This window comes from Chiloscyllium punctatum, chromosome 8 (genome assembly GCF_047496795.1).
Source record: "Chiloscyllium punctatum isolate Juve2018m chromosome 8, sChiPun1.3, whole genome shotgun sequence".
In the NCBI taxonomy this organism is placed as follows: Eukaryota; Metazoa; Chordata; class Chondrichthyes; order Orectolobiformes; family Hemiscylliidae; genus Chiloscyllium; species Chiloscyllium punctatum.
Window position 1 is genome coordinate 29540567 of NC_092746.1, and position 72089 is coordinate 29612655.

General features: G+C 41.3%; 3 protein-coding genes across 3 annotated transcripts; all 3 read right to left on the reverse strand.

Moving 5' to 3' along the window:
* Positions 1-14193: 14193 nt before the first annotated feature.
* Positions 14194-18924, reverse strand: LOC140480208 (interleukin-6-like). Its single transcript, XM_072574930.1, has 5 exons — positions 18915-18924; positions 16534-16700; positions 16200-16313; positions 14485-14631; positions 14194-14379 (listed from the first exon to the last, which is right to left on the reverse strand). Exons 1-5 carry the CDS (start codon positions 18922-18924, stop codon positions 14194-14196), a joined length of 624 nt encoding a protein of 207 aa, XP_072431031.1.
* Positions 18925-20710: 1786 nt separating this feature from the next.
* Positions 20711-43542, reverse strand: LOC140480209 (interleukin-6-like). The gene is made up of 6 exons (XM_072574931.1): positions 43502-43542; positions 34799-35034; positions 23051-23217; positions 22717-22830; positions 20996-21148; positions 20711-20890 (listed from the first exon to the last, which is right to left on the reverse strand). Exons 1-6 carry the CDS (start codon positions 43540-43542, stop codon positions 20711-20713), a joined length of 891 nt encoding a protein of 296 aa, XP_072431032.1.
* Positions 43543-53399: 9857 nt separating this feature from the next.
* Positions 53400-58802, reverse strand: LOC140480210 (interleukin-6-like). The gene is made up of 5 exons (XM_072574932.1): positions 58658-58802; positions 57687-57889; positions 56796-56909; positions 55540-55686; positions 53400-53591 (listed from the first exon to the last, which is right to left on the reverse strand). Exons 1-5 carry the CDS (start codon positions 58800-58802, stop codon positions 53400-53402), a joined length of 801 nt encoding a protein of 266 aa, XP_072431033.1.
* Between the last annotated feature and the right edge of the window lie 13287 nt (positions 58803-72089).

Consider the following 72089-nt stretch of genomic DNA (forward strand, 5'->3'; position numbering starts at 1 on the left):
AATGGTATAACAAAATCTAAAAACTAAGTAGATAAGAAACGCCAATATTAAATAACGGTAATAGTGCAGTGCACTTTTACGACCTATTTAGTTCTTTCACAGAACAACAGTCATCCACTTGGTGGATGTGTTTCTGTATGCTATATTGAACTATAACGTTCATACGGTGGGGGCTTTGCTGCTTCAGATCACACTCTTGATTGCGTTCTCATAAAGCGAATGGCTCGGGCTGTTCCCTCAATAAATTTAGTGAAGTCCCGCAGGATGACATGCACTGTCACCTGTGTGCTCCAGTCTGAGTTTGACGCCTGGTCTGAGATTGGAATCTCCAGTTCAGCCTGATGCAGATTAGTGATGCCGAACTCAGCCTTTAACTGAAATAAAAGGAAACAGAATATTTAGTGAGGTGCAATTTCAGTTTTGAGAATATCTACTGTCAGAGGTTGCTTTAGTAACTGTCTCTGTTGACACTGACCTGGTTCATGATCAAATCAGCCAGGTGCTGGGTACTGGATCTCATCCATGTCACTCGGTCATTCGAACTGGAGATGGATGTTTCCACCAATAACAAGAAGGACTTGTATTTCTGAAGGCCAGAGGCAATCGCTTCGAGAGAGGTTTGCTGAAGAGAAGGTTTCAGTATATTGAGTGTTTTGTACGTTTAATTATCATATCCTGTCACTAGTTCTGTATATGATTAATTAGCACAAAATATGTCTTAAATATTATATCCAAGTATATGCATTAAATTAATTTGCCTTCTTTAAATAAGCAACTTGGGAACGTTAAAATTTGTTGAATGTTTTGTACGTTTAATCAACATATTCTCGAACTAGTTATGGTTATTAATCATTTGTACACAAATATACCTTAAATAGCATATCCAAGTATATTATTTTTCCTTCTTAAATAAACAACTTGGGAAGGTTAAACTTTGTTGGGTTACGTTATTAAATATCCTTCATCAGCACAGAGTTTCTGGTGCATAATCTTGCCCGTTGTTTACATCAGTATGTACACAGCGAGAGTAAATTAATAACAGAGTAATAAAACTATCACGGCATATCATTCACTTTCACATTTAGTATTCAGGGACCGTTACAATGAATGGGAAGTCACCAGGAGTGAACCTATGAATGCCACAGGGGCCTGGCTGGTCGATGAGGCGCCATCCTATTTGCCTGCTCCTCGGATGCTGCCTGATCTGCTGTGATTTTCCAGCACCACTCTGATCTAAACCCCTCCAATCCTATTTGTACCAATTGGTAAGACTGGCTCCTCCCTCCCAGCTGGAGTGTTTACAAACAAGAAGCTGTGGAGAACTGGCCCGAGATTTGAAGGGTCAATGTCATTTTGAATCTAAAAGCAGCTCCTGTCAGTGGTTAAAAGGGGGATAAACCCGAATCTGATGCTATTGCAGGGGGTCCAGTAGCAAACAGCAACTGCTCACCAACAATTGCCAAATGTCAGTTCGCTGACAGGTAGTTTCAATAGCAGTGTTTACGTTAACAAGGTCAGCTCGGAGACAATTCCAATCCGAATCTGCTGTCTGAAAGAGCCCAGTTTCGATAGTCGGTCGTTAAGTCTAAAACGTTGCAATCTAAAACTGCTCTGCTTTCAGAAGTAAGTTTGGGATGAACTCTTACTGTATGTGTACTTGGAAGCGCGGACTATGAAGACCAGAAAGGGGGAACATTTCCTGTGGCTTAGCCTGGCCAGACCCGCTCCGCAGGAATGGCAGAGAGACTTGTTATTTTCAAATACAGAGTCGTGGGATCTTACAGTACAGCGGGGGCGGTGTTTCTCAGATGCCACTGGGGCGAGTTAGAAACCCTTCTGTACATAAAAGACGATTCGAAAATATGTCCCATGTGATTTGGAAACTCGGGGCGCACTGAAGGAAGCTTTCCCTTGTGTTTAGTGAGTTTGAAGTTTATCCCACTCTTGGTTAACACCGTGTGAACAATTTCCCCGATTCACTGTTTACTGACCGCTCTGTTGTGCTGTCTCCTACTGCAGTGTTACCGCCTGGACACCTCTAGGAGGCAGCATTTCATTAGCCCTGAGCAGGAGCTGAGCCCGAGCAAACCTTCAAACCTTTGACAGTTCTCAGGTGATTCACTGGTTTAGTGGGAGCAGAGTTACAAAGGGAGGATGGGGAGGGTGCAGCCAATTTCTAACATCAGCCGTACATTCAGGGGGCTGTAACCCTGACCTTGTGTTTGGGAAGAGGAGATCTGAGATTATAACTCGCTCTGGCGCCAGGAAACCTTGGCAGGAATCTGCAGGAAAAGAGACAGAACCTCATGAGAAACGAGCACTCCCCCAAACTCTCTCTAAAAGGAGACGTCAGGAGATAACAGGCTGCAAGGATCAATAACATTGGGCAGGTCTCATGTTGAATTGCTCTCCTCCTCACTTTACACAAAGCTCTGAAATGTGTAGCTCTCTTTCCAGCCCTTCTCCACTATTTATTACCATTCCCTACTTTTTGTGGAAATCCTATATTTCCAGAAGATCCTGGTGACGTCAGCCTTGTGGAGTTTCCTTCATGGTGGTCACGTGGCAGAGTCTGGTCAATTTCTTCCTCAATGTTAAATCTCAGGCAGATTTACTGATGGAGGAGGGGACCTGGTAAAGTTTTATTCAAAAATTAGGATTCCTGTCCTTCACACTTTGCTGAGGATTGTCCAATTCGGTTCCCTAAAGTTTAACCGCACTGCGAGAATTGTGGAACATGCTCTTAAAGAGTGATGGTCGCCTGAGCGGAGCGTTTCAGGAAAAGTTATTGAAAAAGCTGAATGTTCCCCATTTCCTGATGTCGTGAAGGGCTTTGATTGTTGATAAAGGAAAGGGATCAGTGAGCCTGCTGAATAAACAGCCAGTTAAAGGTTTACTGCGGTCTTGATACCTACAAGGCTGTCACAAAGGATAGACTTTGATAAAAGTGTGGGCTGCTCCATCAGAGTAACTGTTTCATTGAAGAATTTAGTGCCATCAGTTCAATCCCCTTTTAGGATTAACAGCTTGTATATATTTCATTCGTTTTACTATGCTCCACAACCAATTCAATCCACGCTTGGCAATGTTCGATATGTGGCCACCTTTGCAGAGCAATATTCCATAACAGCACGACGATTATGACCAGATTATCTGTTTAGCCATGCTAGTTACATTTGCACTGATTGTAGCTTATTCTGCCTGGAGTTCTAACGTCATAGTTTTACATCCGTCAGTCTTCCGCCACACATTCTTCACGTCAGCTTTTGCTGATCTCCCCCCACTCTGTGACGTCCATCATCCAACTGCCAACACCGAGATAGATCTCTCTTTCCACTCCTCGTCACTTCGCTCTGAAGAGAACTCGATAGCTTTCGCCTTCGGTCAAATGGTCAGCATGTTGCCAACCTATTTCTGCATGTCCTGTCTCCAATTTCTACCCTGAAGACACATCAAATTCCCTGAATATCTACAGAATGAATAATTTTGCTGAAATTCTTGCCTTGATATACTGTTGTCTTCATGTCACATCTTTGTTGTTAATGTCACAGCTCAGCAATACGTCAAATTTTGATGATAACCCTATCAAACATTTTCTCATAGTTTGAAACATATGCAACTGTAATTTTTGCAGATTTTTACTGGGTTAAATATAAAATATTCATGCTAGTTAAGTGATAAGTATAACTCTGGGTTTCAGATAGAACACTCTGCGATTTGTTGAACAGTGACATAGGGTATTTTGCAGGTGCTCATTGGAAGAGTCAAACAGATCTGTGATTTATTATCCCATTGAAAAGTTGGCACTTCAGACAAAGCAACATACCCTTGGCACTGCAGGATATATGTCAGCCTGGTTTGAGTCATGCAGAATGGAAGCAGGCACTTTTGAACCAATCCCATTTGGCTGTGTTTGATCCTTTTTCCTCTATTGCTTTCCTATTCACGTACCAAATTTCTTTTAAATATTGTAATTGTACCCTCCTCTACCACTTCTTCTGGCAGCTTGATCTCTACCTGCACCACACCATCTCAAAAAGTTACACCTCTGGTCCCTTTTAAATCTTTCCCCTTTCACCTTAACCTCATGCTCCCTAATTATGGATTCCACCATGTTGGGGAAAAGACCTTGACAATTCATGCTATCTATGCCCCTCATGATTCTATAAACGGATGTAAGGTCACCCCTCAAAACAGGTGGGAACTCACCAGCAAATTTGTTGTTCAACTAGACATTCATTTTTATTCATGTTAACAGTTTGTTTAGTGTTCTGACTGGCATGGTTGGAAAATGAAAAATGTCCCCAATATTCACCTGCTAGGAATGGTTTGAAATGACTTTCTGGTTGGGGATTGAACTTCATAATTTTATATCTTCAGAAATTGAATAGCAATCTGATCCTAAAGCAAGCTCTCTCTCGAGACAATGCTTGGCAAATATATAGAACTATCACTTCGGCCAACTTACACACACTTGCATGGAATAACATCACACTGACCATTGGGACAAATCTGGTATTATTTTAGAATCTTGCTGTGTGTCTGTGAAACCTTGATGGCAAGAAAATGGGCTCAAAATATTTCATCTTAATTGTATTCTTGCATTTTCATATATTTTAGCAGGGCATCATTCAAAATGTGGATATCCTATAGCACATGCAGCAAGACGTAGGCAACATTCAGGCTTGGGCTGATAAGTGGCATGCAACTGAAATAACTCCACAGGCACCAAAATCCTGTCACCAAGTCACTTGACAATGGTTTGGTTTCTTCAGAGCCAGTGTCAGAGTGAACAGTACCTCTGACACTTCTGCTTACATCCGTCAGACTGGGGTCCCTGATTGGACCAGAATAACAGTCACAATCAGGGAACTGGTCGGATCAGGTCCACTTGGCAGACCTCATTACAATCCCTACAGAACCATTCATGCCAATTAAATACCAAGCAATGAACATCCCCAAAATGAAAGAATATAACCATTACCCCTTCATTTTAAATGGTTTTCCCACCGTTAAATCCCAGACCAACATCCTGGGGATTAGTGTATGAACTGTCCTTGCAGCAGGGTGATTCAGGGTGACATTCAGTCATGTACTGAGAGACAGATGATTGTGTGGCTAAAGAATTGGTGCAGTGGGCAGGGATTCAGAGTCTGAGATCATTGGGACACTTTCCAGGGCAGAGATGACCTGTTCAAGAGGGAGGGATGCACCTGAACTGGGAAGGGACTACTATCCTGGCAGGCAGATTTGTTAGTGCTACAAGGGAGAGTTTAAACCAGATTGATGGGGGATGGGATCCTTAACAGCAGGGAGGCAACAGGGAGCCTGGAAGACAATACAGTCATCAGAAATAGCACCTTGAAGGGACAGGTCAGGCTGGAATATGACAGGGAGCGATGAATGCCCTGTTGGATTAAATTAAGCCAATTGCAATGCGAGAGCGCTGACAGGTAAGGCTGATGAACTCAGGGATCGGATAGGTACGTGGGACTGGGATATTATAATCAATACAGTAACCTGGTTAAAGGAGACACAGGGCTGGCAGCTTAATTATCCCAGGGTACAAGTGCTTTCGGTGGGACATAGGTGAAGGGACAGTGCAGGAGGAGTTACATTTTTGATTAAGGTAGTATCACAGAAGTAGTCAGAGATGAAATAACTGAGAGATCATCCAGTGAGGCTTTGTTGGTGGAGGTAAGTAATAAGAAGGAAATGGTGACATTGCTGGGTTTGTACGATAGTCCCCAAAATAGTCAATGGGAATTAGAGGAACGACTATACAGGGAGATTGGGGGAGACTTACAGCAGCAATAGGATTGGTACTGTGGGCGTTTTTAACTTTCCTAACATAGACTGGGACTACTATAGCATTCAGGGCTTAGATGTGGTGGAATTTGTTAATTGTGTTCAGGAAAGCTTCCTCAAGTATACCAAAGGTCCTCATCGAGATGGGGCAAAACTGGACCTGCTCTTGAGAAATAGGGCAGGATGGTTGACTGAGGTGACAGTGGGGGAGCACTTTGGGGCCAGTGACCATAGTTCAATTAATTTGAAAATAATTATGAAGAAGGTCAAAACTGGTTCACAGGTTCAAGTTCTAAATTGGGGCAAGGTGAATTTGGATGGAATTGGGCAGCAGTTTGCAGGGTTTAATTGGAGTTGTTTGTTTGCAGACAAAGGGAGCTCTGGAAAGTGGCAGACTTTTAAATGTATGATAGCTAGAATTCAAGGTCTATGTGTTCCTGTGAAGGTGAAGGGCAAGGTTGTCAGGGATCCCTGGATGACAAGAGATATTGATGCTTTGACCAGAAAAAGAAAGTCACTTGGCTCAGGAAGAGGCAGTTGGGATTAAGGGAGTGTTTTGAATTAGTAAATCAGGAGGGCAAAAAAGGGGCACGAGATAGCTTTGGCTGAGAAGATTAGAGTGAATCCAATGAGATTCTTTCAATATATTAAAGGAAAAAGAATAACTAGAGAGAGAATAGGGCTCATTAAGGATCAAAGTGGACATGCATGTGTGCAACCGCAGGAGATGGGCGAAGTCCTCAATGAATATTTTTCCTGTGTTTAACATGAGAAAGTCATGATGACTTGGGAACTTGGGGAAGTTAGTGATGGTATCTTGGGGACAGTCCATATCACACTAGAGGAATTGTTGGATGTATTAGAACACATAAAGGTGGATAAATCTGCTGGTCCTGACCAGATATATCCAAGACACCTGCATGAAGCTAGAGTAGCAATTGTGGGGGCCCTCGTTGATATATTTGCATCATTGTTAGCCACGTGTGAGATCCCCGAAAACTGGAGGGTAAGGAATATTGTACCCTTATTCACAAAGGGCTGCAAAGCAAAATGTGGCAACTATAGACCAGTAACCCTAGCTGTGATACGTAAGTTACTTGAGAAGATTGTGAGGGATAAGATATACACACATTTGGAAAGACAGGGTTTGTTTAGGAGTAGTCAGCATGGCTTTGTGTGTAGGAGATCGTGCCTCACAAATTTGTTAGAGTTCTTTGATGATTTGACCAGGAAACTTGAGGAGGGCAAGGCAGCAGGTGTGGTCTATATGAATTTCAGTAAGGCCTTTGATAAGGTTCCACTTAGTAGACTGCTTTGGAAGATTAGATTGCATGGAATCCAGGGAGAGTTGGCAAATTGGAAACCCAATTGTCTTGATGGTAGGAATCAGACAGTGATAGTGGAAGGATGCTTGCCGGACTGAAGGCCTGTGACTAGTAATGTGCCTCAGGGGTCAGTATTGGGCCCATTGCTGTTATTTATGTCATTTATTTTGATGAGAATGTACAACACATGATTTGTAAGTTTGCAGATGACACGAAAATAGGCAGTATCATGGACAGTGAGGAAGATTATCAGAAATTGCAGCAGGATCTTGATCAGCTGGGGAAATGAGCTGAAAAACAGCAAATGGATTTTAATATAGATAAGTGTGAGTTCATGCATTTTGGAAACTCAAATCAAGGACAGAGTTTCATGGTTCATGGTAGGGTCTTAAGGAGTGTAGTGGAACTGAGATATCTTGGAGTTCAGGTGCATGGCTCTCTGAAAGTGGAGTCACAGGGCAGTGAAGAAGGCTTTTAACACACTGGCGCTCATCAGTCAGGGCTTTGAATTCAGACATCGGGAAGTTATGTTGCAGTTGTAAAGGATTTTGCTGAGGCCGCACTTGGATTATTGAGTTCAGTTTTGGTCACCTTGATATGAGAAGGATGTTATTAAACAGAAAGAATGCAGAAGAAATTTACAAGGATGTTTCCAGGACTCAAGGGAGGGGGTATAGGGAGATGTTGGATAAGCTAAGATATTTTTCTTTCGAGTGTGGGAGACTAAGAGGGGATCTTCTTAAAGTGTATAGGATCATGAGAGGCATGGATAGGGTGAATGCACTCAGTCTTTTTCCCCATGGTTGGGGAATTGGTGATGAGAGAGCATCAGTTTAAGGTAAGAGGGGAAAAAGTAAATGGAAACCTGAGGGACAACTTCTTTACACAGATGATAGTACAAATATAGAATGAACTGCTAGTCAAAGTGGTTGAGTTGTGTATATTAACAACATTTGTAAGGCATTTAGACAAATATTTGGATAGGAAGAGTTTGGAAGGATATAGGGCAAGTGCAGGGAAATGGGGTTAGCATGGATGGACATTTTGGATGGTATGGGCCAGTTTGGGTTGAAGGGCCTGTTTCCTTGCTATAGGGTTCTATGACTCTATGACTTTATGACTTCTCTGGGATTATAGGCACCAGGGTGAACCAGAAGGGAGCCCAGAGGAGCGAGGGATACACAGTGTGACTTGCCTTGGGGAGGTGGGACCCCACACTGTTATTTACCTTGGTCCAGCATCTTCCTTGGAATAGCGCTACTTACCATTGATCAAAAACTGAACTGGACCAACCATGTAAGTACTGTGACTATAAGACTAGAGCTCAAAGGCTTGGAATTCTGAATCAAGTTACTTCTCTTAGGTCTCACCAAAGCCTATTCACTGACCACAGGGAATGAGTCAGGACTGTGATGGAATACATTCCACCTGCCTGAAAAGCACAGCTCCAACTCAAGACACCATGGAGGACAAAATGGCCTGCTTGTATTTCTACTTTGTCCAACACCTTCAATATTCACTCCCCTCACCCCGCACAACGAACACACACAAAGAGAAAAATTAAAGAACAGTCTTCACAAAGGCAAAACTCTATGTTAGCATGCATCAGGCAATGCAATTTCATTGACTTATATTCATCTATTGGGTGGAACGTAGCTGCGTGCCCAAGGTCTTTTTTGTATAGTGGGGTAACCAGAGCCAGATGACCACTAGGATAACCGAAGCTGCACTTCACAAATGTTTCCAAGTAAGATATGAAGATCAAGTATGTTGACCATTACACATGAGAGTCTATAGCTAATGACAGAGGAATATGGCATCATCTGTTAAAAGGTAGTGAGCAACAACATGATGATTGGTGGATGAAGGAGGTTGTCTACTGATACCAATGTTGAAAATAGCACATAAGGAAACTTGACAGCTTCACATGAGGTACTTATGTCAACGCTTACCTCTTTGGACATCAGCAGAGTTGGTCATATGAATCATCCCTTCAGAAATACATTCATTTGCTACATCAGTATTGTCTTTCGTAGTTGGAAGGCTGTGGAAAATTGTGCTTTCATATTTGCATCAAAGAAATGAGAAAGTGATTTGCTGTGACATGAAATGGATTCATAATCACATTCTTATACATGATATTCACCATGGCAGTAATTGCTTAATATGACTAATCTTGCTGTAGTCTTTCCATTAATTCTTGTGCAAAAACATTTTTGTAATATTCCTGCAATACAATTTGCATGTAATTTTCCACCATTTCACAGAATTAAAGATCAAGCATATTGTTTTGCCAGTTTACAACAAGTAGAAAACGAGAGAAGAATATTCAGATCAATGAAAATTGTTTTTTTGTGAACTGTATAGCACAGGAACAGGCCCTTTGGCCCACCAAGTCTGTGCTGAACATGATTCTATGTGAAACTATTTCCATCTTCCTGTATATAATACGTAGCATTCCAGCATTATTGTATGCAAATGGAGGCAGCAAAGATTTTTAAAAAGATTACACAAATTCAACATAAACAATATGTACTGCTATAATAGGGACTTGGCTACTACCTATAAATGGCAGCCAAAACTTCCAGGATATAATGTTTTCAGTAAAGGATAGGAAAACTGGAAAGGTAAAGCAACAATATATCAAAAATCAAAATCTCAAGGAGTTATGAAGTAATAATGAACAGAAAGTGGACGTATGAGTGGTAAAACTATGCTGGATTCTTTTCTGAGAGGACATAGTTTATCTTCTGAGGAAAGGTTTGACAGTTTGTGTCCATATTCATTGTAGTTTAAAAGAAAGAGCGATTAATTTATTGAAAAATATTGGATCTTGAGGCAGTGTGACAAGGTAGATGCTTGAAGAATTATTTTCCTTGTGGGATAAATGAGAATCAGAAGACAGGATAAATATAAGGGGCCTCCCATCTGAAATGGAGATTAAGAGAATTAATTCTCAGAGGGTTTGGAACTCTCAACCTCAGTGAGTGATAGAGGCAAAGTCATTAAATACTGTATTTTTAATACAGAGATAGTTCATGACGAACAAGGTAGCCAAAGGCTATCAGGGGTAACTAGAGAAATGGATTTGAGGCCACAATCTGATAAACCATGATCTTACAGAATGGGAGAGCAGGCTTGAGCGGGGGTCGACTTTTGCTTCTCACTCATGTTTGTAAATGCTGTTTCTTTGGAGGTAACTCAGTGGGTGACACTTATCCCTCAGACTCAGAAGATTACATTTTCACCCATTACACTAAAGTTGAAGGATAATCCAGACCTGGACTGATAGATTGTTGCCCTGCTGGATGTGTTGACTAGTGAGCAGCATAAACCTTGGTATTCAGTCATAGTTGGAGATCCTTGTGCATAAATCACAAAGGTCCACAAGCAGAAAGCGCAAGCCATTACAAAGGCAAATGATATGTTAGCCTTGAATGGAAGTTTTGGAATGTAAGTGTAAGAAAGTCTCTCTGTGATTATGAAGGGTCTTGGTGAGACACCTCAATAATGTTTTGAGATGGAGTCTTCTGGACTTAGTCCATAACAGAACAAATTTATTAGGATTCTATCAGAATATAATAAACAATGTGCTTGTAAGGCAACCAATAGCTTTAGTACATTTGAATTTCCAGAAGACTGCAAATAAGATGCCATACAAAGCGTTACAAAAGCAAACCAGAATTCATGGTGTGGGGCTAGAATGTTAGCATGAACATGAAATTGGTCAACTAACTGTAAAAATATACTGGAATGCTAAAGGTTTCATGTTGAAGCTGCAATTCTCTACAATTAATGTTATTTACATGGATGAAAGAACCAAGTATATTGTAGGAAAAATTTGCTGATGATACAAAGATAACTTGGAAAGCAGTTTTGATGCGGCTACAAATAAATTTAGAGAAAGTAAGAAAGTAGGGAGAAAATTTGCAAATGGATTATACTGTAGGAACATTTGAGCTGGACAGGAAGAACAGAAAAGCAATTTAAACTTCAAGAGGTTGCAGAATGCTATATTACAGAGAGATCTGGGAGTCACAGAAGGGTAATATGCAGTACACCTAGAATTAAGAAGAAAAATGTAATGTTAGTCTTTATTGCAAGAGGGATGCACCATAAAAATAAGGAATCTTGCTACAAATGCAGATTGTTTGTCAGCCTGTACCAAGACTGCCACGTACAATGTTGGTCTCCTTACTTAAGCAAAGATGTGCTTACATTGGTGGGCATTAACAATTGAACAGTTGTGCTGTACTCACTGAAGTTGAGAAGAATGAGCATTTGTTTCTTATTTGGGAAAAAAAAACTTTCTGTGAGAGCTTGACTGGGTAGATCCTGAGAGAATGTTTCCCTTTTTGGGGAATGTAGAGCAAAGGGATATAGTCTGATCTGAACTGGGTTCCCCATTTAAACTGAAAAACAGGAGGGATTTTATTTTTCAGTATGTAGATAATCTTTGGAATATCAATATACAGAGCAGTGGATGTTGATTAATTGAATATATTCAGGGCTAAATTGGAAGGATTACTGATCTACTGGGAGTTAAGAATGAGTGGACAAAAAAAAACATGTCATTCAGCCAATGATCTTGTTGAAGAGCTGTGTAGACTTTAGAAACTTTCTAATTTTCATATATTTACACATTTACTGTATGATACTGGATGTAATTCTCCAACGAAATCGTTTTAATAAATAAAATTAAATATTTATTGGTCATATAATTGATATTTACAACACATGATCTACTGTTTTAAAATATAAACAAAGGAAATAAACACAATATATGCAAAAATATTAAATTAACTTCTGAAGTCATTACATAATAAAAGCATTCTCAGAAATATTGTTGGATGAATATTTCACACAGTATATTGATAATATGAATAATAATATTGTGAGATACAGAAATATATTAATAATCCATAGATTATTTGAAGAATATGACAAGGGCATGTTTCATGCTTTGGGCAGAGAATTTTCGTCACTTCATTTGAAATAGTTGAGAAAAGGTCTTTGAAATTGGATTCGCAAATGTGATTTGCACACACTTATAACAATTGTATCAAATGAATAATATTTCTTTCTGCAAATTCAGTCTTTATATATTGCATGTTAAGTATCAAAGCCCCAAAGCTTGAACAATAATATTACAAAGCTGATAATTACCGCTTTAACAAAATATTTAATCAAAAATGCTCTAACAAAATCTAAAAACTAATTCGGCAAGAAATATCAATTTTAAATTACGGTAATAGTGCAATGCACTTTTACAACCTATTTAGTTCTTTCACAGAACAACAGTCATCCACTTGGTGGATGTGTTTTTGTATCCTATATTGAACTATAACGTTCACACGGTGGGGGCTTTGCTGCTTTAGATCACACTCTTGATTGCGTTCTCATAAAGCGGATGGCTCGGGTTGTTCCCTCAATAAATTTAGTGAAGTCCCGAAGGATGACATGCACTGTCACCTGTGTGCTCCAGTCTGAGTTTGACGCCTGGTCTGAGAGTGGAACCTCTAGTTCAGCCTGATGCAATAAATTTAGTGACTGTCAGTGATTGCTTTCGTAACTGTCTCTGTTGGCACTGACCTGGCTCATGAAGGACTTGTAGAAAGGCTTGAAGACCAGAGGCAATTGCTTCGAGACAGGTTTGCTGAAGAGAAGGTTTCAGTATATTGAATGTTTTGTACGTTTAATCATCATATTATCTAACTAGTTATGGTTATGATTAGTATACAAAATATACCCTAAATACAACATGTATGCATTGTATTATTTTGCCTTCTTAAATAAACAACTTGGGAAAGTTACATTTTGTTGAGTTGTTATTAAATATTGTTCATCAGCATAGAGTTTATTGGTGCATAACTCCGACGAATATTTTACAAAGGACATTATATTTCTTTAGTGGGTCAAACATACATATTGAAACTATTCAGGACACATTGCACTTGCACTTTCAATATTCAGTGACCTTTCCGATGAATTGAGAGTGACTGGTCGTGCCCCTGTGATTTGCACACCTGCCTGACTGGTCGATGAGGCGACCTGCTATTTGCACCAATTAAGAAAACCAGCTCCTCCCGATCAGCTGGAGTGTTTGCAAACAAGACGCGACAGAGAACTGGCAGCCAATTTGTAACATCAGCCGAACATTCAGGGGGCTGTGACCCTGTTTTTTCGAGCAGTACAATATCTGCTTTTACCTCTTTCTTACTTTTCATATAATGTGAAAAACGTTTGTAATCTTTATTTCTAATATGAGATGGCTGCTGGTTTTTAATCTTCTAATATTCTTTCCAAATTCTAATGTTCATATATTTGCACATGCGCTGTTTCGCACTGGATAGGATTCTCCAACAAAGTAATTTAAATAAATATTTATTGTCCATTTATTGACGTTCACAATACATGGTCTGAAGATTTGAAACAAACAAGCAAAGCAAATAAATACAATATAATTCATAAATATTAAACTATCTTTTGAAGTCAATGTGTAATAAATATCTTCTCAGAAATATTATTAAATAACATTCCATTCCATATATTCTTAATGTAAATAATAATACTACAAGAAACATAAATATATTAGTAATCCATAAATTATATTAATAATATGAAAAGGGGAAATGTTATTGTTTTGGGCAGAGAGGTTTCTTCGTTTTGATTTGTAAAAGTTGAGAAACTTTTTCATGAAGCTGGAGCCATAAGTGTGTTTTCCTCCACATGTAACAATTGTATCAAATAAGTGATATTTCATGATGCAAATTCAGTCATTATATTGCACGTTAAGGATCAAAGCCCAAAAGTTTTCACAATAATATAATTACAAAACTAATAATTTTCACTTTAACAAACCATGTACTCGAAATTGCTATAATAAAATCTAAACACTAAGTTGGCAGGAAACGCCAATATTAAATAACGGTAAAGTGCAGTGCACTTTTACAACATATTTAGTTCTTTCACAGAACAACAGTCATCCACTTGGTGGATGTGCTTTTGTATCCTATATTGAACTATAACGTTCATACGGTGGGGGTTTTGCTGCTTTAGATCACACTCTTGATTGCGTTCTCATAAAGCGAATGGCTCGGGCTGTTCCCTCAATAAATTTAGTGAAGTCCCGAAGGATGACATGCACTGACACCTGTGTGCTCCAGTCTGAGTTTGACGCCTGGTCTGAGATTGGAATCTCCAGTTCAGCCTGATGCAGATTAGTGATTCCGAACTCAGCCTTTAACTGAAATAAAAGGAAACAGAATAGTTAGGGAGGTGCAATTTCAGTTTTGAGAATATCTACTGACTGTCAGAGGTTGCTTTAGTAACTGTCTCTATTGGCACTGACCTGGTTCATGATCAAATCAGCCAGGTGCTGGGTACTGGATCTCATCCATGTCACTCGGTCATTCGAACTGGAGATGGATGTTTCCACCAATAACAAGAAGGGCTTGTATTTCTGAAGGCCAGAGGCAATCGCTTCGAGACAGGTTTGCTGAAGAGAAGGTTTCAGGATATTGAATGTTTTGTACATTTAACCATCATATTCTCTAACTATGGTTATTTATCATTTATACAAAAAATATACCTTAAATAGTTTATCCAAGTATATGCATTGTATTATTTTGCCTTCTTAAATAAATAACTTGTGAAAGTTACATTTTGTTGAGTTACGTTATTAAATATCCTTCATCAGCATAGAGCTTATTGGTGCATCTCCTTACCCGGTGTTTTCTAAGATATATATAGAGAGACAGAGAAAATGAATAAGACATTCGTGCAACTATTCAGGAGAGATCATTCACTTTCCCAATTAGTATTCAGGGACCGTTACAATGAATGGGAAGTCACCAGTAGTGGACCTGGGATTCCCACAGGGGCCTGGCTGGTCGATGAGGCGCGTTGCTATTTGTACCAATTGGTAAGACTGGCTCCTCCCTCCCAGCTGGAGTGTTTACAAACAAGAAGCTGTGGAGAACTGGCCCGAGATTTGAAGGGTCAATGTCATCTTGAATCTAGAAGCAGCTCCTGTCAGTGGTTAAAAGGGGGATAAACCCGAATCTGATGCTATTGCAGGGGGTCCAGGAGCAAACAGCAGCAACAATTGCCAAATGTCAGTTCGCTGACAGGTAGTTTCAATAGCAGTGTTTACGTTAACAAGGTCAGCTCGGAGACAATTCCAATCCGAATCTGCTGTCTGAAAGAGCCCAGTTTCGATAGTCGGTCGTTAAGTCTAAAACGGTGCAATCTAAAACTGCTCTGATTTCAGAAGTAAGTTTGGGATGAACTCTTACTGTATGTGTACTTGGAAGCGCGGACTATGAAGAGCAGAAAGGGGGAACATTTCCTGTGGCTTAGCCTGGCCAGACCCGCTCCGCAGGAATGGCAGAGAGACTTGTTATTTTCAAATACAGAGTCGTGGGATCTTACAGGACAGCGGGGGCGGTGTTTCTCAGATGCCACTGGGGCGAGTAAGACACCCTTCTGCACACAAAAGACGATTCGAAAATATGTCCCATGTGATTTCGAAACTCGGGGCGCACTGAAGGAAGCTTTCCCTTGTGTTTAGTGAGTTGGAAGTTTATCCCACTCTCGGTTAACACCATGTGAACAATTTCCCCGATTCACTGTTTACTGACCGCTCTGTTGTGCTGTCTCCTACTGCAGTGTTACCGCCTGGACACCTCTAGGAGGCAGCATTTCATTAGCCCTGAGCAGGAGCTGAGCCCGAGCAAACCTTCAAACCTTTGACAGTTCTCAGGTGATTCACTGGTTTAGTGGGAGCAGGGTTACAAAGGGAGGATGGGGAGGGTGCAGCCAATTTCTAACATCAGCCGGACATTCAGGGGGCTGTAACCCTAACCTTGTGTTTGGGAAGAGGAGATCTGAGATTATAACTCGCTCTTTCACATACAATCGATGACAAGACGGGAGAGTGCAGCGACCCGAGCTCCTTCAGATCCCTGCAGACAGCCCCTGACCGACTCGGCCTGCAGGGCAGATGTGCTCGTACTGCCACACTCCCGCTCCCGCTCCCGCTCCCACTCTCACTCTCTCACTCACCTTGTGGAAATTTATCTTTAAGCATCGGTCCTGGGCCCGGATCTGTGGCAGGTCGAAATCGTAGCTCAGCAGCGAGCTCCAGTCTTGTTCACAGAGCGAGAAAAACTCACACAGCTACGAGGGTCATACAAGATCACACAATGAGTGTAACCCAGGTCCTGCTCCTTTGTGAAGACGTTGAGCTTCGAGTTCCCAAATCCCCTGAGTCTCAACTCCCCCCCAACAACCCCACCCCCTGCTCCGGACACCGAGTCTCCAAGTTTCAGTCCCTACTCCGCAACCACTAGGTTCCCAAAGCGCAGACCCCGCTCTCTGTCTCCAGCCACTGACTGACCTGAATGTTCCGGAGCTCAGCCGCTGTATTCCGGATTTCCATCGCCAGAGGGACGCAGGTTGAGCAGGTCAGAGCTGCTGAAGGCAAACGCACCTCCCTTCCTGAGAGCTCCGTTACAGGGAAAGCAGCGAGCCCTGCAAACAACACCAGGAAAACTTGGCAGGAATCTGCAGGAAAAGAGACAGAACCTCATGAGAAACGAGCACTCCCCCAAACTCTCTCTAAAAGGAGACGTCAGGAGATAACAGGCTGCAAGGATCACTAACATTGGACAGGTCTCATGTTGAATTGCTCTCCTCCTCACTTTACACGAAGCTCTGAAATGTGTGGCTCTCTTTCCAGCCCTTCTCCACTATTTATTACCATTCCCTACCTTTTGGGGAAATCCCACATTTCTGAAAGATCCTGGTGACGTCACCTTTGCCTGTTACTTCATGGGGTTGCACTGTGCTGAGTGTAGTTGATCTTGCCAGAGGTTCCACTGTCATAGTGTGTCACCCCCGGTTCTCTTACACCACACATCCTCATGTCAGCTCAGCTCCTGTGCAGCCACCCTGTGACGTACATCATCCAGCTCCCCACATCTCGAAATACTCCTCTCCCTGCTCTCCGCTTCGCTCTTATTTCTGAATGTTACTTTTTGAGATCTTTTTGTTCTTCATTTGCCTTATTGTCTGTGTACAGAATCATTCACAGTTCAAATGTTTCTATTTTCTTTCAGAGATATTTATGTAATATCCAGAGTTGAGAGAAACACATTTAGTTGGATATACTGTATCTTGTTAAGACTTCTTTCCTTGTGACAAGCCTGAGTTACATGGTTGGAACACATTCATCTTCTCAGAAATACTCTTTCCTTCTAACTTGCACCGTATCCTCCATCTTTTATTCTAAATACACAAGCTTGTTGTTCCAATGTCACACCATTCACTTCAATCTTCATTAATGGCTATTCTAATGTATTCTTCGTAACTGTCACTGCATTTCTCTTTTTAGTTCATACTCGATCCTTATTCTCCATGTCTAGGTATCAATTCATAGAATGATAGATCCCCTACAGTGTGGAAACAGGCCATTCAGCCCTACAAACTCACACTGACCCTCCAAACAGTATCCCACCAAAACTCAACCCCCTCACTTTGCGCTTTCACTCTTCACGTGGCTAACACATCTAACCTGCACATTGTTGAACACTACGGGCAATTTTGCATGTCCAATTCACCTTATCTGCACAGCATTTGAATGTGGGAGATAACTTAATCATTGCAAATCATATCCAAATCATTTATATGCATGACAAAATTGAAGACCTTTCAGCTAAAGCTCACACTACACTCTCCTTAATTTGTCATCTTCTCGAATAGTAATTGTTTGCAAGCAAATAAATAAGTGTCTCTCCGTGAGAGTGATACCATCATATCTATTGTACCATTTCCTGTGACAAAGTGGAAGAATTCCACGAATTGTGACTGTAAGTTACTCACTCAATGTTGAGGGAAGTCTTGAAAAGAAATGACATTGAGCCTGGGATTTACGGACTTTGGCAGCATAGAAAGAGTGCGTTTGGCTCATCGTGTCCATGCTGATCTTAAAGCACCTATCACTCTATTCCTATTTTCCATCAAGAAGCCATTATCTGCCTTGTATGGTATAGTGCTTCCAGTATTCATGTAGATACTTCTTAAGCATTTTGATATTTTCATCCTTGATCAGCCTGGAGGCAGTGAATTAGAGACACCCAGCACAAGGATCTGTGGGCCTGCACCCTAAGGTCCCTCTAGTCCTCTGTACCTCCTTGGGTCCTACCATGCATTGTGTATTCTCTTTGCCTTGTCAATCCTCCCAAAATGTATTACCTGACACTTTTCAGTTTTCAGTTGCAGTTGCTGTTTTTCTGCACACTTTTCTTCCTACCAAAATGCATTACCTCACACTTTCCCACGTTTGAAGACAGCAGTGTTGGACTGGGGTGTACAAAGTTAAAAATCACACAATGCCAAGTTATAGTCCAACAGGTTTATTTGGAAGCACTAGCTTGCAGAGCACTGCTCCTCCATCAGGTGGTTGTGGAGAATAAGATTGTAAGACACAGAATTTATCGCAAAAGTCTACAATGTGATGTAACTGAAATTATATATTGAAAAAAGACCTGGATTGTTTGTTAAGTCTCTCATTGTTTAGTATGGCCATGTTGGTTTCAGTTCTTTCAGACATATATTGCAAAGCTTTTTTAAAAAGTTACATTCTCAAGTGAACTTTAACAATTGGTGATTTGTCGGCCCAGATCATATATTGAAGGTGTTAGCTTCCCTGTGTGAGGCTGTCTATGCCACAATGGTCAGACTGATTCTAATCTAAAAAATGGATTTACAGACTCTTACCTGGATTCATGCTGTTTTTGAGTGAAATCAAATGTAATTTTGCAAGTAGAAATTTACCCCACAAACATATATGTGAATGTGTGTGTGTGTGTGTGTGTGTGTGTGTGTGTGTGTGTGGTGTGGGGTGGTGGAGTGGAGTGGGGTTATGAGTGTCTGTGAGAGAGTGTGTGCATATATGTATGAGTGTGAGTGCAAAGTGGTATAGGTCTGTGAGAGGGTGTGTGTGTATGTGTGAGTATATCACAGAGGGTCTGCGTGATTGTGTGTGTCCGTAGGAGTGTGTGTGTGACTGTAGTAGTGGGTGTGTTTGTGTGTGTATGTGGATGTCTGTGTGTGTGTATAGTGCAATGGGGTCACCTGCAGTGTGACATGAAGCAAAGGTCCTGGTTGAGGCCATCTCCATGCTTAGTGAAATTGGCTATCAGCCTCTGCTCAGCCTCTGCTTGTGGATGTAATGCCAATCAAGTGGGCTGTTTTGTCTTGGATGGTTTCAAGCTTCTTGACTGTTCTTGGTGCTGCACCCAATCAGGCAAGTGTGGAATATTCTATCCTGCTTCTGATTTGTGCCTAGCAGCTGATGAACAGGCTTTGGGAAGTGTGGCGGTGAGCTACTCATTGCAGTATTCCTAGCCACTGAGCTGCCCCAGTAACTATTGTTTATGGCATGAGTCCAGTTGAGTTTCAGGTCAATGTTGTTGGTAGTGGGGATTTCATTGATGGCAGCATGATTGAATGTCAAGGGGGCAGTGATTAGATTGTCTTGTGTTGGTGATGGTTATAGCTTGGCATTTGTGAAATGGAAATGTTACTTGCTACTTGTCAGCCCAAAGATTCCAGTGTCTTCCAATGTGAAGACTGATGCAAAGTACCGGATTCAATTCCTCCAAAATTTCTGTGTTCCCAAGTCATACTTCTCCAGCCTCGCTTTCCAGCAGTCCAATGTCTGTTCTTACCTCTTTCTTATTTTTTTATATAATGTGCAATCTTCATTTCTATTAATAGATGGCTGCTGGTTTTTAACGTTCGAATATTATTTCCAAAACCTAATTTTCATATATTTGCACCTGCGCTGATTTGTACTGGATAGAATTCTCTCACAAAGTAATTTAAATAAATAAATATTTATTGTCCATTTATTGACGTTCACAATACATGGTCTGAAGGTTTGAAACAAATAAGCAAAATAAATAAATACAATATAATTCATTAATATTAAACTATCTTCTGAAGTCAATGTGTAATAAATATCTTCTCAGAAATATTATTGGATGAACATTTCATACACTATATTCATAATGTAAATAATAATATTATAAGAAACATAAATATATTAGTAATCCATAAATTATATTAATAATATGAAAAGGGGAAATGTTATTGTTTTGGACAGAGAGGTTTCTTCGTTTTGATTTGTAAAAGTTGAGAAACATTTTCATGAAGCTGGAGCCATAAGTGTGTTTTCCTCCACATGTAACAATTGTATCAAATAAGTGATATTTCATGATGCAAATTCAGTCATTATATTGCACGTTAAGTATCAAAGCCCAAACGTTTTCACAATAATATTACAAAAATAATAATTTTCCATTAAACACACCATGGAATCGAAATTGTATAATAAAATCTAAACACTAAGTTGACAGGAAACGTCAATATTAAATAACGGTAATAGTGCAATGCACTTTTACAACCTATTTAGTTCTTTCACAGAACAACAGTCATCCACTTGGTGGATGTGCTTTTGTATCCTATATTGAACTATAACGTTCATACGGTGGGGGTTTTGCTGCTTTAGATCACACTCTTGATTGCGTTCTCATAAAGCGAATGGCTCGGGCTGTTCCCTCAATAAATTTAGTGAAGTCCCGAAGGATGACATGCACTGTCACCTGTGTGCTCCAGTCTGAGTTTGACGCCAGGTCTGAGATTGGAACTTCCAGTTCAGCCTGATGCAGATTAGTGATGCCGAACTCAGACTTTAACTGAAATAAAAGGAAACAGAATAGTTAGTGAGGTGCAATTTCAGTTTTGAGAATATCGACTGACTGTCAGAGGTTGCTTTAGTAACTGTCTCTGTTGACACTGACCTGGTTCATGATCAAATCAGCCAGGTGCTGGGTACTGGATCTCATCCATGTCACTCGGTCATTCGAACTGGAGATGGATGTTTCCACCAATAACAAGAAGGGCTTGTATTTCTGAAGGCCAGAGGCAATCGCTTCGAGACAGGTTTGCTGAAGAGAAGGTTTCAGGATATTGAATGTTTTGTACATTTAACCATCATATTCTCTAACTATGGTTATTAATCATTTATACAAAAAATATACCTTAAATAGTTTATCCAAGTATATGCATTGTATTATTTTGCCTTCTTAAATAAATAACTTGTGAAAGTTACATTTTGTTGAGTTACGTTATTAAATATCCTTCATCAGCATAGAGCTTATTGGTGCATCTCCTTACCCGGTGTTTTCTAAGATATATATAGAGACAGAGAAAATGAATAAGACATTCGTACAACTATTCAAGACAGATCATTCACTTTCCCAATTAATATTCAGTGACCGTTGCAATGAATGGGAAGTCACCAGTAGTGGACCTGGGATTCCCACAGGGGCCTGGCTGGTCGATGAGGCCCGTTGCTATTTGTACCAATTGGTAAGACTGGCTCCTCCCTCCCAGCTGGAGTGTTTACAAACAAGAAGCTGTGGAGAACTGGCCCGAGATTTGAAGGGTCAATGTCATCTTGAATCGAGAAGCAGCTCCTGTCAGTGGTTCAAAGGGGGATAAAACCGAATCTGATGCTATTGCAGGGGGTCCAGGAGCAAACAGCAGCTGCTCACCAACAATTGCTAAATGTCAGTTCGCTGACAGGTAGTTTCAATAGCAGTGTTTACGTTAACAAGGTCAGCTCGGAGACAATTCCAATCCGAATCTGCTGTCTGAAAGAGCCCAGTTTCGATAGTCGGTCGTTAAGTCTAAAACGGTGCAATCTAAAACTGCTCTGCTTTCAGAAGTAAGTTTGGGATGAACTCTTACTGTATGTGTACTTGGAAGCGCGGACTATGAAGACCAGAAAGGGGGAACATTTCCTGTGGCTTAGCCTGGCCAGACCCGCTCCGCAGGAATGGCAGAGAGACTTGTTATTTTCAAATACAGAATCGTGGGATCTTACAGTACAGCGGGGGCGGTGTTTCTCACATGCCACTGGGGCGAGTAAGACACCCTTCTGCACACAAAAGACGATTCGAAAATATGTCCCATGTGATTTGGAAACTCGGGGCGCACTGAAGGAAGCTTTCCCTTGTGTTTAGTGAGTTGGAAGTTTATCCCACTCTTGGTTAACACCGTGTGAACAATTTCCCCGATTCACTGTTTACTGACCGCTCTGTTGTGCTGTCTCCTACTGCAGTGTTACCGCCTGGACACCTCTAGGAGGCAGCATTTCATTAGCCCTGAGCAGGAGCTGAGCCCGAGCAAACCTTCAAACCTTTGACAGTTCTCAGGTGATTCACTGGTTTATTGGCAGCAGGGCTACAAAGGGAGGATGGGGAGGGTGCAGCCAATTTCTAACATCAGCCGGACATTCAGGGGGCTGTAACCCTGACCTTGTGTTTGGGAAGAGGAGATCTGAGATTATAACTCGCTCTTTCACATGCAATCGATGACAAGACGGGAGAGTGCAGCGACCCGAGCTCCTTCAGATCCCTGCAGACAGCCCCTGACCGACTCGGCCTGCAGGGCAGATGTGCTCGTACTGCCACACTCCCGCTCCCGCTCCCACTCTCACTCTCTCACTCACCTTGTGGAAATTTATCTTTAAGCATCGGTCCTGGGCCCGGATCTGTGGCAGGTCGAAATCGTAGCTCAGCAGCGAGCTCCAGTCTTGTTCACAGAGCGAGAAAAACTCACACAGCTACGAGGGTCATACAAGATCACACAATGAGTGTAACCCAGGTCCTGCTCCTTTGTGAAGCATTCAAGCTTCGAGTTCCCAAATCCCCTGAGTCTCATCTCCCCCCCAACACCCTCACCCCCTGCTCCGGACACCGAGTCTCCAAGTTTCAGTCCCTACTCCGCAACCACGAGTTTCCCAAAGCGCAGACCCCGCTCTCTGTCTCCAGCCACTGACTGACCTGAATGTTCCGGAGCTCAGCCGCTGTATTCCGGATTTCCATCGCCAGAGGGACGCAGGTTGAGCAGGTCAGAGCTGCTGAAGGCAAACGCACCTCCCTTCCTGAGAGCTCCGTTACAGGGAAAGCAGCGAGCCCTGCAAACAACACCAGGAAAACTTGGCAGGAATCTGCAGGAAAAGAGACAGAACCTCATGAGAAACGAGCACTCCCCCAAACTCTCTCTAAAAGGAGACGTCAGGAGATAACAGGCTGCAAGGATCACTAACATTGGGCAGGTCTCATGTTGAATTGCTCTCCTCCTCACTTTACACAAAGCTCTGAAATGTGTAGCTCTCTTTCCAGCCCTTCTCCACTATTTATTACCATTCCCTACCTTTTGGGGAAATCCCACATTTCTAAAAGATCCTGGTGACGTCAACCTTGTGGAGTTTACTTCATGGTGGTTACGTGGCAGAGTCTGGTCAATTTCTTCCTCAATGTTAAATCTCAGGCAGATTTACTGATGGAGGAGGGGACCTGGTAAAGTTTTATTCAACAATTAGGATTCCTGTCCTTCACACTTTGCTGAGGATTGTCCAATTCGGTTCCCTAAAGTTTAACCGCACTGCGAGAATTGCGGAACATGCTCTTAAAGAGTGATGGTCGCCTGAGCGGAGCGTTTCAGGAAAAGTTATTGAAAAAGCTGAATGTTCCCCATTTCCTGATGTCGTGAAGGGCTTTGATTGTTGATAAAGGAAAGGGATCAGTGAGCCTGCTGAATAAACAGCCGGTTAAAGGTTTACTGCGGTCTTGATACCTACAAGGCTGTCACAAAGAATTGACTTTGATAAAAGTGAGGCCTGCTCCATCAGAGTAACTGTTTCATTGAAGAGTTTAGTGCCATCAGTTCAATCCCCTTTTAGGATTAACAGCTTGTATATATTTCATTCGTTTTACTATGCTCCACAACCAATTCAATCCACGCTTGGCAATGTTCGATATGTGGCCACCTTTGCAGAGCAATATTTCATAACTGCACTACGATTATGACCAGATTATCTGTTTAGCCATGCTAGTTACACTTGCACTGATTGTAGCTTATTCTGCCTGGAGTTCTAACGTTATAGTTTTACATCCGTCAGTCTTCCGCCACACATTCTTCACGTCAGCTTTTGCTGATCTCCCCCCACTCTGTGACGTCCATCATCCAACTGCCAACACCGAGATAGATCTCTCTTTCCACTCCTCGCCACTTCGCTCTTCAGAGAACTCGATAGCTTTCGCCTTCGGTCAAATGGTCAGCATGTTGACAACCTATTTCTGCATGTCCTGTCTCCAATTTCTACCCTGGAGACACATCAAATAAATTGATATCGTTTTTTGGTGGTCTATGAAACTATGCAAGTGTAATTTTTGCCGAATTTTACTTGGTTAAATATAAAATATTCGAGCCTGTTAAGTAATACGAATACCTCTGGGCTTCAGATAGAACACTCTATGATAATTCGTTGAACAGTGACATGGGGTATTTTACAGATGCTCATTCGAAGAAGCAAATAGGTCTCTAATTAACTATCCCATTTGAAAGTTGGCACTTCAGACAATGCAACATCCCCCTGGCACTGCAGTATAGATGTCAGCCTGGTTTGGAGTCAGGCAGCATGGAAACAAGCCCATTGAACCATTACCATTTGCCTATGTTTGGTCCTATTGCTTTCCTTTTCAAATGTCTCTTAAATTTGTTGTTACAAGGGGATCAGTGCTGGGGCCACTGTTGTTTGTGATATACATAAATGATCTGAAAGAGGACACTGTTGGTGTGATCAGCAAGTTTGCAGATGACACGAAGATTGGTGGAGTAGCAGAAAGCATAAGGGACTGTCAGAGAATACAGGAGGATATAGACAGACCGGAGAGGTGGGCGGAGAAGTGACAGATGGAGTTCAATCCAGGCAAATCTGAGGTGATGCATTTTGGGAAGTCTGGAGTGAATTATACAGTAAATGGAAAAGCCTTGGGAAAAGTTGATGAGCAGAGAGATCTGGGAGTGCAGGTCCATTGTACCGTGAAGGTTGCTGCACAGGTGGATAGAGTGGTCAAGAAGGCACATAGTATGTTTGCCTTCACTGTATGGGGTATTGAGTATAATGCTGGCAGGTCATGTTAAAATTGTACAAAACATTGGTTCAGCCACGTTTAGAATACTGCGTGCAGTTCTGGTTGCCACAATACCAAAAGGATGTGGACGCTGTGGAGAGGGTGTAGAGAAGGTTTATGAGGATGTTGCCTGTATGGAAGGTGTTAGCTATGAAGAGAGGTTGAGTAGGTTAGGATTGTTTTCATTAGAAAAAAGGAGATTGAGGGGGGACCTGATTGAAGTTTACAAAATCATGAAGGGTATAGACAGGGTAGATAGAGATAAGGTTTTTCCCAGGGTGAGGATTCAATAACAAGAGATCACTTTTTCTAGGTGAGAGGTGAAAAGATTAAGGGCAATGCACCCTGCAAGTGCTTTACACAGAGGTGCCTGGAATGCGTTGCCAGCAGAGGTAGTAGAGGCAGGCACGGTAGATTCATTTAAGATGCATCTGGACAGATGCATCAGTAGGTGGGGAGCAGAGGGATACAGATGCTTAGAAATTGGGCAACAGGTTTAGACAGTGGATTTGGACCGGCTCAGGCTTGGAGGGCTGAAGGGCCTGTTCCTGGGCTGTAAATTTTCTTTGCTGTTTGTTCTTAAATATTGTAATTGTACCCTTCTCTACCACTTTGTCTGGAAGCTTGATCTCTATCTGCACCACACTGTCTGAAAAAGTTGCACCTCTTAAATCTTTCCCCTCTTACCTTAACCGAATGCTCTCTAATTATAGACTCCCCTATGTTGGGGAAAAGACCTTGGCAATTCATGCTATTTATGCTCCTCATGATTTTATAAACTTCTGTAAGGTCACCCCTCAGAACAGGTGGGAACTTACCAGCAAATTTGTAGTTCAACTATACGTGCATTTTTATTCATGTCACTGCACATGTTGGCATAGTAGGAAAATGTAAAGTATCCCCAACGTTTACCTGGTATGAATGATTCAAAATGGCTTTCTCATTGGGCTTTGAACTTCTTGATTTTATAGCTTCAGAAATTGAATAATAATCTGATCCTAAAGCAATCTAAGTCTTGGTAGACTGTTTGACAAACGTATAGAACTATCACATTGGCCAAATTGCACATGTGCATGGAATAACATCAAGCTGACACTTGGGACAAACATGATGTGTTTTTAGAATCTTGCTGTACTTCTGTGAAACATTGATGGCAAGTAAACACGCTCAAGAAGTTTCATCTTAATTGTATTCATGTATTATCAATATATTTTAGCTGGGCATCATTCAAAATGTGGATATCTTATAGCACATGCAACAAGACTTAGACAATGGTCAGGCTTGGGCTGATAAGTGGCATGCAACTGAAATAACTCCACAGGCACCAAATTCCTGTCACCTAGTCACCCTTTATTTACACATGCATAGTACTTGACAATGGTCTGGCTTCTTCAGAGCCAGCTGTCAGAGTGAACAGTACCTCTGACACTTCTGCTTACATCCGTCAGACAGGGGTCCCTGATTGGACCAGAACAACAGTCACAATCAGGGAACTGGTCTGAGCAGGTCCACTTGGCTGACCTCATAACAATCACTACAGTAGCATTTGTGCCAATTAAATACCAAGCAATGACCATCCCCAAAATGAAAGAATATAACCATTACCCCTTCATTTTAAATGGTTTTCCCACCACTAAATCCCAGACCAACATCCTGGGGATTAGTGTATGAACTGTCCCTACAGTAGGGCGATTCAGGGTGACCTTCAGTCCTGTACTGAGAGACAGATGATTGTGTGGCTAAAGAATTGGTGCAGTGGGCAGGGATTCAGAGTCTGAGATTATTGGGACATTTTCCAGGGCAGATTTGACCTGTTCAAAGGGGATGGGTTGCACCTGAACTGGAAAGGGACTAATATCCTGGCAGGCAGATTTGCTAATGCCATAAGGGAGGGTTTAAATCAGATTGACAGAGGATGGGATGCAACAGCAGGGAGGCATAAGTAAGGCTAGAAGGCAATGCAGTTATCAGAAATAGCATGTTGCAGGGACAGGTCAGGCTGGAACATGACAGGGAGCGATGAATGCCCTGTTGGATGCAATTACATCTATTGCAATGCGAGAGGGCGACAGGTAAGGCTGACGAACTGAGAGCTGGATAGGTAAGTGGGATTGGGATATTAAAGCCATTACAGAAACCTGGCTAAGGGAGGGACAGGACTGGCAGGGCACAGCTGCTTTAGGCAGTACATAGATGTAGGAGGAATTGCATTTTTGATTAAGGGGAGTATCACAGTAGTAGTCAGAGATGAAATGAGTGAGAGATCATCCAGTGAGGCTATATTGATGGAGGTAAGTAATAAGAAGGGGATGGTGACGTTACTCTGGTTGTACTAAAGGCCCCAAAATAGTCAATGGGAATTAGAGGAACAAATATGCAGGGAGACTGGGGAGACTTGCATCAGCAAAGGGTTGGCATTGTGGGTAATGTTAACTTTCCCAACATAGACTGGGATTACTATGGCATTCAGAAAAGCTTCCTCAAGCAGTACCTAGAGGGTCCTAATCGGGACAGGGCAAAACTTAACTATTTTTGGGAAATAGGGCATGACATGTGACTGAGGTGACAGTGGTGAAGCACTTTGGGACCAATGACCATAGTTGGAAGAATTTTAAAATAATTATGAAGAAGGTCAAAACTGGTTCACAGGTTCAAGTTCTAAACTGGGGCAAGGTGATTTTGATGGAATTGGACTGGAGCTTGCAGGGTTTGATTGGAGTAGTTTGTTTGCAGGCAAAGGCACCTTTGGCAAGGGAGACCTTTCGAAGTATTACAGTGAGAATTCAAGGTCTATATGTTCCAATGAAGGTGAAGGGCAAGGTTGGCAGGAGTAGGGAACCCTGGATGACAAGAGATGTTGAGGCTTTGACCAGAAAAAAGAAGGAGACATAGCTCAGGAAGAGGCTGCTGGGATTAAGGGAATCCCTGGAGGTATACAGGGGTTACAGGAGTTTATTGAAGAAGTAAATCAGGAGGGCAAAAAAGGGGTACCAGAAAGCTTTGGCTGAGAGGATTGGGGTGAATCCAATGAGATTTTTTCAATATATTAAAGGAAAATGAATAACTAGAGAGAGAATAGGGCTTATTAAGGGCCCGCAGTGGACATGTATATGTGGAACCATAGGAGATGGGCAAGATCCTCAATGAATATTTCTCCTCTGTGTTTACCCTGAGAAAGTCATGAAGACTTGGGATCCTCAGCAAGTTAGTAGTGGTGTCTTGGGGACTGTCCATATCACACTCAAGGTGGTGTTGGACATATTCGATTCTATGAAGTGGATAAATCTGCTGGTCCTGACCAAATATATCCAAGAGTGTTGCAATAAGCTAGAGAAGCAATTGTGGGGTTCCTTGCTGATATATTTGCATCATTGTTAGCCACGAGTGGAAGTTATCAAATGTTGTGTCCTTATTCAAGAAGAGCTGCAAAGAAAAACTTGGGAATTAAAGTACAGTGCACCTCACATCTGTGGCAAGTAAGTTACTTGAGAAGATTCTGTGGGATACGATATACATGCGTTTGGAAAGACAGGGTTTGATTAGGAATAGTCAGCTTGGCTTTGTGCATGGGACATCATCATCCCTCACAAATTTATTAGAATCCTTTGTAGAAGTGACCAGGAATGTTGATGACGGCAGGGCGGTAGGCATAGTCTATATGGATTTCAGTAAGGCCTTTGATAAGGTTCCACAGTGTAAGCTGTTTTGGAAGATTAGATCGCATGGAATGCAGTGACAGCTGGCAAATTGGATACACAGTTGTTCTGTAGAAAGCAGAGGGAAAGGTTGCAGCAGGGTCTTGTCAGACTGGAGGCCTGTGACAATAGTGAGGCTCAGGGTTGTTGCTGGGCCCATTGCTGCTTGTTATCTGTATCAATGATTTGGATGAGAATGTACAAGGCATAATTAGTGAGTTTGCAGATGACACTAAAATAGGCAGTATTTTGGGCAGTGAGGAAGATTATCGAAAATTGTAGCAAGATCTTTATCACCTGGGGAAGTGGGCCAAGAAATGGCAAATGGTGTTTAATATAGATAAGCGAGAGGTCTTGCATTTTGGAAAGTCAAATCAAGGTAGAAGTTTCATGGTGAACTGTAGGATCTGAAGGAATGTAGTGGAACAGAGGGGTCTTGGAGTTCTGGTACATGGCTCTCTGAAAGTAGAGTCACAGGTAGACAGGGCAGTGAAGAAAGCTTTTAACACATTGGTGTCCAGGACACTGACTTCCAATGTTGGGAAGTTATGTTGCAGTTGTACAGGATTTTGGTGCGGCCGCGCTTGGAGTATTGTGTTCAGTTTGATCACCTTGCTATAGGAAGGATGTTATTAAACTGGAAATAATGCAGGAGAAGTTTACAAGGTGGTTTCCAGGACTTAAGGGAGTGAGTTATAGGGAGAGGTTGGACAAACTAGAACTTTTTTTCTTTAGAGCATAGAAGATTAAGTGGGGATCTTCTTAAAGTATATAAGATCACGAGAGGCATGGATAGGGTGAATGCATTCGGTCTTTTTTTCCCAGGGTTGGGGAATTGGTGACTAAAGGGAATCATTTCAAGGTAAGAGGGGAAAAAGTAAATGGAAACCTGAGGGCAATTTTTTTTATGCAGAGGGTGGTACACATATAGAATAAGCTGCCACTCAAAGTGGTTGAGGTTAGTATATTAATAATATTTAAAAGGCATTTGGACAAACACATGGATAGGAAAGGTTTGAAAGGATATGGACCAAGTGCAAGGAAATGGGGTTAGCGTGGATGGACATTTTGGATCGTATGGACCAGTTTGAGTTGAAGGGCCTATCTCCTTGCTATATGGCTCTCTGACTGTATGACTCCTCTGGGATTATAGGCACCTGGGTGGAACCAGAAGACAGCCCAGAGGAGCGAGGGATACACGGTGTGATTTGCCCTGGGGAGGTGGGATCCCACACTATTATTTGCCTTGACCCTGCATTTTTCTTGGTATAGCTCTGCTTACCATTGATCAAAACCTGAACTGGGCCAACCATGCAAATACTGTGACTATAAGACCAGAGATCAAAGGCTTGGAATTTTGTACCAAGTTACCCACCTTCCGTCTCACCAAAGCCTGTTCATTGCTCACAAGGCATGAGTCAGGACTGTGATGGAATACACTCCATCTGCCTGAAAAGCACAGCTCCAACTCAAGAAGATTGACACCATGGAGGACAAAATGGCCTGCTTGTTTCCTCATTTCCCCTTCCCCCACCTCACCCTAGTTCCAAACTTCCAGCTCAGCACTGTCCCCATGACTTGTCCAGACTTGTCCTACCTGCCTATCTCCTTTTCCACCTATCCACTCCACCCTCTCCTCCCTGACCTATCACCTTCATCCCCTCCCCCACTCACCCATTGTACTCTTTGCTACTTTCTCCCCACCCCCACCCTCCTCTAGCTTATCTCTCCACACTTCAGGCTCACTGCCTTTATTCCTGACGAAGGGCTTTTGCCCGAAACGTCGATTTCGAAGCTCCTTGGATGCTGCCTGAACTGCTGTGCTCTTCCAGCACCACTAATCCAGATCCTGCTTGTTTGCTACTCCATCCAACACCTTCAATATTCATTCCCCTCACCCTCACACAACATACACACAAAGAGAAAGAATTAAAGAACAGTCTTCACAAAGGCAAAACTTCATGTTAGCATGTATGAAGCAATGCAATTTCATTGACTTAGGTCCATCTATTGAGTGGAAGACAGTTGCAAGCCTAAGGTCTTTTTTGTATAGTGAGGTAACCAGAACCAGATGACCACTAGGATAACCAAAGCTGCACTTCCCAAATGTTTCCAATTAAGATATGAGGATCTAGTATGTTGATTATTACACATGAGAGTCTCTAGCTAATGTCAGAGGAATATGGCATCACCTGTTAAAGGTTAGTGCGCAACAACATGATGACCAGTGGATGCAGGAGGTTGTCTACTGACACCAATGTTGAAAGTAGCACATAAGGAAATTGATAGCTTTACGTGTGGTACTTGTGACAACACATGCCTCCTTGGCCATCAGCAGAGTTGGTGATATCAATCATAAATGCATTCACTTATTACAGCAGTACTGTCTTTCATAGTCGGAAGGCTGCGGAAAGTTGTGCTTTCATGTTTGCACCGAAGACATGAGGAAATGATTTGCTGTGACATGAAATGGATTCATAACCACATTCTTACACATGATATTCACCATCAGTAATTGCTTAATATGACTAATCTTGCTATAGACTTTCCATTAATTCTTGTGCAAAAACCTTTTTGTAATTTTCCTGTAAGACAACTTGCATGTAATTTTCCTCTATTTCACAGAATAATAAATCTAATATACTCCTTTCCCAGTCCTCAACAAGTAGAAAACGGATAGAGGAATATTCAGATCAATGAAAAGAGATTTTTTTTTCTGAACTGTACAGCACAGGAACAGGCCCTTTGGCCTGCCAAGTCTGTGCTGAACATGATTCTATTCTAAACTAATTTCATCTGCCTGCATATAGTACATATCCCTCTGTCAATGCTGTACGCAAATGTAATCAGCAAAGTTTTTTGAAAATGTAGCACATATTCCACTTAAACAATATGATGTATTGCTATAATAGGAACTTGGCTACTACCTATAAATGGCAGCCAAAACTTCCAGGACATAACGTTTTCAGAAAAGGATAGGGAAACTGGAAAGGACAAGTGACAATATATTCAAAGGCAAAATCACAAGAAGTTATGAAGTAAGGATGAACAGAAAGTGGAAGTAAGAGTGGTAAAACTATACTTGATCCTTTCCTGAGGAAAGGATAATTTATCTTCTGAGGAAAGGTTTGACAGTTTGAGTCCATCTTCATTGTAATTTGAAAGAATGAGAGATTAATTTATTGAAACAAAATGGATCCTGAGGGAGCTGAGAAGGTAGATGCTTGAAAAATAATTCTCCTTGTGGGAGAAATGAGAGAACCAGAAGACAGGATAAATATAAGGGGGCTCCAATTTGAAATGGAGATTAGGAGAATTATTTTTCAGAGGGTTTGGAACTCCAAACTCTCGTGAGTGGTGGAGGCAAGGTTATTAAATGTTTTTACGACAGAGATAGTCTATTGACTAACAAAGTAGCCCAAGGCTATCAGGGGTGAAATAACTGCACAGAGGCCGGGTCCTGTCACCAAGCCACCTTTTATTTACTAGCGCACAGTTCACTTGCTGTGGCCAGCCTGCTTGGAATCAATCTTCAACTGAGGAAATTCTAATATCCTGGTTATATATTTTTCTTAATTTTATGAAACGGTACAAAATACAAACAGTTAACAATAAATAATAAGCAGCAGTCCACAACAAAACATGCTATTTACAGGGGAAAGGAACAGATAGGCTGAACCCCAAACCCCACAATGCAACAGATTATTAGGGAAGTGAGGACACACCTCAAATCCCACCTTATTGCATTAAAAAGGAAACAGTAACACAACCTCATAGAGTCCAATCAAATGAACAATAAAACAGTGCACAGAGCACAGACAGCCCTGGCAACCCAGTAGACTACCCGCCCATCCACCTTCCGACCACAAGGCAGCTCACCCCTATGGCCCTTCCGGATCCCAGTCCTCCCCATGCCCAATGTCCTGGTTATATTGTTAAGCCAAGGCTTTCCGGATTGGTCCAGGATGACAAACCCAATCAACAACCACGTAGTTAATAAAGTTAATCTGGTCCCAATCACCACATCCCTCTGCTATCCCCACCAAGTCCAGGGATCTTTCATTTGTAGCTTCTTCTGTGATGCTTTCGACCCAGCTCTGGTTCCTCTGACTCAGACTCAGACATGGGCAGTGTGTACCAGTCCATGGCCCTTCTCTTGCGTCCAGAATGTTTCAGAACAGTCTCCTCCTCTTCTTCTGGTGGCAACAGTTTGAGACTGCATCCATTTCAGATGTGGAGATCTCCTGGACACTAGATAGAGTGTGAGCAGTTTTCTTGGGCCTTCAGGCTGTCCTGAGGGGCCAGGTGTGTTTTGCTCCTGTCCCATTTGTGAGGTAACAGCTTTCAGGTGATCCACAGGTTTGTTCAATGTTGTATTGCCTACCCAAACTTAGTAACTCATGGTATCCGACCTCACATCGACCTCATCTTGAACCCATACAGAGCCCTTTCCATGGTTCTACCACCAAACTTCATCCCCTGAATTAAATTGTCTCTCTCACTTAGGGGAAGCATTTAGTCAGCAATGGCATTCCTACTGCTGTTTCACACCCCCCATCCAGGTCTGGAATTATCAGGTTTAACCTGGTGCGGAGTCTTCTCCCCATCTTCATTTCTGCTGGAGTTACTCCTGTTGTTGTGTGTGGAATGGTCTTATAATCAAACAGGAACTGGGACAGTTTGATCTCAACTGATGCTATTGGTTGCTTCTTTAAGCCTGCCTTCAATATTTGGACTGCTCTTTCCACTAGACCATTGGATGAAGGGTAGTATGGAGCTGTCCTTATATACTGAATACCATTGGATTTTTGGAAATACTTGAATTCCCTACTGGTAAATGATGTCCTGTTATTCATGACCAACACTTACAGGAGTCCATGCGTCATGAATGATGCTCGCAGTTTCTCAAGCATCATCCTTGAGTTTACTGAATGAACCTTATGCACGTCCAACCACATTGAATAACCAAGAACATTGAGCCCACGAAAGGACTGGTATGCAAACCAGTCCATGGTTTCCCCGACCATTCCCATGTCTGTGGGGATGCTGTGGAGGCAATTTGTGCCTTTGTTGGTACTCTGGGTACTGCCCCACTAATGCAATGTTGTCAGCATCCAACCCTGGCCACCACACACAACTTCTTGCCTGCATCTTCACCTTGGAAACCCTTGGATGGCCCTGGTGGGGTTCAGCCAGTATCTGGTGGCAACCTTTACTCAGGGACAATCACCCTTGCTCCCCATAGTAAGATGACATCCTCGGTGGTGATCTGGTCTTGCCAGGTCCAGAAAGGTTTCAATCCTGGTTGTGATGGCCCTTCTGTTTGCCCCATTACCATCAGCTGTTTCAGTTTTGCTAGGACAGGACCTTTTCTTGTCCATTGTCAGATATTGACTGGAAAGGTGCTCAGAAAGTTTAAAACCAAAACGGACGCTTCCAAAGGAGGCACCACCAGTGGAGGATCTGCCACGGAGGCAGATGAAGACATCCACATTAGCCACTTGGCTTCCTGGGTGGTGTTCTAACTTGAACATACTGAGAATAAGGGCCCAACGCTGAATTCTACTGGAAGCTATGGGTGGCACTGCCTTGTCTCCCTTCAGTACTCCTAACAGGAGTTTGTGTAGCTACTGGTACTGGTGGAACTTCTTCACTCCAAAGCTCCCTTCTCTATTTGGGCATACTTGTGTTCAGCATCAGCCAAAGTCCGGAAGCATATGCAATCAGAATTTCCTTTCCATTGGGCCACCAGTGAGCCAATACTACCCTGATACCATACGGGGGTGGGGGTTTGGCATCACATGTCAGCACCACCTCTCGCTTTGGATTGTAGTGGGCCAGCACTTTGTGGACAATAGTTGCTTTATCATTTCCCTAAAGGCTGCTTCTTGGCTTCATGACCATTTCCAAGACTGACCCTTTTTCAATAGCAGGTGTAAGCACGCCAAGCGGGAGGCCAGGTCATGTATAAGTTTTCCATAAGCATTCACTAACCCAAGGAAAGACTTAAGCTCCAGGGCAGACATGGGAACCAGGGCTCCTTTGATCAGCTTCATTTTCTCTTCCAACTGGTGTAACCTGGTTTTGTAACCTAAATAGGTCACTTGGGGCACCTGGAACATAACATTTTTCCCCTCCAAGGTGTATGTCCACCTGGGAGAAACATTTAAGCACTGTGTCCAAGTTCTCCAAAGTGCTCTTTATTGATCTTCCCTGTTATTAGTATGCACATCCAGATAAATGGCAACGTGAAGTAGTTCTTTTAACATGTTCTCCATGGTCCGCTGGGAATGGGTGCAGACTGATGATACCCCAAATGGCAGTCTTGTATACTGATATGAGTCCTCATGGGTATTAATTGCAGTGTACCTTTGGGACTCCTCATCCAGTTGCAATTGCAGATAGGTGTGGCTCATATCCAGCTTCATAAAGGACAGTCCCCCTGCCAACTTTGCAAACAAGTCCTCGAAGTGAGGGACTGGTTATTTATCCAGCTGCAAGAAGCAGTTTACTGTTTGCTTAAAATCCCCACAAAGGTAAACCGAACCATTAGGCTTCACAATTGGTACAACCAGTGCTGCCCGTTCTGCAGACTGCACGGGTTTGATAATCCCTTCAGTCTCCAGCCTCCTGATTACTGCCGCTACTCTTGCCTGCAAGGCGAGTGGCACCAGGTAGGCCTTGCAAAATCCTGGAATTAGGTCCTGGTCACCTTTAATAGTCCCAAGCCTTTCTTGAAAACCTCCTAGGTATTTCAATAAGACTTCACTGAGGCAGCCATTTCCCAATCGAAAAATGGTGAGCCAATCCAGGTGAATCTATCTCAATCAATTCCGTCCCAATTGGGTTAGGCCCGAGCCTTATACTACCATCAGTGATAACTGCACCAACTGCTTCTCATAGGAGAACGGAACTGAAGCCGTACCCTTAAGTTGCAAGGATTTCCCAGTGGACATTCTCAGTCTGGCTGAGGTCTTACACAAGTCCAAAGTTTGCAGTCCCAAGTGAATCTTGTTAAAGGCAGATTCTTCAACCACAGATACAGTTGCATGAGTATCAACCTCCGTGGGAACTGGGTGACCATTTAACCAAACATGAATTTTAATTAGCTCCAACTTGCATGTTACTAAGCAAGTAAATTGTTCCAACCCACATGTAGGGGAACTTTCCAGTCTGTGCACTCTTCTGGGTACCAGCCTACGAGTTTTCTTACTCAAATCAGGCCTTGTAGGACTCCTTTGCTGCCTTGCATATAGATAGCAACTACAATGACTTGCCGGCCCAGATCCTGAAGATCTGATTAGTCACTTGGCCGAGACTCAGCTTTGTTGTGCGTTTTGCTGTGGATTGGTCTATGGTCCCTCTGTTCAGGACATATCCTACATGGGGCTCTGCAATTGCCTACACTCACGTGGTGTTCTCCAAGCTCAGTTTGACAGATGAAGATGAGCACTTCCAATGGGATGCGCTGTAGTTTCCATGTTCCACTTGCCGCATTTTGTAATGACAAGGCCAGCTGCAGTGCCTACTAGAAGTCCAGTTGGGCCTCAGCTCATAGGAGGTTTTACGTGGTTATGTCATTAATCCCACATACCAAACGGTCTCTCAGCGTCTCATTCAGGGTTAACCCAAAATCCATGCCTCTGTCATTCGTCGTAACCTTGTCAAAAATCCTGAAACAGAATCCCTCTGTTCTCTAAATGCTGAATAAAACCAACAGTGTCTCAGGATTAGAGGTGGTTTGGGGTTGTAATATTCCTTAACCAACTCTGTCAACTCTTGAAGGTATTATTGCCTGGTGCCTCCGGGAAAGTTAGGCCCCTGATAACCAAAAATGTTGCAGGTTCACATGCAGTCAGAAGGATTACTTGTTGCTTTTCATTCCGCCCAATATCATTTGCCCAGAAAAAAACGATTTATTCTCTCAACATACTGGGCCCAGTCTTTGACAGCAGGGTCAAATCTTCCCAAATAGAGGCATGATGCCAGAAATGCTTATCACAACTCTAAGACAACGGTTGCAAGTGAATGTTCTTCAGACACATCTTGTTTTCTCCCATTGCCACTGAAATAACTGCGCAGAGGACAGGTCGTGCCACCATGTCACCTTTTATATACTGGTGCACAGTACACTCACTGGAGTCAATCGTCAACTGAAGAGATTCTAATCTCCTGGTTGTCTTGGTCAGCCAAGGCTTTCCTGACTGGCCCAGATTCACAACCCCAATCAAGAACCTTGTGGTTAACAGGGTCCATCTGGTCCCAATCACTACAAAAAGTAACTGAAGGAATGGAGTTGAGGCCACAGTCTGAGAAACCATGACTTTACGCAGTGGGAGAGCAGGCTTGTGCGGGAACCTACTTCTGCTTCTCATTCATATTTGTAAATGCTGTTTCTTTGTATGTAAATCAGTGGGTGACACTTCTACATCACAGTCAGAAGATTACATTTTCACCCATTACTCTGGAGTGGAAGGATTATCCAGACTAGGACTGATAGAGTGATACCTCATGAGATGTGTTGCTGAGAGAGAAACATAAATCTTGGTATTCAGTCATGTTTGGATGTCAATAGACAATAGACAATAGGTGCCGGAGTAGGCCATTCTGCCTTTCGGTCCTGCACCACCATTCAATATGATCATGGCTGATCATCCTTAATCAGTATCCTGTTCCTGCCTTATCTCCATAACCCTTGATTCCACTATCCTTGAGAGCTCTATCCAACTCTTTCTTAAATGAATCCAGAGACTGGGCCTCCACTGCCCTCTGGGGCAGAGCATTCCACACAGCCACCACTCTCTGGGTGAAGAAGTTTCTCCTCATCTCTGTCCTAAATGGTCTACTCCGTATTTTTAAGCTGTGCCCTCTGGTTCGGCACTCACCCATCAGCGGAAACATGTTTCCTGCCTCCAGAGTGTCCAATCCTTTAATAATCTTATATGTCTCAATCAGTTCCCCTCTCAGTCTTCTAAACTCAAGGGTATACAAGCCCAGTCGCTTCAGTCTTTCAGTGTAAGGTAATCCCGCCATTCCAGGAATTAACCTCGTGAACCTACGCTGCACTCCCTCAATAGCCAGAATGTCTTTCCTCAAATTTGAAGACCAGAACTGCACACAGTACTCCAGGTGTGGTCTCACCAGGACCCTGTACAGCTGCAGAAGAACCTCTTTGCTTCTATACTCAATCCCTGTGATGTGAGAGTGAGAGAGAGAGAGAGAGAGAGAGTGTGTATTAGAGAGAGTGTGTGGGTGAGAGAGAGAGACAGTGTACATCTGAGAGAGTGTGTGAGTGAAAGACACTGTACATCAGAGAGAGTGTGTGAGTATGAGAGAGACAGTGTACATCTGAGAGAGAGTGTGAGGGAGAGAGAAAGTGTGACAGTATACAATAGAGAGAGTGTGTGAGATATACAGATAGACAGAGCATATCAAACAGACTGTGTAAGTGAGTGAGAGAGAGAGAGGGAGAGAGAGAGAGAGGACTTATCCTTGTGCACAAGTCAAAAAAAGTCAACAAGTGGGTAGAGCAAGTCATTACAAAGGCAAATGGTATGTTAGTCTTGAATGGAAGTTTTAGAGTATAAGTGTAAGAAAGTCTCTCTGTGATTATAAAGGGTCTTGATGAGATATGTCAATAATAGTGCACTGTTTTGAGGTGGAGTCTTCTGGACATAATCCACAACAGAGCAAATTTATTAGAATTCTGTCAGAATATAACAAACAAGGCAGATAAAAGGCAACCATTAGCTTTTTATGTTTGAATTTACAGAAGACAGTCAATGAGATAACACACAAAAAGTTACTAAACCAAACAAGAATTCATGGTGTAGGCTAAAATATTAACATGAACAGGTGATTGCTGGAAATGTGCTGCAGGAGGTCAGGCAGCATCCAAGGAACGGGAGAATCGACGTTCCTGAAGAAGGGCTTATGCCTGAAAAGTCGATTCTTCCATTCCTTGGATGCTGCCTGACCTGCTGCGTTTTTCCAGCAACACATTTTCAGCTCTGATCTCCAGCATCTGCAGTCCTCACTTTCTCCATGAACAGGTGATTGGTCAACTAACAGTAAACAAAACAAAACTGTCAATCAATGGAGTGTCGAAAGTTTTAGAAATGTCAGAAATGCTTGCCCCAACTCTAAGATGATGGTCGCAAGCGAATGTTCTTCAATCCCAACCTGTTTTCTCCTGTTGCCACTGAAATAACTGCACAGAAGCCGGGTCCTGCCACCAAGTCACCCTCTATCTACTAGTGCACAGTAGACACACTGGATTCAATCCTTAACTGAGGAGGTTCTAATCTCCTGGTTATTTTGGTCAACCAAAGTCTTCCTGACTGGCCCAGCTGCAATTGTTCACAATTACGTTTAATTATGTAGATGATGGGACCAAGAATATCGTAAAAAAAATTGCTGATGATACAAGATAACTAAGAAAGCAGTTTTACAAATAATCTGTGAATAAATTTAGATAGGGTAAGAGAGCAGGGAAAACATTTGCAATTGGAGTAGACTGTAGGAAAATTTGAGCTTTACCACTTTGGAAGGAAGAAAGAAAAGTAAGATACTATTTAAATGAAGAAATGCTATAGTACAGGAAGACCTGGGTGTCAAAAGAGGTGAACATGCAAGTAATTCAGAAGCCAAATACAATATTAGCCTTTATTGCAATAGGCCTGCAGTATAGAAATAAGTATATCTTGCTACAAATGTGTATAGTTTTGTGAGCTTGCACCTAGAGTACCATGTGCAATGTTTGTCTCCTTATGTAAGGAAGGATATGTTCACACTGCAGGCAGTTAACCGTTCCTGGGAGGAAGGGGTGTCTTATATAGAAAATTGAACTGTTACAGAGTCATAATCATAGGGATGTACAACATGGAAACAGACCCTTTGGTCCAACTGGTTCATGCCTACCAGATATCCCAACACAATCTAGTCCCACCTGCCAGCACCCGGCCCATATCCCTCCAAACCCTCCCTATTCATATACCCATCCAGATGCCTCTTAAATGTTGCAATTGTACCAGCCTCCGCCACTTCCTCTGGCAGCTCATTCCATAAACGTACCACCCTCTGTGTGAAAAAGTTGCCTCGTAGATCTTTTTATATCTTTCCGCTCTCATCCTAAACCTATGCCCTCTAGTCCTGGACTCCTCGACCCCAGGGAAAAGACTTTGTCTATTTATCCTAACCATGCCCTTCATAATTTTGTAAACCTCTATAAGGTCACCCCTCAGCCTCCAACGCTCCAGGGAAAACAGCCCCAGCCTTGGGCTGTACTCAGTGAAGTTTAGAAGAATGATAATTTGTTTCGTATTGGAAACTGCACTTTCTGAGAGAGTTTGACAGGGGAGATCCTGAGAGGATGTTTCCCTTCGTTGGGGAATTTAGAACAAAGACAAAGTCTTAACATAAGAGGTTTCACATTCACAATGGAAATCAGGAGGGATTTTATTTTTCAAAGTGTTGTTAATCTCTGAGATATCAAGCCATAAGGGCTGTTGGGCCATAGAGAATACTAATCTACTGGGAGTTAAGGGGTTATAGAACAAAAGGTAAGGTGTTATTAGGTCAATAATCTTATTGAATAGGTAAGAAGGCTTTAGTGACAAAATAGTCTACTCTTGCTCCTATTTCTTATATGGGTAAGAGAGTGAGTACATGTGTTATGAGAAAGTTGAATAACTGAGAGTGTTAGAGTGAATGTGAGGGTGTGTGAGTGAGTGAGGGAATGTATGATTTATATTTGCATGTGTGACAATGCTGAGATTGAGAGTGAATTAGACCCACAGATGTATTACCAATGATGACCATTGAATGGCTGAATTTAACTTTAGACTTGAAGGAGAAGCAGACGTCATGGCTTAGATCTTAAATTTAAGTAAAGAAAGTTATAAGTGGATGAGAAATAAATTAATTCCAGTAAATTGGGCTAAATTATCAATAGTTAAAACCACAACATGCATAGAGTCATAGAGTTATACAGTGCAGAAAAGATCCTTCAGTTCAACCATCCATGCTGACCAGATATCCTAAACAGATCTAGAACCACATGCTAGCATTTGGCCCATGTCACTCTAAACCCTTCCTATTCCTGTACCCATCCTAATGCTCTTTAAATGGCGTAATTGTATCCGTGTCTACTAATTCCTCTGGCAGCCTGTTCCATACATGCATCACCCTCTGTGTTGGCCTTCAGTCCCTTTTAGATCTTTCCCCTCTCACCTTAAACCTATGCTCTCTCGTTTTGGACTCCCCTACCCTGGGAAAAAGATCTTGGCTATTCACCCTATCCATGCCCCTCATGATTTTATAAGCCTCTATAAACAATGGAAAGTATTCAAGAAACTATTTGGTCTAGTACTTTCATGATGATTGGAGAAAATCACATCACAACAAATATTTTAAACATTATCAAAATAACAATATTTTTCAAACAAGATAAATAAAACCTAATCTATTCCTTGTTCCCTTTACTCTAGATGGAATTAAACCCAAATTACATGTAGGGCATTTGAAAATAAAAATTAACATCGCTTGAATTTGGAGCTGCATTTCAAGCTTTGTATTCTCTCAATCATGAAGACTTCCATTGGCATAACATTGCCTAAAATTGCTGCATCCTTGACCCATCTGTTTCAGCTACTTCCACTATTCCAATCTGTGGCATCCCATCCTCCTTCCTTCACAAATGTGCACTTGTACATATTTCTGTTCTTCTATCCCAACCTGCATCAAATCTGTTCATCGACTGCTTTTATCGTAATGAACTGTGTTTGTCTGCAATCCCCCAGTGACTCCATTTTCAAATATTGGTCTTCATGTTAACTTATGTCTTTGTTTCGAAGGGAATGGAGAATGGAATTGCTAAAGCTATCAAGGTAGACTACAGCTGGAATACTGTGATCAGCTTTGGACCCCTTTACCTAAGGAAAGACATACTGGAATTAAAGACATTCGAGAGAAGTTTCACTCAGCTGATCCAGAAGATGAAGGGATTACATTATGAGAAGATGTTGAGTAAGCTGAGCCTTTATTCATAGGTTTAAAAGAATGAAAGGTGACTTTATTGAAGCGTATAGGGTTCTTAAGGAACATGACAGGTAGTTGCATGTAATTTATTTCCTTTTGTGGGAAAGTCTAGGATAATGTTACAATAAGGGGCTACCAATTAAAGACAAAATGAGGTGGAATTTCTTCTCTTGGAGAGTACTGAATCTGTGGAATTTATTACCACAGAAGGATGTAGAGGCTGGGTCATTAAGTAAATACAAAGCTGAAATAGCCAAGCTTTTAATGAAAAAAGGAATGGGGAGTAGAGAAGAAAGTGAAGTTGAAGCTGATCAGATCAGTTATGATCTAATTGAATAGTGAAGCAGACTCGATGAGCTGAATGGATTGGGTGCTGCCTGAACTGCTGTGCTCTTCCAGCACCACTAATCCAGAATCTGGTTTCCAGCATCTGCAGTCATTGTTTTTACCTCGATGGGCTGAACGGTCTATTTCAGCTTCTACATCTCATAGTCTTATGGTCTTCGATTTAAATCTCTTCAATGCCTTGGTAGACATGCTATGCAGCTATGCAGCCCTTCAAATGCAGCCCTTAGCATTTCTCCAACTTCTGCCTTTTATACATGCCCATTCTTTTCACCCAGTGTTGCAGCCATGCCTTCAGATATCTAGACCTAACATTCTGGAATTTCTTCCCTTAGCCTCTCTCTCTCAATTTCCATCTCCTTATTTAACTTACATCTGAAAATCTCAGCTTTTTTTTAATCAAACGATTCACTAACTCTCCTAGTAACTCATGTTTTTGGCTCAGTGTCTGTGACATACATGTTGTCATTGAATGTGCATGCATGGTTCAGTGAGTTGGTTTCAAGAGGACAATATCCCCAACTTGAAAGCAATATATGTGTGTGTTAGTTTACTGATATCATTGTGGAGATATATTGATTTGCGTCAAAGACTGGAAGAGTAGGACTGAGGTGGAGTACGCACACGCACTGAACCCTAGATCTTAATTTCACCCCAACTCCTAACCGCTTACCAATGGAGGCAATTGTAACCGACTATGTTGTAATCATACTTCTAGCACACAGTTTGGGCTAATTCATAAACATCACAATTTAAATATGCCTACAGGTGTTAAAACTAGCAACTGTAAGTTTAGGGTTCAAGTATTGATTAGATGCATTTTCTTGTACCTTCACATGAGTAAACAAGATGACAAACACACTGCCCGATAACCACCACTGACATCACAATCTCACCTCACTTCATTCACCACCTAATTATACACAGACTCTCACACATTTTAAGCACATGTAACAACTCTTTAACCAGGTGAGGTATCCTGCAAACACACTTGTAACTACACTTACACATATTCACCACTCTTTCTTTTTCAAGGAAGATTACAGTACAAACAAGCAGCAGACTTGACTGGGGTGTGGAAGGTGTCAACACCTTCATGAGATCACTTTTTTTTAAAGTGGCAGAGCTGTTCCTGATGTTATGGTGGAGAACGTGGGAATAAATGGAAAATGCTGTGACCAGGAACTGAGTAGTGATCATGTTCACCAGAAGTGAATGATCGCAGCTACCTTCTTACAGATCCACAACGATTTCTGCTCCTTTATCTTCCAAAGCCATCTTCGCTTCTGACCTCCATAAGGCTTTCTCTCACATATCTTTCTACAGTTACAACATGTGTTTCCCCCAAGGTCTTCTAACTTTATCTTTGCAGATCCACAGGGACAAGATAAATGTCTTTTAGCCTCAGAAGTTCGAGGAAAGGACAAATGAATGTCTTGACCTTCCAAAGTAGGAACAGAAGGAGATTAAGGAAGATTGCTGTGTATCAGAGTCAATCACCACTACCGTTATAGGTATCAGTGCAAAGATTGGCACCATGTGTAATTTTGCCTCTTGGTTAAAATGAGATCCTCACAGTCGGGTGCACTAACCACTAGTGGACAGCAACCACACATAGTGAAGGAATAGGCAACATTTGTTTTATTTTGGGGGGGTTGCAGGGTGGAAGGGATACTTTGAAATAGAAAAGTTAGATGGGGACCTTGTAAGGCCAAGCCTGTGAAGAAGACTAGTAAGTGCGATAAACCAATGGTGCAGTGCTGCAATGGAAAGCTTGCTTGAAAGCTAATGTGTCATGGCTTCGTGTGATCACAGAAAAATCATGTTGCAAAAGGAGGCCATTTGACCCTTCATATCTTCAGTTCTTCAAGTGGACCCCATTACCTATGCCAATCTCTTTCACTTTCCCCATTCCTTACATGTTATTTTTATCCAAATAATCATCACACACCCTCCTGAATGCCTCAATGAATCTGCCTTCATCACACCTCCAGGAAGTGCATTCCATGGCCTAACTGCTTACTGAGTGATTTTATTTCTCATATTACCCCTGTTTAGTTTGCAAATCACTTTAACTCAATGCCATTTCATTCTTGTTCTTTTTACAAGCCTGAACAGTATATCACTACCTATGCTATCCAGACCATTCATAATTTTCAAAACCTCTATCACATCTCCTTCATCTTTGTCCAAGTTTTGATACAGAGTATGGAGCTAGTCTTTCCAGTGCATAGAAGCAGTTCAGTTACATCCAGTGACATATGGAGATTGACATCATATATATCATCTAATGAGTAAGGTGTCAACTTCAAATCCAGTTATTACAATTGTATGAAAAAGCAAAATGCTGCAATGGAAACCCAGGCAACTGTCAGCGTGTCTCTGAGCTCCTTGGTTGAAAATAGCTTGCAGATTGTCTCAAATGGCCAGTGATTGACCTCTGGCAGATCATTGAGCTGGCTGAACAGAGGCCCTAAGGTACTGAATGTATTTGACTTCCTCTCACGCTGATGATGGATCTGTGACCTGTATCTCTGCACATATGGAAATATTAAGTTTTAAAGTCCAACAATAGTCAACCAAAAAAAAAGAAAGAAATTTTGAATCTAAACTCACAAACAATATCTTGTTGGACTGCAAGGGCTTCTTTAAATATTTAAAAAGGAAGACGAAAGCCAAATTGTCCATAGACCCATTATAGAATGAACTTGGGGAAATATAATAGGGAACCAAGAAATGACAGAGAAGTTGATTAAATACTTTGTATCAGCCTTCATGATGGAAAATATTAATAGCCTTTCAAAAGTACTAAGTAATCAAAGGTCCAAAGGAGGAGAGGAAATAAATTCAATAACTATCACTAGAGAATAATTGCTAGAAAAACTAATTGGATTAAAGACTGATAAGGTCCTTGGACCCGATTTAATGCATCCTAAGATATTAAAGGAATTAGCTACAAAGATAGTGAATGCACTGATTTTAATCTTCCAGGAATCCTTGGGTTCTGGATAAGTGGAGTGGCACGGTGATTCAGTGGTTAGCACTATTGCCTCACAGCGCCAGGGACCTGTGTTCAATCCCAGCCTCGAGGTGACTGTATGTGTGGAGTTTGTACATTCTCCCCGTTTCTGCATGGGTTTCTCTAGCTGCTCTGGTTTCCTCCCATATTCCAAAGAATGTGCAGGTCATGTGAATTGGCCATGCTAAATTGCCCAAAATGTTAAGTGGATGAGTCTGGGTGGGTTACTCTTTGGAGGGTCGGTGTGGACTTGTTGGGTCGAAGGGCCGGTTTCCACACTGTAGGAAATCTAATCTAATCTAGTGTTGTGCGAATCATGGAGTATGATTTTACTGTTAGTATTGTGCCTCTCTCCTCCACTACTCTGCAATTAATTGCAATATAGATGACAACCAGCCTGCCCAGTCTGCTAAAACCCATGGTGAATGGGTATAGCATGACGTTTGGGAAACAAGACCTTTCATAACAGAAGGACATCTGACCATCTCTTTTCAGAATTTCAACACCATCCACCTTGCCTGCTATAGCTGCTCATGTTAGACCTTGTGTGAGAACCAGAAAAGGAAAGAGTACTTATAGATAACCATTGAGTGCACCATTATGTATTCTTAGTTTCAAAGTAAATAGTTTTGTATTTGTCAGTTGCACTTTGTGCCTTTATTTGATTGTGCTGCAGATACAGAGTTTTGATGGTAGTTGAATTGTGGTACACTTTGTGGACTTTTTAACTATTGATCTCATGGAGAAGCGGTGGATGAATTTCATGCAGATGATGGACTTCCTGATGGTTCTTCAGTCATGGGAGGTACACCATGTGTCAACATTTTTCCAGAGTCTGATGGTACACATGTATCTCAAAGTCAATCTTCAAATAATGGCAGTAAATGTTCTTCCTAGACACAAGCCTTCCACTGAAAGTCTCTGGTATCCCCTGGTGCCCCTGCTCCTCCTCAATATCCTGTTCCCATCCCTCATTCAAAAGCACTTCTGAATCCTGAACTAATTGGATTCAACCATAGTGTTTCGTTCCTTCTGCTCTCATGCAGCAGTCCTCCTGTCTTAAAACTCTGCTTGATCTCTGGTGAGATTTATTGATCTGATCATTGATTTCTTTTAAAACTTACAGGTGAATAAAGCATTTGGTAAATAAAATCCCAAATCACAGTTCTTAAGCATTTCAAATCTTAACCACTTTTACACAGGATCTATCATAAGGTTAAAAATTTAGTATTATCACATCATCCCTAGCGAAGATATTTATTTCCAGTCAGTCAGCTAGCAGTTAATTAGAAAGAACACTTGGATGTTGGAATCTCTGAGAATTGTTACACTTTATATTAATGGTATAAATCAATTATGATCCTTTGTTTTTGATAAGATTGCTCTGATCCTGTTTTGACTCTGTTATGACCACTTAATCCTGATATAATTCCAATTTCAGCTGTCTGTCTTGTTATAATACTGTTATGATCCATCTATCCTACTATATTTCCAATATAAGCAATCCATCCTGATTAAATGCTGAAGGGTGTGTACATTTTCAGAGTGTAATACCAATCAATGACTTCTGTCTCAAAATAAATTACCAATCTTTGTTATTAGTTCTAGTATGTTATAAGTAAGAAGATAAATTTGAAAGGTAATGTTATTCTGTGGATAGAAAGTTGTTTATCAGTTTGTGTTTCAACAGTATAAATATAAACTTTCAACGTAAATGGCATTTGTGTTACAAATTTCCAACAATAAATATGTTATTGATTTATTTTGGCCAAATGCACAATGACAATTGTGGTGACAAATACATGTAATATTAAAAATGCTATATTCCAACCATTATGTAGATTGTACTTTTGGGCTAGACTTTTCTACATTTTAATGTTATAATTTTGTTTCAATTTCAGTGCCAAATTGAGGAAATTGCATTGGAGGGACCTATTAGATAATTTTAATTTTAGGCAATGCTATTAGGTTGGCCATCCAGCATTTACTGAATTTCCTTCATCTACCTAAAAGCAAGAAAAACTGATTCTGATGTATAATGTGAAACTAATGCAGTTATCATCCATGTTGCACTATCATCTGAAGTTAATATCAACCCTTTGGTGTTCACATCTCAAATACAGGTACCAAAATTTAGTCCAGCATGGTTTGCGGATCACCTGTGTCAAGCTCACAGCATCCCATGTCCCCAGAGGAAGACCAGAGGTTATATGACTCCAGAAGTTCCCCTAGGCACCAACACTGACAACACAAACTGTCTGTTCAGTGAACATTCATACTGATCTTGCAGAAGACTCTTTAGTCTTTGACATACTTGAAAAATGGTGAGTCTATCACCACCAGAACTGAAGCCAGACATGTCTGAATTCTTGCAAGTCCTTAGCCCTTATACCCTTACAAGAATAGCCAATGAAGAGCACCAGTAGTATGTTGTTTCATGTTAAATAGCCATGGGAACCAATATTTGGATTGATAGATTTTCACTTCTACAACTTTGCACCCCAATAGCTCTTAAACTCCTTCTCTTTGTCTTTGTATTTTTCTAATTGAGTCTGACCTGATCTTCCTTCTGGTGTTCCCTTGTTTGTACTTTTTTTTAGTGCTGCCACTTTCGTTTAGCTCCCACTTTCAATGTTTCTTTGTTGTATAACAGTTCTGCTATTTGTTGCTAGCCTCTATCAATGTTTGTGGTTTTTCTTAACTGCTAATGTAACTATATTTCTACTTCCTACTATGTAGGCTTTTTTTAGTGTCTCTCTAGATCCTTCTCTATTTAACCACATGTCGGCAGTTTCTGTTATGTCCTAATCTTGTTTTAAGCATACGCTGGTTTGCCATTTCTTATATGCACGTAGAATCTTTCATATCTTCATGACATCGCAAAGTTCATCTCAGCTCATGAAGATGGTTTGAAATGTATTTCCCCTTGTTTTGCAGGCAGCACAACATTCTCGATGACAATATATTTTCTATCAAGAAAACAATCAACGACTTCATGTACTTTCCAACAAACAAACAATGTGACCAAACTTGCCTATACCAATCCATCCATCAAAAAATAAACTTTCAGATACATTTGGCTGATTAGTGAACTCACAGATGTGCAAAACATAATTCCTAAGATTTTAAACAGCTTTGAGATTGGGTATCAATTCAGGTGCACAGCAAATGTATACACTTTTCTCCTAGATCGGAAGCATATCAGATCACATGCAGCACTGAAAACAGATCAGTGATGAGTAAATTACATTTGATAACTTCCTGACAGCTTTTGATCAATATTTGACTTCAAGCCTAAATAAGACACTGGCTAGATCATACTTCAACAGCAGATATCAATTCCCTTGAGAGTCTTTAGCTAGTTTCATTCATAATCTTTCATTTTGTTGTGAACCTCTTTCGAGATTAGATTCAAGAGTGCAATCTGGTGAGTAACCACTGCTCAGACAGGCACAGAATAGCAGGCAGTTCATCAGAGTCAGTTGGTAAACAAGATCAAAGTTTGGAAGTCTACCAATGTTACCAATACAATGTTGGCTTCAGCATGCCTGTGTCTGGCTGCATGTAAATGTTGACGGCTGCCATGGAGACCCAGGACTGGCATAATGCTCAGTAGCTGCTGAAAATGAACACAGAGCTATATTCCATCATTTTAGCCATCAGTGCCCAGCAACAACAGCAAGGCAAGTGGGGATGAGGAACCTTGACCTCTTTCAATGTGTCAGTCCTCTCAAGAAGACCAATTAGTATCAGGTGGCATCCAGATGGAGGAGGAAACACACACAGTCCTCCTAGATAATTCCTTTCAGGACACTTCAGAGGTGCCAGAGCCCTCCACCTCCATGCTGCACCCAGATGATATGGAAATTTGCATCAATGGTGTGTGAGCTTGCTTTTGAGTAAAACACTCACAGCACATCTGTGCCCTTGAGCCAGAAATGCTCTCAGAGTAATCTACCAAAATCTTCCAGACAAAAGGCTCCAGGGCATAGCTGACTCCCTCCACTCGAGGTACAGACTTTGAGACTGCACCTAGATGTAATTAATGGGCTAGAGAAGAAAGGGGCTATGAGGGCACATAGGTGGTCCAGGTATTACTTCACTGTAAATATATTCTCACATATGTATGTATTTTCACATGTCCAATTGACTGTCGCTTTAGCTGCACAACCTGATGATGTGGCTACCATGTCAGAATTAAGCAGGCAAGGAGGATACAAGTTACAGTGATTTCTTGGAAGAATCCTAGATAGTAACAGATTTGAGGCATCCTTCAACAATTGCATTCATGATTGCAGTCAAGCTTTAGAACTTTTATGAGGAGATCATCGAGGCAAAGCAAAAAATTCTGCATTTGCTTTTGCCACTAAATGGGAATGCTTGGTTTTGCACCAACCTATAATATGTATGTGCTAAATTATGTCTTAACACATGTCATAACTTTTGGAAGTGGTGACAATTAAGTTCCGTGTGAATTGTCACCCTGTCATGCTGAAAGTTATGATCCTCCCAGTCAATATCCTAATCTTTCTCTGTGGAAGACTGCTGCTGCCCTCTCAACACCTCTGTAACATCCTCTCATTGCATGCTCCAGTTGTGCAGAGCATAGGATGCCAGGAATTTGTGGCTTACTCTGTCTGAAGTATACTGCAAAGCCCATCCAGAGTAATCTCAGAATTAGAATTTCATCTTGAGGAGCCCGATTGTCTGTTTCACAATGGCTGCAGTGGAAGAGTGGGTTATGTTGCATCTGTGCTCTGTCTTGGTTGGCAGGTTCTATAAGAGTCATCAAGCATGTAGAAAGTAACCCTTGAATTTTAGCAAGCACTAACATATGGCATTTGGCCCTTGGAATGAGGCAGAAACTTGGTAGTTATCAACAAGATAGACATCATGGCAGATGCCACAATTCCTGATGCAGACCTCTAAGATGCTATGTAGCAATGATCACAGATGAATGTGACATTGTTTGAGTGGACGGTATGGTATACTGTTCTAAATGCAATGTGTTTATATTCTATTGCACCTTATTCCAGGAGAAAGATAACAAAGATGGAAAATCTCACTCTATAAACTGGAGGACTGACATTACTATAGGAATGAGAGGTATGATCTGGTGCAAATTGCATCTGTACAATCCTTCATTTATTTGTGGATTGAGGATTGGGAGATTCCACAAGGTCCCCAGTGGATGCTTGGAACAAGCCACTCATATTACAGTTAAGTGTTGCTTTTACCTCAATGACACCAGACTGGACTAGCCATTTGCTCCTTCAGAATATAAGACTTGCTGCATCAAATGACACAGTTTTATTATGTTGTCCAAGGATGTCTTTAGTCTATGCCTGCACTGAGCTTCAGTCATCTGTTGGAAAGAACAGGGAAGGTGGTAAATTCTAGGCCCTCATCCTTGTCCACATCCTGAGGCAATCTTTGGTTCTGGATTCTCCCCCTGAATGCTGAGCAGCAGCTGCTGGAGTTTGCTATTGTTCCTGGACTTCATGTTATCATTTTATCTCCTGAATTCTTCTGCGCAGTTTTTGTAGGACTGTGCCAGAAATGATAACACATGGCATTGGTGGATTTACTTGGGAAGGGTGCATTGTTCATTTATGGTGAGCACATATTTGGGGACTATCATAAAGAGAACAATTTCTCAATTTCTCAGTGATGTGGCTCATGAACAATCTTACTAAAGAGAAATGAAGCTTTGTCATTGGCTGCAATATACCATGACATGGATGCCTTGCAGAAGGAGGGCCATGTAATGACCTATACATGTACTTCTCCCTTATATTACACCTTTTGCAGGTGTATGCAGTATATTGCAAAACAATCTTCAGTTGTTATATCTATAATAGGCGTACTCGCTCATTGCCACCACCACCAACACCCAATAAATGAAACATTAAATATACAGTCCATGTTCTCTTTTTCACATTTCTCTTTGAGAGGAAAGCAGATTGAAGCTCTTGTGCAGCTATGAGACCTCTGGAATGTGTTTGAGAATTGGTGATTGCAGCTGACATTTTTATGTTCATCTGTAACTACCTCTGTCTCTCCTTCTTAGAGATAACGAGGAAAGATTTTTCATGATCAATGGCATGCTCTTGATAGCTTGTGACCAAGACTAGTATCCTGCATTGTTGGTCAATGCATGAACTATACAAGAAGAGGAATTTGATGTAAGGTATGTGTCTTAATTGACACCATGGATGCATGATTAATGTAAGTGCCTCTTGAAGGGTCTCATATTGCCTACAAGTATACCCTGTCCTCACAGACAACATAAACTTACTCCACGCACTGTGAGATGTCTTGGCAGCCATTTCCAATTCCAGTTGCACAGTTGACATTTGGTAAAAATGACACATTACCCAGGTAGTGCTCCTGAGAGTGAGTCATGGCTTCTGCTGAAAGGCCAACGTTAGACCTCCACTCACCCCTCACATAGCCTTTCTTTTATTTGTATCTGTCAACCCCATCAGCTTTCATTTGGCCTGCACTCTCATCCAAACCTTTAATTTGATGGTCAATTTCCCCTATTTCCCTCTCAGCCCTGGCATATCGCATAGCCATACCCATTGTCTCTGTCCATGCCCCCCATTGAAACCCGGGTGGTGGTGACATGCAAAACAATACCCCATGGTACTCATTCCCTATCAGATTCTGCCCTCACATTTGGAGTTAATGAGTCAGAGAATACAGCACAGAAACAAATCCTTTGGTCCAACACTTCAATGCTGAGCAGATATCCTAAATTAATATAGTCCCATTTGCCTGTAGTTGGCTCATACCCCTCTAAACCCTTCCAATTCATATACCTATCCAGATGCCTTTTAAATGTTGTAATTGCATCACCCTTCACCACTTCCTCTGCGTTCATTGACTGACTTGCCTGCACTCCACGGATTGTTTAGACTTGACTCACCAGACTGACCTTGGCCCAAGCTCTGGACTGGAAGGACATGAATCCCTGATTGCCCCAATGACTGACTGATCATGGCCAACCCTTTGGACTGAAAGCAGATGATGCTCTTGACTAAGTGTGATGACACACTCTGACTGATCATTACCCACCTTCACTTGACTAAGGATTATTTCCCTTTGAGTTTCAGACATGGCCATTGCTTGAAGCACATTCAGTGGTTTTGCCATGTGAAGCTGCCACATGTTGCATGTTCAACATTGCCATAGCCCAGTATCATACAGAAACATGTCCATCCCTTGACTATTAAGTGCCAGCAACCATGCCAAGCTGTTTTGCTTTCTGTCTCAATTAAGAGGTAAATCAAGCCAGACATGCTGTGAACCGACAAGTTCCCAATGAAGAGATGCAGTGAGCATCCAAGTAAGCACAAAGTGACTGATTGTAATGAAAGCAAGCTAAGTGACCTAGAAAACATCCTGTTCAGATGTATTAAATTGGTATGCATTTTTATGTGTAGGGAGACCTGTCAGTAGCATTGCAACATAAGACGATGATGAACTCCAAAGTGCAATATCCAATTGCTGAATTGTATTCGCTAAACGAATGAGGGGTGATTAGCTAATAATGAGATGCAATTGCATGGAAATAAGGTCCTCACCACTTACTGACAAGATTCTCATCTAGCTTAAAATCTTAGGAAAATCGAAATATTTTTCTCAACATTGGGAATCTGATAATTCCATTTCTGTTTTACTTTCCCAAATTCATCACCACTGCTTATGCTACCTCAGACATATTTTGACAAACAACACATGAAGAAAACTGAAATACCATATAATATAATTTATTAAAGTTTGCTTACTTTCAATTCAATTACAATTACAATTACAATTACAATGAATACAGCAGCAGTACAAATATATATAATTTGGTAAATTTGGGCGAGGAGCAGTTACAAAACTGAATTCTGACTCCATAACACTAAATGCATAGTTGTAAATAAATAAATATTAAATAGAAATATCATAAATAGCCAAAATGTGGATTACTATTTTTCATTTCATAGAACTGAACTAAAACAATACTGCTGGTTTTGAAAATAAAACAATACTGCTATCTGCTATAAAATCAGATATCATTCAGGAACTCATGAACAAAAATGTTCATACAGTATTATCCTGGCTATCATAAAGCTGTTGCAGGTGCTGATTGCATGAATCGAATAGCTCGAATAGTACTCTCCATAAAGAGAGCAAAATTTCTAAGAATCACATGAACTGTCACTTGCTTATCCCAGACTGTTTTAGTAGATTCTTCCAGATTGAAAGTCTCTTCATTACTGTTATCTTGTTGAGCAATACGTTCGCGAATTTTGCTCTATTGAAAAGAAAAAAGAGATGAAAGAAACATGACCCAGAATGAATGTATTCCCTACTTTGACTAAGAGTAACATATTGAGGGTAAAATTTCCTTGGAGCTCAATTGATCTCCTGCTGTGACTTTGATGGAAAATTGGTAGAAAAGTGCAAAAAAAATGGTGAAAATGGCTGTTTTTGATGATGTCCACTGAAGCTATATGGGAAATTCACAGAAACCCATAGAAATTCTACCCACATTCCTTTAAGAACTTAAGGAGCTATGATGACTGAACCAAACTTGTAAACAATAATTTAAAACAAAATAACCTTATGTAAAGCAGAACAATGACATGGCTTGTACATAATAATTAAACTGTGCAACTTATGGGGTATGTTTAGAATACATATGCTGAATTTGAAGAAATGCTATTTCTTCCTGCTTGCCAAACATTTCCAAAAAAATGTTTAAGCAATTGTGTAGACTCATTTTTAAGGTTCAAAAATATTGCATTATTACATCAGGGTAATGGGTACAAATCTATCTACTAAGAAGAAGAGGGTTACCTCAGATTACAACAGGAACTGGACCAGATGGGCCAATGGGCTGAGAAGTGGCAGATGGAGTTTAATTCAGATAAATGTGAGGTGCTGCACTTTGGGAAAGCAAATCTTAGCAGGACTTATACACTTAATGGTAAGGTCCTAGGGAGTGTTACTGAACAAAGAGACCTTGGAATGCAGATTCATAGATCCTTGAAAGTGGAGTCGCAGGTAGATAGGATAGTGAAGAAGGCGTTTGGTATGCTTTCCTTTATTGGTCAGAGTATTGAGTACAGGAGTTGGGAGGTCATGTTGCGGCTATACAGGACATTGGTTAGGCCACTGTTGGAATACTGCATGCAATTCTGGTCTCCTTCCTATTGGACAGATGTTGTGAAACTTGAAAGGGTTCAGAAATGATTTACAAGGATGTTGCCAGGGTTGGAGGATTTGAGCTATAGGGAGAGGCTTTACAGGCTGGGGCTGTTTTCCCTGGAGCATCAGAGGCTGAGGGGTGACCTTATAGAGGTTTACAAAATTATGAGGGGCATGGATAGGATACATAGAATAAATAGACAAAGTCTTTTCTCTGGGGTCGGGGAGTCCAGAACTAGAGAGCATAGGTTTAGGGTGAGAGGGGAAAGATATAAAAGAGACCTAAGGGGCAACTTTTCATGCAGAGGGTGGGATGTGTATGGAATGAGCTGCCAGAGGAACTGGTTAAGGCTGGTACAATTGCAACATTTAAGAGGCATTTGGATGGGTATATGAATAAGAAGAGTTTGGAGGGATATGGGCCAGGTGCTGGCAAGTGGGACTAGATTGTGTTGGGGTATCTGGTTGGCATGGACAGATTGGACAGAAGGATCTATTTCCATGCTGTATAGCTCTATGACTAGTGTTGATCAAATGAGGAATCTCCTCAGAGAAAGTCGTTTAAAGAAAGGGGTCAATTCATTCCTTCACAGATCACCTCACTGCTGCCATGACTATTTTACACATTATACAAAACAAAATAGAAACACACATGCTTGGAAAGACTGATGACTGCTCCCAATACTACGCTTTCTCTTAAATGGTTTAAACAAAAACTATTCCACTTTGCTCATTTTCTATCTTCGCTAGCTCATTGGGTAGTCTGAGATACACTCTGTCTAAATTAGTTAAAGCAATGTATTTAAGAGGGAACTGCACAAGCATGTGAGTGAGAAAGAAATAGAAGAATATATTGGCAGGGTTAGATAAGAGGTGTAAAGGAAGCTTGTGTGGAGTATAAACAACAGGAAAGACAAAATAGGCTGAACGACTTGTTTTTCTTCTGTACTATCTATGGAATTTGATGCAAATCTAAATTTTGTTTTCACTTTCCCTTTCCTGACCTTGTAGACATGTTGTGTATTAGACTATGTATTCTTGACAAAACTTACCTCCAGTGGGAGCAGGTCAACCAAAATCCTTGTGCTGCTCAGCATTGCATCCACTTGCAAATTATCACCCACAATCCTTTGACGCACAAACTGGAGATACTTCTTATAGTCCTGAAATCCCTTGACAATCCTGATCAAACACTTTTTCTGCAGAAATCATAAATTTGCAACACAATTAAAAAGTTTGTAACATATAAGGCAATAAAAATGTACTGATTTCTCAAAAGAAAACCTTGAATTTACATTAATTACTTTTGGAGGACAGTCACTGTTGTGGTGTAGCAGTTAATTTGCCCACAGCAATAGTCTACCAACAGCAGAGATAAACGAAGCTATTTTACTGATTGAGGATTTGGGATAAATGTTAGCCAGGACTTCCATGCGCTCTGCTTCAAAAGGTGTTAAGCGTAAAAACCTCCAACACTACAGCTTTCTCTGAGCACTGCACTAGAGTGTCAGCGTGGAATGGGTTCAAATCTTTGAAGGGAGCCTGAATCAGAAACGTTCCAACTCCGAGGCCGGTGTCTGCCTCAGGCAAATAGGCTTTTGAACCACCGTAAAAAGATGTTGGACACTTCAGGAGTGAACGCTTAAGGTTAAATTCTGCAACTTTTAATTCGATACCACGCGAAATTCAGTTGATAACCTCGCAGAAATTACGCGGGAACTTTCAGCCACTTCAACATCTCAATTAACAAGGATGACAACTACTATAACTTTTGGAGACCACTTTCAACTTGAAATTAAACGAAATTTCTTGGAATTATTACAAAGTCGTGGTAGTTTAGAAATCGGGTCCGTACAATTTGATTATTTCTTGCTCTTTCCAAAATTCTGTGCAAATTGTTACGTATAACTTTCCTTTTAGAAAAAAAATCTATTGAACTGCAACAAGAATTCTCTAAACGCCCGCTACAACGTTGTTGCAAGGTTGCATTACAAGTGGCTGTTACCTGACTTCTTTGGGCTGTTTTGCGGCTCTATTAAATTCCGGCAGAAGATCAAGTCTACCTTGCAGAAATTCTGTTTTGCCTTTAGTTTTGCAAATATTAGAAATCCAATTTAGAATACGAGCAGGTAAGGAGAAATGAATAGCTTGGGATCATTCTACTGGATTTATATTCCTGCTTAAACAAATTCACCTTTTCAATGAAAAGTGAAAATGGGTGTGTCCAAAGCGCCAGTTCAGCAACATACCTCTTGTCCAGCCAGCACATCTACAGGCGGCAAAAGGTAACACTGAAGGGATGACTCACCTTATGGAAACTGCTCTCAAAACATTTATCTCTCTTTCGAATCTGTGGCAGCTCCATGTTGTACATATTCAGTGAATTTGACGTCCCATCGCACATGGAAAAATAATCGCACAGCTGAAACAAAAGTCAATGTTATTAATCTAATCTTCAAGTCTGATAACTAATTATAGCATCAACAGTCCACAGTAAAACTGCACATCATCACTCCCTCGCTAACTCGTTACTCTTAATCCGAAGCTTCTATTCATTTGCTTAAACGCTTGTAAAAGTGACACCCTTTTAATCTGCCACTCAGAATTGTTTCCGCATTCGGTTGTCCTGCACAGTAGCTAGGTTCCCAGGAGCAGAATAAAGAAACCAGCCCCCACATTCACAAATATGGACATTTTCTAATCAACCTGTCCAGAGTTACTGTTACACACATCTGGAGTAACGTGAAACCAGGTCCCCTGACTCAGAAATAGGGACACTAATACTGTGCCATAAACTCTACCCATTACGATATAACTAAAGGTGGTATAATTGATGCAAATGAGGAATGTTATTCAACATATCCTTCCATAAAGGCCAGCCTTGTCATTTCTTGGTGAATTATAACTGGGTATAATCATATTTATCTCAAAATTTGAGATGGTCAAATACACATGTCAAACATAAATTGAAATGTAAAATTCAATAGAAAATTGAAGAATGAAAAGCTGAAGTTGATGCTGGCTGAAGTCAGTGGTTCAACTTTAGCTGCAAATGTCTCTGGGTCAATTTCAATATTTTTGGGATGGAAGTAGAAAATGGAAAGGGTAAGACCCACTACCATGAGGAGGAATCAGTAGAGGAACTTCCCTACGTTTTTCTTGTACAGTCACTTCCACCTTACTACATTATATTACTCACCTGTCGTTTGCGCTGTTCGGTGGCAATATTCCTGATGAAAAGAGCCAAAGGTTCAAGATTCGGATTTCCAGCGCTCGGGGGTGTTCCAGTTGTAGAAAGGTCTGCAGAGTCTCCGGAAGATTCAGGGAGCGGGGAGACAGCAACAGGAACCATCCAGGCGGCTGTCACCCCCATCACCAAGAGTAGGACAGACTGGCAGAGATCTGGAAAGGAGAGAGACAGGGGAAAAAAAAACAAAGGCAGTCAGTAGCGGTTCTCCCCGGAGACAGGGACCACGGGCAGAACTCAGAGAGCAGTAGCTTGTACTAACAGTGCAATGAGGACATGCTGAGGGTCGCAGGCTCGCTCTCCCAGATTCTCTGTGTGGGGCTGTCTTGGGCTCGAGTACTCAGACCTTTGTTGGCATTTGGGCATCATTGCCGCTTATTTATTGCCCATAATTAGTCACTGGCTTTCCCGGCGGAAACCCCTGTAGTGTCCCCCATTTCGTGGGGCGAAAAAACAGTAACAACATTAAAATATAAATAAACTTCTTGAAGCGCAAGCGATCCTCTCATGGTTACTTTTTACTCTTTCTCTTGAGGTAATATAGGGAATTACCAAAAAGTAGATGATTCCCCATTTCATAGCGAAAGTGCTGTCTTTTAGGAAAAAAAGTCAAGTTTTTTTAAAAAATCACTTACAGTAATATAATTGGGCTTTCCTTCTTTAGACAATGTCTTGCGCCAGTTTAGTACGTGGGAGTTAGCGTCCTTATCACAGGAAGTCACTAGCTGTTGGTACTTATATCAGGATAGAGATTGTGCAGATCCAAGCTTTTATCAAATTGGAAATAACCAAAGCCCTATTTTGTCTGTCTACCATCTTTCATAAATTCGATCATGTTCACCATTGTTTACAAAAAACAGTCAGCCATACATCTCTTGCTACAACCAACCTCTCTTCACTTGTGAGATTGATGAGTACTATACCTGCGATAAGATGAATAAATGTTGGACTCAATAATTCAAAATGGAGCTCCTGAAATTCCACACGATCAATTATATTTCGCGCTTTGAGAATTTTCAGCCATGAATTTCTATCAGCTCGTTTAAATATCCTCTGATGGCTCGCCATTATCCTGCGAAACAGGCGTTAGTGATAAGAATGCTGTCTTTGAAAAGCCGAGATTAGTTGAAGATTGCAGTAGTCATATACTTTAGAGAGGTGGGCTGGTCCTCCTATTCGTTCACTTACTGAATTGTTCATGAATGTTTTTGTACCATGCTTACAGAATGAGGTTCAGTGGTTCATATGTCAGAAACTGTCAACGAACAGTTGAGGGCATTGTGTAGGACAGGAAAGAAAGACACTTTCTTTTAAAAAAAGAAGGGTTTTCATTGAATGTGAATATTGCTGGCTGGGCCTACATTTGTTGTCCATCCCTAGATGCTCTTGAACCCCTGCAAAGCATCTGATATAAGTACAACTATAGTGCTGTTAGAATGGGGTGAGATTTGGCAAAAGAGAAAGTAGGGAGAGTTAAGGGTTAGGGTATCAATTTGATGCACGCATTGGCCAGATGACTGGCTAATGACTTTTCCATTAGTTTGTTGGGAGATCAGAGAATGCATGACTGAAGGGGTTAAGTGGAAAGACAAGATATTGACAGATTCTTCTGCGATTGGTCTAAATCTTGTTGCTAAATGCTGTTGGTCTTCCCATGATTTCAATGACAACCTGTTCCATGGTTTTTAGAGTCATAGAGATGTACAGCATAGAAACAGACCCTTTGATCTAACTCGTCCATGTAGATTATGTATCCGAACCCAATCTAGTCCCACCTGCCAGCACCCGGCCCATCTCCATCCAAACCCTTCCTATTCATATATCCATCCAGATGCCTTTTAATTGTTGTAATTGTACCAGCCTCCACCACTTCCTCTGGCAGCTCATTCCATAAAAGTACCACCCTCTGTGTAAAAAAGTTGCCCCTTAGATCTCTTTTATATCTTTCCCCTCTCACCCTAAACCTATGTCCTCTAGTTCTGGACTTCCTCACCCCAGGAAAGAGGCAAGTACATGTATAGGAAAGGTTTGGAGAGATATAGGCCACAAGCTGACAGGTGGGACTAGTTTAGATTGGGATTATGTTCAGCATGGACTCGTTGGACCAGAAGGTCTGTTTCTGTGCTCTATGACTCTATGAGCTAATGACTCTTCTAGCTTTAATTTCAGATTTCCATGCACAGTGGGACTTATGTTCACTGTGAAGATCAGCAAGTGCAAGAATATACTGCCTGAGATGTCTGATTGTATGCATGGTTTACTATCAGTTCCCATTGTTACACTACATAATCTCGCTCACCACATTGTTTAATAATAGCTTTAATGATTATCTGATATGTCACATTGTACAGCTGGTGGCATTGGTGGAGGCAGTGGGAGTTCAGGAAATCGTGACCTACTCCCACTTCAACCATGGACTTCATGTGGCAAAATGTGAATGTTCTTTAATGATGAAACATAAAAGATTGACTGGCATGCACTCTGAGCTCTTTGTATGTATTGTATACCTCACATTTGAAGTGTTTTTACTGTTGTAATGAAGCAAAAACTATTTCTTTAGGTTTAAGATTGTTTTCAGCACTATGTTTAAAGGAAAATCTTTATCTTAATGTCTTTAAATGAACCACCATGTTGAAAGACACAAATTTTAGCTTGTGATGTTGACCTGGCTGACAGTATGGATTAGGCGAGGGTGAGAATGTCACAGGCATGACTGTACATGGAATTGCAGCAGGTTGGAATTTGTTTCTGCCACAAAAAGAAGAGTTCTTGCTCCCTGCAGCCCCACAAATGTAAAAGATAATTTATTTTAAATATCTTTAAGAGGTTTTTAAGAGCTATTGGCTAGTGTGGTCCATTACAGGGACTAGTAAGCCGAATATATGATGCATACCCGATCATTAGCACATGAAATACATACTAAGGTGCTGTAATGAGCCTAGAACCCCACAGAGATGATGAAAGCCAAGGGAGAAGTGGACTGGTAATGATGGTAACACAATGGCTTGCAAGCAGTAGTTAGGTGTGGAAAGGAGATTAGGGCAGATGAATGTAAAAGAGCAGAGAGATTTAAACATTGGAAGATTTAAACACAAGAATGAGAATTTTGAAGCTTATGTGGTTCATGAACCAAGATATGTCAGCACGATGTAATAGAGTGGCAGCAGTATGTACTACCTGCATGGTGCATTGCAGAAATTCCCTAAGACTTCTTCAACAGCATCCTCAAAGCTTTTAACCTCTACCACCAGGGCAGGAAGTACATATGAACAACACCATTTGCAATGTCCCCTTCAAGTCACACAGTATCCAGACTTGGAATTCTATTGCCACTGCTGCTGTGTCACTGGATTGAAATCCTGGAACTCCCTTTCTAACATCTCTGTGGGTCTATCCTCACCTAGTTCAAGAAGACAGTTCTCTAGGGCAATTAGTGATGGGCAATAAATGATGGCCCAGCCAGAATGCCCACATCTCAAAAAAAAGTATATTTTTTAAAATGACAAGGTCAATAGATGAGGGGTGTTTGAAATGAGGTAGAATACAGACAGCACAACTTTGGACTTGCTTAATTTTATGGATGGTGATATTTCCTGCAGCAGACTTGAGCAATTAATGCCCAAATTAGTTAGCATCTAAAGCTGGGCTCAATTCTGCTGGTGAACAAAAATGGGTGCACTTGACCCTACAGTTAAAACAAATAGCTCATTTTCTCATTGGCTTCTTCTCATAATTTAGGCAGGCTCTAGTCACCAATTAGAGAGCTGAAGCCACTCATCCGAAACGCCTGTAGCTCATGTATCCAGTCAGTGAGGGTGAGCTGATCTTTCCCTGAAGTTGATTTGTGAAACCAAATGGGGTACTTCAGTTCCTTCTAACTCAACAAAATAACATACTTCTGTACGTTTTGGGGCAATTACACCAGCAGCCTTAAATGGTTCCTTTAAGGAGCCCGAGTTTGGCTGCTTAAGTACAGCAAACTATTTCAGTTAACCTGGTCTGAACTGAGGCTGCGGTGCTCATTTTATTCAGAGTTGAAGTAAGGACTGTACTAATTTCAGGTTGTATAATCCTCTGGCAATTTTAAGGATTGCTTCAGCACAAGTTGCCATAAGATCAAGAAGGTACATTCTTACAGATTCTATCTTTTGAAAGATGATTCTACAAATTAGATAACCTTGTTTTATCCACACCATCATTGGGTAGTATTGCTGAGTGGGATGTCCTAAAGTTATAAAAGTTATTATATAAATGTAACATTATTTCTAATGTATTGGTTCCTGAGGAACAAAATGAAACTGACATATAAGTGCTCTTCTATATTGCTGAGATCTCATTGCTGTGGCTAACATGTTTGGCATTAACATTAAAGACTAGGTGGAATGAATATCTTGCCACCAATAATAAGATCAAGGGAAGTATAGGAGCAAATTATTACAAATGCTGGAATCTGTACTGAAAATAGAAACTGCTGGAGATCACAATGGATCAAGCAGCATCCATGAAGAGAAAACAAGCTAACATTTCAGGTCTGGATGACTCTTCATCAGAGTTGACATGAAGTGTGGAGGGGCAAAAGCTGTCCCCTCCACACCACATCAGCTCTGATGAAGAGTCATCTAGACTCGAAAAGTTGGATTTCTTTATCTCTATGGATTCTGCCAGACCTGCTGTGATTGCAAGAGAAGTATGGAGTGTTGTGGTAATATTACTAGCCTAGTAATCCAGAGTCTGGATCATTGTTTCATAATCCCACCATGACAACATTGTGAATTCAATCAATAAATCTAGAATTGTGGTCAGTTTTAGCAATGGTAAATGTAATACCTATCATCACTTGCTTTAAAAGGAAAAGCCCACCTGATTTACTTTCTGGCAAGGATATAACTGTCCTTATCTGGTTGAAATGTGACTCCATCTCCACAGTATACAATGTAGTTAACTCTTGACTTTCCTCTGAAATAGATTGAAAAGCCACTCAGTACAAGGGCATATTAAGAAATCCTGACCCTGTCTACTTGCATGTCATGAAAGAATATTTTTTTTAAAAACAGTCATACACTTGGGCAAGGAAGTATACTCAGTGACTACTGAGATGCATCTCAGATATTTACCAATCAGAATTTATTAAAAATGCTATTGCTAATATATGGGAATAAGTAATTAATGAAACCTGAGGTTGAAACTTGCAGCTTGAAACCCATCCAGCTAATTTATCTCTTTATAGATTTGATGACTCTATATGAAGTTAAGAATCTTGGTGCAGTTCCTTAATTTTGTTTCATTAGAGCTAACCACAGTCCTTTTAGTGCCAGATGGAGCTGATTAAATAAAATTAACTGCTGAATGATGACATGGCAGGAAGTTTTAAGCAAGAGATGAATGTTCGCTCTTTTGGTCTCAACAAGTCATTCATAAAATTGTGTCACTATTTCACTCACAGTTTGCTATTGGAGTAACAATCATTTCATTTAAAAACAATCTAATTTAATTCTTACATGTAGAAATGCTTAGTGGAATTTAAACTTAGGCTGTCATTCTCTGATAACACTTCTGCTTTTTTGAAAATGGTAGATCATTATTTAAAACTTACAGAGCCCACTTTAGCTGCAGAGTGCACCTCCCATGTACTCTGAAACAACAACATGCATTCAGTGAAAGATCTAAAAATGGCACAGTGGAAGTCTGTAGTGGGTTAGATATTGTCCTTTCACTTGTGGGTTCATTTCTAGTTTAGATTGATAGAATGAGAAAGCTCACCTCCACTGTTCCTTTCTTACCCATCAATGATTCCAGACGCTGTCCAAACTCGGCCCGTGTCATGGACGCCTGACCATTTTCATGGCACCAGTGAAAAGCAAGCACCATATAAATAATCTCTTTAGTTCTGCAGTTCTGGGTGAACACTCTCGGAATTTCAAAAGTAAACCAGAAATATTGAACGCCATTCTCTGTCAGGGACCACTCTGTTCATTTCTATAGAGGAGACACTCCAGATTATAGACTTAACTGGCTTCCCAGGAGAAGCTGGTAGGTGTGACGCTCAACCATTTTGTATCAGGAGGATCATAGGCAATAATAGATTAGGCAAAGCAGCATTACTCACCAAACCCCACTCATTTTCAACTATGTGCTACCAAGCAGCATGGTAGCACTGCTGCCTCACAGCGCCAGAGACCCGGGTTCAATTCCCGCCCTGGGCAACTGTCTGTGTGGTTTGCACGTTCTCCCCGTGTCTGCGTAGGTTTCCTCCGGGTGCTCCAGTTTCCTCCCACAGTCCAAAGAGGTATGGGTTAGATGAATTGGCCATGTTAAATTGCTCGTAGTGTTGGGTGAAGGGGTAAATGTAGGGTAATGGATCTGGGTGGGTTGCTCTTTGGAGGGTCGGTGTGGACTTGTTGGGCTGAAGGGCCTGTTTCCACACTGAAAGTAATCTAAAGCTGTAAATGGACAGTGGATTTGAAAATTGCCCTTTCTGTGAGATAAGATTAAACAATTTCAAGCCTATTCATAACAGTCATAATAACATAGCATTCTGATGTGCCTGGTCACCAATGAAGTACCTTTGAGATGTAATTCACACTGTAGAACATAGCAAGGTTCTATCAATATCAATGAAACAATGACCACATCATATCTTTTAGTGGTGTGGTGTACTGTTTAAATGAGACATCCAGTTTCAATAATCATCAAGGGCTCTTTGTGCTCTTAGCTGATATGCTTTTTGACCTGATATGGTAATAAACTAAACTTTGCTCTGTGAAATCCAACTGGATCATAATGAATCATGCTGAATCCAACCAAATAATAGATATATAACTATATTTTGGGAGATATCACAGGCCTTAGTTCTCTTTTGAATGTCCTATAGTTAGTCATGGATTATTAAGTTGGGTTTCAGCACAAATGAAGCACTGTTTTAAATTTGCTTCTAAAGTTTAAAAGATCTTCTTATTGGACAATGCATCCTCTAACTATCTGAATATGTTGTCCTTTACATCTTACTTTGCAAAGCATCTTTTGATGTGGCTCCTTGGCAAATGCCTTCTGGAGATCAAAGTATACCATATGTAAGTTAGCTTGCTGAGCTAGAAGGTTTGTTTTCAGATGTTTTGTCACCACACTAGGTAACATAATCTGTAAGAGTTTCGGGTGAAGCACCGGTGGTATGTCCCGCCTCTCTATTTATAAGTAAATAATTATATAAGGTCTAGATTAGAGTCATGCTGGAAAAGCACAGCAAGTCAGGCAGCATCCGAGGAGCAGGAAAATCGATGTTTCGGGCAAAAGCCCTTCATCAGGAATAGAGGCAGGGTGCCTATAGAGTGGAGAGATAAATGAGAGGGGGTGGGGGTGGGGAGAAAGTAGCATAGAGTACAATAGGTGAATGGGGGTGGGGATGGAGGTGACAGGTCAGAGAGGAGCTTGGGGGACGGTAGCAAAGAGTACAATGGGTGAATGGGGGTGGGGGTCAAGGTGATAGTTCAGAGAGGAGGGTGGAGTGGATAGGTGGAAAGGAAGATAGGCAGGTAGGACAGGTCATGAGGGCGGTGCTGAGCTGGAAGGTTGGAGCTGGGGTGAGGTGGGGAAAGGGGAAATGAGGAAACTGGTGAAGTCCACATTGATGCCATAGGGTTGAAGTGTTCCGAGGCGGAAGATAAGGCATTCTTCCTCCAGGTGTCGGGTGGTAAGGGAGTGGTGGTGGAGGAGGCCCACTTTAAGGTTACCTGGATGCTTATAGCATCCCTGCTTTGCCTGACCATTTTGTACTTTGCTCCCTCAGCCAGACCCTAAAAGCTCAGTATTTCTTTTTTGCCTTGCCTTTTAGTGTAGACACAAAGCCAGTCAGCTTGTTATGCTTGTCAGTAGTGATCAGGCAAGTGGGTAAATAACTTGATGTAGAATACATTGCCATGTCAATCTCACACCTGCACTATGTGCCAACAGTAGTCCAGCAGCAAACACACACATGTGCTGCAAGGAAACAATCACATTTCCAAGTCAGAGGGGACCAGTCTTCAGTCAATTCCAAGGAGACACTCATCAGTCAGTGGTCCCAGCACAGTAAATTATGGCCAATTATCAGCCTAGAGGCTCTGGTATGGTTAGGGGTCCACACCACTGCAGTTCAAGGAGTGGGTATAGGACAGCAAATATGGGAGGTTGTGAGAAAACAGGAAGGTTAACATCTGTGGTGATTTTTGCAGCTTTTTGACAAGTCTCTTAGAATTCTCGATTGCAAACTGTTCTATAGTGTAGTTGCTGTCAGTGTGCCTATAAATCACTTCTGTCAGTGATTACTTTCCATGGCTCTTTTCTTATCTCCACCCAAATTGAGTTTAGAGAACACATTATCGTCGTAATTATTCACCGAATTCCCTTCGCAGTACTCAGGAGCTGACAGAGGAGCTCTTGTGGTGAAGTTGTAGCATCCTATGGACAAGGAAGCCTGGGTTCAAGTCGCACTTTCTCTGGAGGTGTGTTATAAAATCTCAGAACAAGCTGATTGAATCATAATCAGAAGCCAACATTTTTATTGGGCTACCATGTTCCTAGTTTTGAGTGGGTAAAATGGATAGGATCAGAACAGGCACTTGTGGTGCAGTGGAAGTGTCCTTAATTCTGAGCCAGGATGCTAGGGTTCAAGACCCACCCGCTTCACATGGAAGTCAGAAATCATCTAGACAAGGTTAGGGCTGTCTCCATAGCTGGACTATGAAAATGTTTATATATATATTATATATATATATCACAATGATGGGAGAAGCAACACATTTCAGTTGCCAGGCAGAAAAATATGCACTTATTAGTTGTGCATATATATGAACATATTATGGGCTATATTGACTTCCTTCATTTGTCAACCACTACTTGAAAATAGTACCTTAAATGTTTGTTAAATTTTGGAAGTTTTAATTCAACTCATATTTCATTTCTGTACATGGGCTGAAGAACGAAAGCCAACTTCTTTGAGGTAATTTCAGCCAGAGTTCTCCAAAAATCACCCTGAACCGATCCACCTCCTCACTGCATGACTAACCCCACAGTCTGACCCACCCACTCGCTGACCACTCCCCACTCTCCGATTCACTTATCCACTCGCTTACTCATTCACTTAATCACTCATTCCCCACATTCATCCATTCACTAACCCTCTGAAAGACTTGAGAACTTTAATAACTTTCTTGAAAAAAACAACTGATAAAATAAAAAGGGGCATGTCTTCTTTCTGCAATCAGAAGATCTGGCCAAAGATCTACATAATGGCTTTTTTAACAGAAATCTTCACAGGCACTTGCCACGTGAGCAGCTGACTGGAATATCTGGGCCTTTGTATGTTTTGTACAGCAATTACCCTGTTATTCTGGAGATGATACAGATACAATCTCACTTTAACCAAACCAGTTGTGTAAAGTTTAGAGTTGGCATTATTGCACTGTAAAATTGATTATGGATTTGGAACAACCTATTGTATAACAACAATTTAATATCAATCAATTAAGTGCATGTTATTGTTAGGTTAGAAAATCTGCGCAAAATTGACAATTGTGAGAGCAGACAAAGAACAGTGGCTGTCTGACAAGCACTACCATTTTATTTAGGGCAAATCAAACTGTTTTACATGGTTCATAAGTTTATAACTCAGTCCAAAATGCTTACGGTTGGAAAATAAAGTTCAGACTTCTGACCACTATTACAGCATCAATAATAAGTAGGTAGATAATTAGCCATAGTATATAATTATCCATATTAAGGAAAGAGAATTGGTTATAAAGCCTGAGGTGCAATAGCTCACAACATGTACAAGTGATGAGGCAGCTCCCAAATGCACTTCAGCCAGAATGGGGAGTGAACCCACAATCTGGCATTATTCTGGACCTCAGTGTCATGTGTTCTTCAAACTCAGGAAAAAGAAACTGACAATCAAGAGTAAACAGAACCCGAATGCTTCCTGTAGTTGATCTCAATTACGTGGTAGCTCTCTAACTGGGCAAAACAGGATCTATTTCAATATTTCGACTTGGAACTGGCTGGAGGTGGGTGTGGTGGTACCAGCATGAACTCATGCAGCCATAAAACTATTTAGTTTCTTTATCCAGCTTAACTTGCACATTCTGGAGAAATTCCAGTGTGCACTAATAAGTTTTCCTTCCCTCACGTGCACAAAAAAAAGCAAAGGTCCGCTAGCCAAATTTCATTGTTTAATTCCTTCTACATCTCTTGTTGGAGAATGATACTTGTAAAGTGAAGTGACAAAGCCAGTTAAGATAAAATTCCTCTTAAACTGGCGGACCTCATTCCTTTTGAAAAAGCAGAAGAGATGTTCTGGATTAGATTACTTACAGCGTGGAAACAGGCCCTTCGGCCCACTAAGTCCACACTGACCCGCCGAAGTGCAACCCACCCAGACCCATTCCCTTACACCTAACACTATGGGCAATTTAGCATGGCCAATTCACCTAACCTGCACATTTTTGGACTGTGGGAGGAAGCTGGAGCACCCCACACAGACACAGGGGGAATGTGCAAACTCCACACAGAGAGTCACCTGAGCCAGGAATTGAATCCGGGTCTCTGGGGCAACAGTGCTAACCACTGTGCCACCATACCACCCATCAAACAATGAGAAAACTGTTAAACTTCTTTCTCTCCGTTGATGGCGTACAGTCTTTTATTATGCCCAATTCCATTACATACTTGCAAGCTACAAGCATGTCAGAAATTTGGTATTAGTGCCTTCCTTGTCATTGTACAAAATTGATCAGCATGCCTTTGGTTTCCATACTACATCTTAATTGTGTCTTTTCCCTATTCATGTGTGAACCTCATATCACAGTTAGCAACCTTACGAGACAGATATGCAGAAAATCTTCCTTACGTGATCATACTCAGCATTATTTATTCAACAGGTTTTTGATCGTGACTTTTGAGGAGAATGCACTGAGTGATCTCCAGAGCAAAAATTAGAAAAATAAGTGTTATGTTGATCGCTGCCTCGACAGGTCATATTATCAACTGTATAAGAACTTAAGTTAGCTCAGTGTTATCCTTGGGTTTTTACTCACTCAATGGGTGTGTCAGGAATATTTGAACATGTGAATTAGGGGCAGGAGGAGGCTAGGAGTTTGACATCCTAACCTGGTCCATCGCTTGATAAGATCATGGTTGATCTGAAAGTGGCCTCAGCTTCATTCCTCTGCCCTACCCACAACATCCTTTTTGACTGCCCTCATTACTCTTTTCTGACTTTTCCTCATTTCCCTCATTATTCATCAAAGGAAACTGTTGAGTGGAATGTATCTGAACTGCTTCAAATACAGTTATGTCCATTCTTAAATAAGGAGGCCAACACTGTATAAAATATTGTAGATGTGGTTTCACCAATAACCTGTACCACTGCAGCAAAACATCACCATTTTTATATTCCATTGCCTTTTTCCATTTGCCTTCCTAATTACCCACTGTGCTTGCATATAATCCTTTTTGTGATTTTGTACCATGACACCCAGACTCCTCTGAATTGTACAGTTTCCTCCCATCTTTTAAATAATATGTTTTTTTTATTCTTCCATCAAAGTAGAAGAGTTCATAGTTTCTCACATGTACAAAATATTTGAGCACCCATTTAACTTATCTGTATCCCTACTCCAACTCCTTATGTCTTCCTCACACCCTAAGGTGTCTTACGATAGTAGAGACAGGTATGCAATGTGCCTGGATTATCTTCCTGTGTATCTATACGATATTATCTGTCCATTCTCTGAATAACTATCTATGAAACTGCCAGAATTTGCATCAGCCGGCAAGACCTTCAACTGTTAAATTACAGCAAACTGTAGTCAGAACCTCCCAACTTGTCTTCATTGAGATGGTTAACCATTATTTGTAGTGAAACCTGCGATTTGAAGTGGGAGCCAGACAGCTTCTGTACTCCAGTTGCTGAGGAAAGGCTCAGGAGAGCAGCAGAATAAACACATTATTGCTGCAAGCAATTGTCAGGGTGAAATACTGGGATGGATTTAGGTCAGCACTTATTTCTCATCCCTTATTAGCAGGAGAGGTTCTGATGAATTTCTTGAAATGCTGTATGCTTTGGGGTGTGGGAATATCCACGATGCTGTTCGGAAGAATGTTCCAGGATTTTGACCCAGTCATCATGGAGGAACGGCAATATAGCTTCAAGTCAAGACGGTGTATGGCTTGGAGTGGAACTCGCTCTTATCTTCTACGTGATAATGGTTGCTGATTTGGAATGGGCAGTTGATGCGCCTTTGATAAGTCACTTGCCGTACATCTTGTACATGGTACACACTGCTATTTCTGTGCATCTCTACTAAAGTGAGCGAATGTTGAAAATGGTAGATGGAGTGCTAGTCAAGTGAGCTGCTTTGTCCTTGATGGTGTCAACCTGCTTGAGTTGAAGGAGCAACCAATCAGGAAAGGGGAGGGTATACCATCACACAGGCGAAAGTGAGGACTGCAGATGATGGAGATTAGAGTCAACAGTGTAGTGCTGGAAAAGCACAGCAGGTCAGGCAGCATCCAAGCAGCAAGAGAATCAACGTTTTGGGCAAAGGCCGATGCCATTCCAGTTCATCTGGTTACCCCCAGGTGTTCATTGTGGGGTTTTGAGTGAATACAATCCCACTAAATGTCAAAGGGCTATGATTAGATTCTCTCTTGTTGGAGATGGACATTGTCTGGAATTTGTGTGGCGTGAATGTTACCTGTCACTTATCAACCCAGACATTGCTGCATATAGACATACACTGCTTCAGTATCTGAGGAGACATGAATAGCACTGAACAATATACAATTATCAGCAAACCTTACTTCTTCTAACCTTTAGGTGGAAGATGATGAAGCAGCTGAAGCTGGTTGGGTTGAATATATTGGCAGGAGGGATTATTTGACTGGAGCAGAAGTAAATCATTCAATGCATCAAGTCTGCCTTGCCTTTCAATGAGATCATAGATCATCTGATAATCCACAACTCACTTAACTCATGTTTTCCTTGATTCCCTTACTAATTAAAAATCTGTCTACTTTAGCGTTAAATAAACTTTATGACCCAACCTCAACATCCCTCTGTGGTAAAGGATCCCATAAGTTCACTACCCTCTAAGGGAGGAAATTCCTCATTATCTCTACATTAAATTTGCATCTCCTTATTCTGAGATCTAGACTCTCCAACAAAGGGAGACAACCATTCCACATCTACCCTGTCAAGTACTCTAATAATCTTGACATCCACAATCATCTTCCTGAAAGGAACAAAACAATGTAGGATAATAAAGTGGGCTGATACTTCATTAATATTATATCCAGAAAGTGTTCCAACAGCACCCTATGGTTTTAAATCTGAGGGGAGATAGATTATGAGCTTTTTAACTTTGGAGTTATTATTGAATGAGATTGACATCTTTATATCTTGCTCAGTGCCACTAATACTGAGCAAGCTGGCCAATGCCTGAAATTCACGTCATTTGGATTGGACTGCCAGCTGGTAAAGCCAACAAGTGGTGAGCATCTACTTGACCTCATCCTCAGCAAACCATCTGTCATAGATGCATATGTTGCATAGATCTGACCTCTTTAAAATTATTGTGGAGATGAAGTCACTTTATCCAACATTCACCTTTGTGCTAAATTGTTCAGAACAGACCTAGCAGCTTAAAACTGACATTTGTAAGGTACTATTAGCAGCAACATTGGTTGACATATCTTCCACTCAACTACCATGATCTCAAGCCAGATGGCCACTCTGGTTCAATGAGGAGTGCAGGAAAGCATGGCAGCAGCAATGCCAGGCATACTGAAAAATGAAGTATCAACCTAATGAAATTGCAATACTTAATTCATCTGCTGATGACAAATAACTCATCTCCTGACTCCCTAAAGTCTGCTCTCAATCTACAATGTATAAGGGGAGATGGTTATTTTATCTGTTGTTGGAGATGATGATTACTTGACAGTTGTCTGACATGAATGTTACTTGCTATTGCTTGGTGTAAAGGTTACTTGCAGTTGTGTGACATGTTACTTGATAGTTACCAGGTTGCATATGGCCATGGACTACTCCAGTATGTGAGAAATTGCAAATGGTGCTGAACATTATACAACTATCAGTGAATATCCCTGCTTCTGACATGACATTGAGGGAAATCATTGATAAAGCTGCTGCAGAGGGTCTATGACACTACCCTGAGGAACTCTTGATGTGATTTCCTGAGATGATTATTTTCCAAGAACTACAATCACCTTCCTTTATGTCAGAAATGACTCCAACCAGAGGAGACTTTTCCCCTGATTCCCATTGACCCATTTTCCTGTAGCCCCTGACACCACACTCAA

Excerpts from the sequence above, each read along its gene's own strand:
- LOC140480210 (XM_072574932.1), bottom strand. The coding sequence starts at position 58,802 with ATGGCGAGCCATCAGAGGATATTTAAACGAGCTGATAGAAATTCATGG. Across the intron at positions 55,687-56,795 it reads TTGAGAGCAGTTTCCATAAG|AAAAAGTGTTTGATCAGGAT; the intron begins GTGAGTCATCCC and ends TGATTTCTGCAG. Across the intron at positions 53,592-55,539 it reads TTGACCTGCTCCCACTGGAG|AGCAAAATTCGCGAACGTAT; the intron begins GTAAGTTTTGTC and ends TCTTTTCAATAG.
- LOC140480209 (XM_072574931.1), bottom strand. The coding sequence starts at position 43,542 with ATGGCTTTGGAAGATAAAGGAGCAGAAATCGTTGTGGATCT. Across the intron at positions 23,218-34,798 it reads ACACCTGCTATTGAAAAAGG|ATTCCTGCCAAGTTTTCCTG; the intron begins GTCAGTCTTGGA and ends CTTTTCCTGCAG. Across the intron at positions 21,149-22,716 it reads TAAAGATAAATTTCCACAAG|CAAACCTGTCTCGAAGCGAT; the intron begins GTGAGTGAGAGA and ends CCTTCTCTTCAG.
- LOC140480208 (XM_072574930.1), bottom strand. Across the intron at positions 16,314-16,533 it reads CTGAGCTCCGGAACATTCAG|CTGTGTGAGTTTTTCTCGCT; the intron begins GTCAGTCAGTGG and ends TGACCCTCGTAG. Across the intron at positions 14,632-16,199 it reads TAAAGATAAATTTCCACAAG|CAAACCTGTCTCGAAGCGAT; the intron begins GTGAGTGAGAGA and ends CCTTCTCTTCAG.